A 67,479-nucleotide genomic window follows, 5' to 3' on the forward strand; every position below is an offset into this window, starting at 1 on the left:
TCAACAAATGTGAAATTCAGAAAGTTATGATGCTTTTTGTACAACAGATAAGCAGCAACAAATCGCTCAACAACATGGTGAAAAATTGCGTATTTTGTTTACTACTTAAAAAAGCTAATTAACACAACCAACAAGAACAACAAAACAAAGATGGTTAAAAGCTTATATTTCTATGTCACCTTCCCAATGACCCGAGGACACGGCCTATATACTTAATCAGGAAATAACCCAATAATTACCTTGGACATTGTTTCCCATAGTGATGAAAAAGGTTGCTTAAATTCATTGTATGAAACAATTTTTGTTCTTGGTGCTTTTCTTTTTTTAAGATGCTGTAAGTCTTTATTTCCCCCCAGTTGTCATATGAGACATATACTGTATAGTGATGGCTACTATATCTTTGAGATATATAATGACTTAGAAGGAGATTGAGTATATCATGTAATTCTTTTACAGTCACAGTACAAAAGTACTAACAGGATAGTTTGTTAATCTGCAAATTGAAGAATTCTGATTTAAAGACCTTCTGTGATGCTATGAGAAGAAGAGAAACTCCCCTCAGCTCATCTTCAGCACCAACATGTTCTCTGTTGTTGTGATGCTGCTGCTGCTGGATCCTGTGAGTCTCCCTGACTGACTCAAAGCAAGCTTTGCTTTTCCCTGATCTCACCCAAATTGAGGTTTCATCTGGCTGTACAGAAGCAACAAATCACTGATAATGTAAAAACGTTTTTACATGACACTGTCATGTAAAAACAGATTATTGAGTTTACTTTTTAACCCCCCCCCCCGAAAATAAATAAAACAAGTCAGAAAATATTAAACATTTGGACATTTGGAACAATATGGATCTAATTAAATATCATTCTGCTCTTCAGCTGTCTCAATACAAAGAGAATACATCAGATGTATGGATATAATAAATGAACTGTTTCTGTTTGTTGATATAGCTCTTTTTTCTTGACCTTTCATGGGTCAACAGTAAGAACTCTATTGTGTGAAAGAAATGAGCTTCAAACTGCTGCCCCACTTTCTAACAGCCTTTAACTCCGATGTCATTACGTGACCGAAACACACATGCATGATGTGAGTCAAATCCGGCTCTACAGCCTTCTGAAACTAAATTACATGGTGCAGGTTCTCTACTCCATTTTTGTTAGTTTTTGTGAAGTGGCCTCTGCTTATACAGCATGTAATGCAAAGGATTGTGGAATCCCTTTTAGGCTGGTAAGTGATATTGCAAGGTTTATTTGCTAAATTAGCTGCAGGTGGAAGCGTACAGACTCCTTTTCTTACCTCCTTCCTTATTGACTGCACTATTCAGAAAGCACTTGTCATGGCGACTGTTGATGAACTTCCATTTTGGCTAAAGAGTCCTTACCCAATAAAGGTATTTGAATGGACCCTCAGTTCTCCTTCTGCTCCTGCCAGCTCACTGCACTTTTCCCCTCTGCTTAATTGAATTTTTCTCATCGTGCCTGTGTAATTGGTTCCAGTTGTTACTCCTCCTGTCTTCCCTCCTATATATATATATATATATATATATATATATATATATATATATATATATATATATATATATATATATATATATATATATTTGTTGTCAGCTCAGCCATTACCATTTGCCAGGTCCTCTGTCTTCAACCGTTTTTCTACTCTGCTCTGGTCTTCTTGTTGCCATGTTCCTGATTCCTGTTTCCCTGTCACTGTGTAAGCCTTGTTTCATTGTTGAATAAATTGCCACTATTCAACATGCAACTCCCAAGCTCTTGTCTGCGCTTCAATCCAATTCTGTCAAATATGACAACGTATGCAAGAACAAAATTGTTTTACTACAAACACAGAAAAGCACACCACTCGTTTAAACCTTTGTTTTTTACTATTGTTCCTGAGAGTTTCCCTGCAGGTAGGTCAGAAATCTGCATGAGACGATGGCATTGATATAAAGATATTGTTCCTTTGTAGATTCGGAACCAACATTTAATATAGACCACAGAAGATTTTTTTGTCGTAATACAATAAGACAAACATATAGTGTCTCAAAATGTACAAAGTATGTAGTTGAAGGCAGACAGAGAATCATTGTAACAGAAATATTTTGCTGACTTGCACAAAAATCTCTGAAAGCCAAATAACTTGTGGGTTTAATTTACTAGTTACCACTCAGGCTGTATGGAGATTTACTGACTTGTGTAACAAAATAAATGTTTATACATTTAACGGCAGCTGATTTTAGAAGTCCTAGACAATATAAAAAACTAACATTAGCTCCGATATGATTGTTGGACGTGTTTTTAATGTAATATTAAAATTGGTAAATATAAAAATCACAAAAGGAACACAAATAAGAAAACATTATTAATTAAAGACAGGTATTTTAAAAACAAGCATACTGTGCCTCCTTTTGGTCACTACTGTGTAAAAAAAACCCTTTCCATTATGTGTTTCTGATGTAGCTGGTTTGGTATTATGCAAATCAGAAGTGTCAGGTTTTATAGAGCTGATCTGATGCTGTCTGCTGCAGAACAAGAGAAACTCCCATCAGATCACTTTCAGCACCAACATGTTCTCTGTAGCTCTGCTGCTGCTGGCTGCTGGATCCTGTGAGTCTCAATGAGACAAAGATGTGTGTCATGACCGAACCGAATATTCCCTGCTGGTAATGATATAATTTTAATGTGTTTTTCTACAGGTGTGAAGTGTGAACAGCTGACACAGCCAGCCTCTGTGACTGTGCAGCCAGGTCAACGTCTGACCATCAGCTGTCAGGTCTCTTATTCTCTGAGCAGCTATTGGACACACTGGATCAGACAGCCTGCAGGGAAAGGACTGGAGTGGATTGGGGGGAAATATACTGGAGAGTCAGCGTACAAAGATTCACTGAAGAGCAAGTTCAGTATTGACTTAGACACTTCCAGTAAAACAGTGACTCTAAATGGACAGAATATGCAGCCTGAAGACTCTGCTGTGTATTACTGTGTCAGATACCACAGTGATACAAACCAGCAGCACAGCTGTACAAAAACCCCTCAGGGCCTTAACAGGATATATCAAGCCACAGGAGCTGTATGATCAAGTTTAAATTTAGGCACGTAGAAAAATTACACATTTTTTCATTCAAAATTAAATTAACACAACTCCAAATTTGTTTATGTTACATGTTTTCAAATTAAATTAGAGGTTTGTTAGAAACATTCATTTTGTATCAAGAAAATAATGTAAGTCAACATCAATTTTACATTAACAATAAAATTATATAAAAAAACAGTTTAACGAAATATATATTTTTAAACAATGTTAAAACAGGAGTGGAAACATAAAACATATTTTATATACAATCATTCTGATCTAAATGTGAAAATCCCAGTGTCTGTGAAATCATTCTTACATCATATTTTTGCTCCCTTCAGAAACTGCCCAACATCCTAATGTCAAATCTGTCAAATCTGAGAAGTTATTGAAATGTAATCATATTTCAATCATACTTAACTAATTAATTATTTTCTTGTGGCTCGCTTACCCAGTGAATACAAAATCCCTGCAGAACCCAATGAGCTGACCTGCTCAGTTCTTAAAGTGTTGGTCATTACTAAAACACTTGGATCAGGCAGGCAAACTACAAAAGGACTCGTTGCCATCAGTGGAGTCAGTTTCTGGTGTGGCTGTTTTGGTATTATGCAAATCAGGTGAGTTGGGTTTTAAAGTCTTGATATGTTGCTGACAGCTGTAGAAGAGAAACTCCCATCCAATCACGTTCAGCACCAACATGTTCTTTGTAACTCTGCTGCTGGATCTTGTGAGTCTCACTGAGAGAGAAATAATGTGATCATACCTATAGAATTTTTAATTTTACCATAATTATATATAATGTTTTTGTTTGGTTTTATTATTAGCTATAGGTGTGAAGTGCCGACAGTTTAACACAACCAGCCACTCAGACTGTACAGCCAGGTCAACATCTGACCATCAGCTGTCAGGTGTCATGATCTGTTCTGTTTGAACCTGAATTCAGCCACACACACAGCTTCGTGTTAAGAGTTTTATTGAAAGGGATGTGTTGTGGATGATGAAACCAGGGTCTCTACCGGGCTGAAGCAGATGAATGGTGATGTCAGGAGCTGGCAGACGAGAGGAAGCTGGAGGACCGAAGGTGAGCTTCAGGACGGAACCAGAGCAGAGTTTGGAGCGGGGTCCAAGCTGGCAGGACAAGAGTCTGACGACAGGAGAATGAAGGCAGAGAGTCATCCAGGGAAGAACGACGATGAACCAGAGATGAAGGGCTGGCTGACGAGTCCTTAAGTATTTGGATTGAGGCCGGGTTTATTGACTGCAGCAGGTGGAACTGATCGTAATCGGGGTGTATGGGAGGAGGAAGGTGCCAGAAAATGTCCAGGGTGCAGCAGGCAAAGCTGCACTCTGACATAAGGTCGCTTATTCTCTTAGCAGCTATGCAACAGCTTGGATTAGACAGCCTGCAGGAGAAAATGTTGGAGTGGACTGGTTCTGCACAAAGTGGATATATCGCAGACTACAATGATCTGCTAAAAACCAAGTTTAGCATTAGTTCAAATGATTCTAGTAAAACAGCGACTCAGAGACCACAATGACAAAAATGTTCAGATGCTGTGATGCATCTGAACATAAAACTGCCTTTAGTCATTCTTGTAGTACCACAAGCATAAAGCCCAACATGTTCTTGTGTTTCTGTCCTACTTAACGTTTTTATCCCACCTAGATGCCTTTCCACCTCACCTCTCTGGTTTTCTTTTCTCAGATAGTCCTAAAATTGTTGTGGGTTCACATGCAGTTCCTGTATCGTGAACAGGCTGGTGGGAAGGTGTCTTCTTTTGCAGCAGACAGCAAGAGATCAAGTCTTGAAAACCTAACTCTTCTGATTTACGTAAAACTGAAATTATCATGCTCTTCACACTTAATAAAAAAAAGTAGTTTTATGCAATATAAACCAGAATGAAGGAAAAGTGTGCTTGCTTTTAAAAATGTGGATTTTAAAACAATTTGTGTCGTCCTATTGGAAAGGGTGAAGAAATACTTTTAATCTTTAGGGGCAAGTTTGACACAATGTCTTTTCAGAGTATAATAGTGATACAACAAACAACTTTGATTACTTTTTAAACCAAAATTAGAATCTAGTGCAATTGTTTTTGCTGATGCAATCAGTGTCAAAGTTATACGCGGAAATAAAACCAACACTTAAAAATCGAAAATATGAGCACAAACCTAAATTCGGACAGCTCCAAAACAGACAAAAAGGTCATGTTGACTTTTGTAATTTCTTGTTTTTCATAATTCCTTTAAATGTGTGGTTCAACTTAAATACATATCGTTTGCCCACTTCTACAAAGAGCTTTGAAATTTGTTTGTTAATTAAAATATACAAATTTGGGTTGTTTATGTGACAAAGAATCCTGAATTAACAAAATGATTATAAACCTAGCTACTTCTGCTTCATATTTACATTATATCCAAAATGATCTCCTCTAATAGGACTGGTGCAGACAGTCATAATATTTGTTATTATTTGGCTTTAAATCTTTATGGCACTGAATAAAAGTAATGATAAATTACCGGACAATTTATGTTTAACCTAACCCATCACCGTACCCAAAAAAGTCTTACAAGATTATTGAGATCAAATGTCTACAGAAAATCAAGAGCAGTTCTGTATCTTTTAAGAGAAACTCCTATCAGATCACCTTCATCACCAACATGTTCTCAGTAGCCCTGCTGATGCTGCTGGATCCTGTGAGTCTCAATGGGACACAGAATTGTGTGTGTCGTGACTGAACTTAATATTCCCTGTTGGTAACAATTCAGTTTAATGTGTTTTTCTGCAGGTGTGAAGTGTGAACCAGCCGGGTCATCGTCTTACCATCAGCTGTCAGGTCTCTTATTTCATGAGCAGCTATGCAACACACTGGATCAGAAAGTCTGCAGGGAAAAGATTGGAGGGAAATATACTGGAGGTTCAAACTACAAAGACTCACTGAAGAACACTGAAGTTCAGTATTGACTTAGACACTTCCAGTAAAACAGTGACTCTGAATGGACAGAATCTATCGAAAGCTATCGAGGAAGCTAATAGTGATATGCTAAAGTCCCTTAAAAGATTTAAGGGACTTTATGATATGCTAGCCGACATTCGGCACTAATTTAAAAAGACTTTTAAGCTCTCTTTGGTTCTAATGAGCGAACCAGACAAAAATAGAACATTTAAATTCCATAGGTGTATAAAACCTTTGTGAAAATAAAGTTTATTATAACTATAAAAACACACTTAAACCTGATATGAGCACAGCATGGTTTCAAGAAAGCTAGTGGGAGGTAGTCTGTTAGCTTGGTCTAGTTTGGTCAAAACCTTGAAACATGTTAACAATACACCGTTTTTAAATTTCCCTGCCAAACACTGCCAAACATCAGTCTTTGTGTCTGTTTAGTTGACTTTGGGCATCCAGTTAGACGGACCAAATGAAGGCTGGTTGTCTGACCAGAAAGCAAGCGGTTCTAACTCCTTGTGAAACTCATCTTGGGATGAAGCTTCGAGGTTGGTTCTCCTGTTGTCTGCGTTCAGCGTGTGAAGGCGGGGTCGCAGCAGGGCCTTCCTAGCGTGGCTGTGTTCTTAGGTTCCCTACACAGCTTGAAGGGGCGATTTTCAAATCAGCTTTTCTCCTGCAAAAACTGAGGAAAGGTTACAAACAGGCTGTTTCCCTGGCGGTCGGCTGGTTAGGTTCCGATGTTGAACAGCAGGCTGTACTTAGCTGCAATTCTGGACTGCACCCATGTTTACTGGTCTCTCCAGTGTGGATGCTTTCACAGTCATCAGGCAAAGAGGGAAATCCAAGGGGAGTTAGTACATAGAAGTGCTGGCAGCCCTTGCTGTGATGGGCAGTCCCCTTCGTGACTGTAAAAGTTTCACATTTCAGTGCCTTTAAACTTACAGTCTGATTTTATCTTCCATGGCTGAGTGCACAACAATCTTTTGCTTTTTGACTGTTTTCACACCGGTACAAAATATTTGTAGTTTATTTTCAGGTAATAAGTCTGAACAGTGACACAACCAGCCTTTGTGACTATTCAGCCAGGTCAATGTTTGACCATCAGATGTCAGATCTCTTACTCTGTGGAGTGGAGCAGATTTGCAACAGTTTGGATCAGATAACCTATTGGGAAAGGACTGGAGTGGATTGGTAGAAAAGGTGGTTCTCAGACTGCAAAATACTACTTTGAATATTACTTGAAACACAAGTTAAGGTTTGACTTAGACATTTCCAGTAAAATAGTGACTCTGGATGCACACAAAGTGCTGCATGAACACTGTTGTGTATTACTGTACCAGAAAACCACAGTGACACAGACCAGCTACAGAGCTTTCAAATACCGTTCACAGGCTGTACACATGTATTGTTAACAAAACTACTAGATGAGGCATTCTGGGAACACGAGTAATTTCAGATCAGTCTTTGAAGGAAACTCTTGAAATTTTACAATCTTTCCTACAAATGTGCTGGATTGTTATTTATTTCCTGTCTGCAAAGCATCAGCCAACCTATAGGATGAGCACAAAATTAATTTGGGTTTGCTGGTGTTTTTCTAACAGAAGTTCTTTTGCTTATCCTTTAATCTCTAGGACTATACCAACAGCTTTTAAATAGCTACAAAAAACTGTGTGGTCGAGCAGAAACTTGCTACAAGACAGTCATCAAAATATTAGTGGACTGAATATATATTTGGAACTGCGATATTAAGTTTGACACAAAACAATTAGAAAGAAATGCGAAATAAATTCTAATTTTGGTTAAATAAATTTATGTAAGTGCTCATGTATAAATTATACTTTTGATTTCATTATTTCATTTCAGTTCACATAGAAATATAAAAAATGCACAAAAGTTCCATTTTGAACCAGTTTTTATGTTTAGAAGTTTAAATTAAATAATACAATTGATTCAAAGTTTATTCCTGATGTATTAATGAATTAATATTTTAAATTAAGAAACATTTTTCTGTCATATCAAGAATAATAAAAGAGAACATTAAGTTAAACGTAAATGTTCAAGTAATATCACAATCTTCAATTTAAATCACTACCAAAATACAAAAATCAAGCACACATTTCATACTAACATCTGCAATTTTCTGTCTTTAAGACTTCCATTTAACTTTTAGTTTAACATAAATAAAAATTGTTTACCCACTTCTACAAAAAGCATGGTAATTTGGTTATTATATGTAAAAAGTTTATTTTTTTGTGAAAAAAAAAACACTAATTACAAACTATCCATCCTCTGCTTCATATTCACATCATATTTAAAATTTTCTCTTCTGACAAAATTGCTACAGACAGTCACAATATTTGTAATTATTTGAATTTAAATCTTTGATTTTGAATGAAAGTAATGATAAATTACATGAAAGCCATTAACATTTCCAAAAATGATACAAAACACTTATTAAAACCAAATGCCTGCAGTTCTGCATCTTTTCCAGGGGGAGGAGTTGATGCAAAGTTTGCACTGCTTCCACCTTTACATGTCTGTGAGAGAGTTCAAGACCTGCAGTAAATCAGAGACAAAGACACGTCCAGACTGAGCAGAGACAAATGGCTTCTACAATGATCAGACCTCATCAGGTTGTGATCGCTTTCCTCATCCTGGCAGTTAACTGGACCGGTGAGAACAAATGATAATTTAATGGAACCTCTTAGTGAGTAAATACAGAATTATTACAGTTCAGAACCTAATGATCTGTCTGTCTGCAGGTACTGATGGTCAAACACTGACTGAGTCTGAATCAGTGGTTAAAAGGCCTGGAGAATCCCACAGACTGACCTGCACATATTCTGGGTTTAGTAGCATTCCTAGCATGAACTGGATCAGACAGCCAGCTGGAAAAAGACTGGAGTGGATTGCTTATATCAACAGTGGCAGTGGCACCGTCTACTCTGACTCAATGAAAAACCGGTTCACCATCACCAGAGAGAACAGCAGAAATCAGGTGTATCTGCAGATGAACAGCCTGACAGCTGAGGATTCTGCTGTTTATTATTGTGCTCGACAGCCACAGTGACACAGGAAGCAGAAACACTGTACAAAAACTCCTTAATGTATGAATAGTTGTAACAAGAAGACACCACAGGGGGAGCTCTAACACAATTTATCACAACAAACACAATTAGATGGACATGTCTCTGATGATCTGAAGGAATCTGGACAATTCACACTGGAGAAATAACTTTGAGATGTTTTTAAAACCAACATGTTTTGGTGCCTAATAAAGAAGAATTTAAAATCTATTATTTCAAAAACAGTTTTTTGCATCAGTATTTTAATGACTATATTTAATAAGGTTGCAGGAGAAAATAAGCACATCAAATTAGAGTGGTCTTTCGATCTCTCTTGAAGTTTTCTGTTTAAAATTACAGAATTTACTAACAAAGGTTTTTGAATGATAGAATTGATGTCAATAATTAACAGACTATCTGTTATACATACCCGAAATAAATGTGTTTTTATTTTTTATTTTTATCGGCATTTTGGTCAACCTTCGAGGGCCAGTGTCTTGTAATATTTAGATGCTTCAACACACCGTACTCAAATATGGTGTAGAGGGTGAACAGGAACGATTTCTGATGTTCATCTTCATAAAAACCTGCCAATCAGCAGATTTGCTTGATGCTCAGTGATTCAGCAGTGAGCAGCAAAATGTATTGTCTTTGTTATGACTAAGAAAACATAAACTTATATTTAGAACGTGTTGCTTCATAAATTTACACTGGAACCACTTTTAAATTGAAATGCAATGACAGTGAGGTGGCTCAGCTGCACAGAGAATGTTGTTTCAAGGACTCGAGACATGGTGAACAGATGGAATACTATATAATAAAGTATTTAAAGTATTTAATCATTGTCTCCTTTTTACATTATAAACATCTGTGCAGGATTGTGTAAACTGTTAAATCCGCCATGTGGTAAACTTTGATTTACCTGAATAAATACAATTAATGTAAGAATAGTGTAAAAGTCAAAAATACTGACAGGCAGCATCGTCATCATGCAAATGAAGTGTTCTGGTTTAAAGTCTTGGTCTGATGCTGTCAGCTGCAGAAGAAGAAAAACTCCCATCAGATCAACTTCAACACAAAAATGTTCTCTGTAGCTCTGCTGCTGCTGCTGGTTGCTGGATCCTGTGAGTCTCACTGACGCAGAAACTTTTACAGCATGAGCACAATGAACTGACTGATCACTGTTTATGTGGTAATTATAAACTTAATATTTTCCTCTGCAGGTGTGAAGTGTGAACAGCTGACACAGCCAGCCTCTGTGACTGTGCAGCCAGGTCAACGTCTGACCATCAGCTGTCAGGTCTCTTATAATCTGGGCAGCTACTGGACAGCTTGGATCAGACAGCCTGCAGGGAAAGGACTGGAGTGGATTGGTTACACATGCAAGGGATGCACCCCAATCTACAAAGATTCTTTAAAGAATAAGTTCACTTTTGCAGTGGATACTTCCAGCAACTCTGTGAGTCTGAATGGACAGAGTCTGCAGCCTGAAGACTCTGCTGTGTATTACTGTGCCAGACGAGACCACAGTGACAAAAACAAGCAGCACAGCTGTACAAAAACCCCTCAGAATACATGCAACCCAAAACCACCAGAAGAGGCACTTTTAAATCAGCTAATCGATTAAACTGAAACATAAAACACATGCTAAGTTTATCCCTGACATGTTGATATAACTAAAAGTAAAAATACAAAAATAAATGTTTAAACTTAAGAAACATTATACTGTAATGTTTCAGAAGCATACTGTAATACCTTCAAAAAAGATTACAAACCTAAATTCAAACTCTCAAAAAACAACAACGAACATCTCTTATCAACAAGTGTTAATTCCTGTTTTCCAGACTTCCATTTAACTTTTGGTTTACCAGATATGAGGAATATTTACCCACTTCTATAAAGAGATTGGCAATTGGTTTAATATTTAGATATAAAAAAAGTGTCTGAATTGTTTTTTTTTTTGACAAAAAATCATGAATTGAAAAAGGATTACAGACCAATCCATCTCTGTTTTAATATTCATGTTATATATACAATGTTCTCCTCTTACATGGTTGCTACAGATGTTATTATTTGTATTTAAATATTTATGGCTTTAAATGAAAGTGATGGCAAATTAACTAAAAATTTATGTTTAAATTAATCCATCAATATGTCCAAGAATAATCTCAAAATGATATTGAAAGCAAATGATGGCAGAAAATCAAGATGAGTTCCGTATCTTTTCCAGGGGGAGGAGTTGATGCAAAGTTTTCACTGCTTCCACCTTTACATGTCTGTGAGAGAGTTCAAGACCTGCAGTAAATCAGAGACAAAGACACGTCCAGACTGAGCAGAGACAAATGGCTTCTACAATGATCAGACTTCATCAGGTTGTGATCGCGTTCCTCATCCTGGCAGTTAACTGGACCGGTGAGAATAAAGGATCATTTAGAGGAACCTCTTAGTGAGTAAATACAGAATTATTACAGTTTAGAAGCTAATGATCTGTCTGTCTGCAGGTACTGATGGTCAAACACTGACTGAGTCAGAACCAGTGGTTAAAAGGCCTGGAGAATCCCACAGACTGACCTGCACATATTCTGGGTTTAGTAGCACTCCTAGCATGAACTGGATCAGACAGCCAGCTGGAAAAAGACTGGAGTGGATTGCTTATATCAACAGTGGCAGCAGCTACATCTACTACTCTGACTCAGTGAAAAACCGGTTCACCATCTCCAGAGAGAACAGCAGAAATCAGGTGTATCTGCAGATGAACAGCCTGACAGCTGAGGATTCTGCTGTTTATTATTGTGCTCGACAGCCACAGTGACACAGGAAGCAGAAACACTGTACAAAAACTCCTTGATGCATGAATAGTTGTAACAAGAAGACACCACAGGGGGAGCTCTAACACCACTCATCTTAGAACAAACACAATTAGCAAAACATTTCACTGACGATCTGATGGGGTCTTGCCAGTTTACACTAGAGAAATAACTTTGAGATTTATTTAATCTAAAAAAAAGAATTTGAATCTATTTTTTCATAAACATTTTTTAATAGCATTTTAATGACTAGATCAAATCAGGTTTCAAGTGAAAAAACATGCATCAGATTAAAGCAGGGGTCACCAACCTTTTTGAAACTGAGATTTACTTCATTGGTGCTGTGTCACATGAAGGGCTACCAGTACTGACCTTTGAACTAGAAGTTCACCTTAACGTTATTTAAAATAACATATTTTTCATGCTTTGTTATAGATATTGTCTTTTTTAAATCTATATAAATGCAAGCGTGAATAAACAGGAAGAGTGATGGGATAAAATAATAATACTAATACTACTACTACTACTACTACTACTACTACTACTACTACTACTACTAATAATAATAATAATAATAATAATAATAATAATAATACATTTTATTTAACAACAACTTTCTGGACACTTAAGGTCACTTTACAGAAAATAAAAATGAAAATACAAAAGGGGAAATTTGATGAAAATTGGGAGTTCTGGTGATGACACGAGCTGCTGAGTTCTGAAGAAGTTGGAGTTTATGGAGGGATTTATGAGGGAGGCCGAAAAGAAGAGAATTACAGTAATTAAGACTGGAGGTAATGAGGCTGTGGATAAGGACAGAGGTAGTGCGAGTGGTAAGGGAGGAACGGAGGCGGTTAATGTTGCAAAGATGGAAGTAAGCAGACTGGGTAATGTTATTTATGTGTGACAATAAGGATTTAGATGCAGCTTACTGTTGGGTTGTGCTGTTTTTTAGAACAGGCTTATGAGCACCACATGTGGTCCTCAGGGGCTACTTGGTGCCTTTATCTATAAAACCTAAAATGTTTTTTGTTTTAAAAAAAAGCACATCATTTGTTTACTAAGTTTTTTAAATGTCTATAGATAAATAATTTTTATAGCAAATACAGTACAACAGACCACTCGTTAAACCTTTTTTTATTGTTTCCAAGAGTTTCTCCACATGTGGGTAAATAATCTGCATAAAACAATGACACTGATATAAAGAGTCAAGCTCATGTTCCTTTGTCAATTAAGACACAATTGTTTAAAATATACACAACAGACAACTTTTTGTCTTAGTGCAAGAAGACAATAGAGAGAATATGTTTTCTCTTAAAATACAGAATATGTACTGTAGTTTACGACAGAGAGTCATTTTACAGTTTTTTTTAAAATCGCTATGACACAGTTTTCAATACATTTAACAGGTTTCCTAAACTCTTAACGCACCAACACACCTAAAATACACAATTGGTGAAACTGTTAATTTCATGTTCAAATTCACACATCGTAAACTAAACTCCAAAACTAATTTTCAAAATACAATAATACACTAACAAAACACTGCAAACATGTGTCAAAATTAAATAATTATTCAAAACACTAACACATGTTCTCTTCCAACAGGAACATTTAGTCAATCATAACACAATGACAAAAAAAACACTATCATCAGCTGAAATTACAGAAGCTGCATTATTTTAGATGTGTCAGGTGCATATATATATATATATATATATATATATATATATATATATATATATATATATATATATATATATATATATATATATATATATGTATGTATGTATTTTTGTACTTTTGTATTCTTTTTTTTATTATGTTTTTCTCGTTTTCTTTTTGATCCACTGTATATAATTGATGCACCCTTTCCTACTCCTGACTATTGACTGACTACTGAGCCGATGTGACAAGTGAATTTCTCCAATGTGAGATCAATAAAGACTATCTTATCTTATCTTAGCTCTTGTCCTTCTTTGAGCGCCACTGCGCATTCTTACTCCTAACCCTCTACCTTGCCCCACTCCTCTCCCTTGTCCTGGTACTTGTCTTCCTCGCCCTCGTGCAGGCATTTCTTTCTTTCTTTCTTTCTTTCTTTCTTTCTTTCTTTCTTTCTTTCTTTCTTTCTTTCTTTCTTTCTTTCTTTCTTTCTGCCTCACATTGTGTTGCTCCAAATTGTTCCTTTTTCAGCCATGACCAGCCCAAAGAGTCCTCTTTTATAGCATATGATCATGTGATTGAAAGAACATCAACACTTGAGTGTGCTTCCTATAGGGGAATTATCTGTGATTTCAACAACTGCATAACTTCAATCAGATGTTTCTCATTAGCAATGGAATAAAATACAGGGAATATATTTGTGTTTCAATTCAATATGAAGAGTTGTTCACCTTGACTTTAGCCTGTAAGGTTAGGTTTAGAACGTGGTGTTATCTGTTCTGACATACAGTGTTAAAGCATTGGTAAATTTGGGTGTAAAATTCTATTGTTTTGGTCTTGTTTGAGTCGGTGTGTAAAAGGAGTTTGAGCATTTTTAATTTGCGTTAATTGTATGCATTATGTGTTAAAGCAAGAAGAAATGTGTTAATCGTATAGCTTACACATGTGGATGTAGTGCTAACTGTGTTAGGAGTTAGCACTAATGTAAATAGATTTTTCTCTTAAATTTTTAATTCCGTTAAGGTAACACTGTACTACAAAATAATTGTTACCATTTTTTTTTATATAAATTAACTCATATGTTCGTTAGAAACATTCAGTTTGCATCAAGGAAATATGTAAGTCAAAAACTATTTTGCATTAAATATAATTTTATAGAAATATTTTTAAATACATGATTTTATTCAATATAAAAAATGACTGAACACATATAACATACATAAGATACAAGTATTCTGAGCTAAATGATAAAAGCCCAGTCTCTCTAAAATCATTATTGTAATAGTACAGCATTTTGTTGATGTCTGTCATCAGTGTAGTTAGTGGTATCCTTCTATTTTTTCTCTTTGCATCATCCTCCAACCATGACCCATCTTTCAATAATGTGAAATGTGACGTGCAGTTGGGCCTGGAAACAAAACAAAACAGGATGACAGCAAAGTACACTACATGTCAGAGTAGTAGATGTACATTAACCAGATCCTTGTCATGCAGCCATTGTTGATTTGATTTCTAACTCTAACTCACCTGATTAATGTGTAAAACAAAGCAAAATGAGACCACTTAAAGCCCTGTACAATCTTGTATTGGCACAAATAAAAAAATTATACATATGCTGTTAAAGAAATGGCTCACATTGTGGTTCATAAATTCCTGTGTAACAATATTTCTACCAACAAGAGGTTAAATGGAAAAAATCTTGTTTCCTCCTTCCACAAAAAAAGCCCACTTCGTACATTGAGTAAAATGTAAAAAGGTTTTAACAAATGTATTTCTGTTATGGCAGCAGTCCACTGCTCCTTAAGACATGGGTTAAATGCAGAAGACAAACTTCATTGAAATGTATGTTATTAATCAAAGATTTATACCAGTTGACTCCAGTTTCTTCTTCAGAAGGAGGAGATTGCAAATGATGATTACTCCACCTTGAGGGGATCTGGTATGTTCACACTGAAGGAATAACATTGAGAAATCATCAAGCCCAAAATCTTTGGGTGCCTTGTAAAACCAATCAGAACAATTTAAAATCTGTTCTTTTACAAACAGGTTTTTGCATCATTATTTTAATGAATAGAATGAATCAGTTATGTTTGGCTTTAGATAATCCTACATTTGAACCAGACACTGGGTTGGGTTTTAGAAATGTTCAATACAAAAAATAAACAAGCAAAATCCTGGTGCAGGCAGGTAATGTCAAGAAAGGAGCTGGAGGCAAGCCGTGCAGCTGGCAGGTAGCAAACAGCAGGGGGTGATGGGCAAAATAGGCTGGAGGCAGTGATCTGTGAGAAGGACAAGGGTCCCACACCGAGCAGGCAGGCAAAGGAGATCAGGCAGGTCCAAATGGCTAGGTGAGAATCGAGGTCTTAACGTTTTGTCCTTACAGTCAATGGCTTTTAAAACAAATTGTAAGATTAGAACCTTAAATCCGGTCCTGATTTAAGGTTGATTTCTAATTGCTGCACATCTTTAATTTTAACTTCAACTGTAGCTTTTATCGTTAATCTTTACTTCAAGTCTTTGCAAATGTGTGTTACAGACACTTAGAGTTAGACAACTTTATTTGTCATTTTGTATGTATAAAGTGAATACCGAACGGAATTTCGTTGCATATACTTTATGGAGTACAGTCAGATTTCAGGTGGAATATCTTCCAATATAAAGTGCACCAGTGATCAAAAAGTAAACTTGTAACAGTGCTGGAGATAAACAGTGTTGCAATCACAGATGCAAGAGAATGTTCAAATCATTTTTTTATGTGCAAAATAATGGTGCAAAAACATATGCAAAAATGCATTTACGTTGAGTAAAGGGAAAACTAAAAGTTCGGCAGCATTGGTAATGCCAATGTTTGGAATTGGTAGTGGTAATGTTTTAGATTGATCTCCTTTAACTTTTATGGGTCGCTTGTTATCCTTCTGTCTTGTCTATTGTCTGTATTGTTTGTGTGATTAGTTGATGGCTGCTACTACTACTACTACTACTATTACTTGCTGCAAACAAATTACCCTTCAGGGAACTAATAAAGTAAAGCCTAAAGTCTAAAGAGGTCTAAAAACTGCCCAAGTCATATCAACAATAAGGGAGTCGGTGAGGTGTACAGCAAGGGCAAAGCAAAACAGGCAAATCCAAATGACAAGAAACTTGGTCAAGAAGGCAGGCGATGCCAAACAGGGGCACTGAACGTCTACTGACACTGAGAGGCAGCTATATATGGACAGAGGTGGACTCAACGCAGGTAATTAGGAGTAAGAGGTGAAGCTGCTCACTGTATTAGCTGGGTAAAGTGGACAAGATCATAACGTGGCAAACAGAAGCCAGCCCAAAAACACAAATGATCCTGGATTGAAAACACAGAGCATATGCATAACAAAATCAGACAAAGGAAAATCCATGTATCAGATTAATGTGTTTTTATCCTTAAAACCTTGAAGGTCTATTAAATTACTGTTTTTTTTTTTTAAAAATACACAGAATTTGCTTACAAAGGGTTTTTGAATCATATAATCCACCCATCCATCCATTTTCTGACCTGCTTATTCCCTCATGGGGTAGCAGGGGTTGCTGAATCATATAATCAATGTCAGTAATTCATTGATATATACACAGTAACACACTTGTAACAATTCAAATGTAGTAAAACAGACCATTAAACCTTTTTTTAATCGTTCCTGAGAGTTTCCCTCCATGTGGGTCAAAAATCTGCGCAAGAAAAATATACTGATAAAAAGATTCAAACTCATGTTCCTTTGTAGATTGAGGACGCACTTCTTTAAAATACATACAACAGACACATCTTTGTCTTAATACAATAAGAAAAAAATACATTGACTCTAAATGTACAAAATATGTTGTGAAGGACAGAAAGACAGTCATTATTACAAAAAGCAGACTTGCACAAAAAATTCTGAAAGCCAGATCACTCGTGGGTTTCAGGGACCAGCTGGGGAGACCTGGAACCACTCGGGTTGTTTCGGTTTTTACTGACAGGTGTAATAAAATAAAAGTTTACACATATCATTGCAGATGGATTTAAAAATAAAAGTTTATTTCCAAATTAAATATATAAACTAACATTAGCTCAGATATGATTCTCTCATGTGATTCATGTAGGTAAAATCAAAATTGTTAATTACAAAAACAAAACAAACAAATAAAAAAAAAAAAATTATTGCAGGGAAATGTGACCAAAATCTAATGGTTTTGCCCATATGTGACCCATGTCAGGGGAAGACTGGGGAGAAAAAGTGGCCCGCGAGTTCCTAAAGGACTGGCCCACCGAGGTGATCATTGTAATTTAATGCAACAACATACATGTAGAGATATATAGCCAAAGGGTGAACTATAACAAAGCCACATTTTTTTGCCATCAACAAAGTAGCCTTTAAGCTTAACAAGTTCAACTTGAGAAAAAAAGAGTGGAAAAAAATCTAGTAAGCTCCTGCTTTTCTTAACCTACATTGTTTACTCTCTGTCATTGTTAACCTCTGCAGCATTAACTGACTATTTTCTGCTACTCCATCTATTATCTGATCACTGTCCAGCATCTTTAGCACATCTGGCTGAGCAGCCGTGAGCATGAAAGCCTCAAGGTGTTGCTGTTAAAGAGAGGCCCTAGGCCTGTCTATGATAGCAGCAACATAGACAGTTGTTTCAAGATAAACAGTTTTTGTAAATTATCTCCACTTCATATTTAGCATCCTGTGGTCCTTTTTTTTGTTTCCCTGATTGCACATCCCTCCATTACAGATGTCTCTAACCTCTCAGAGGCTGTACAAAGACTTAGCAAAATTATTTCATGAGAGTCTGAAGGGGGCAGAAGAGGATCAACTACCTACACAGACAAATAAAAATGAAACAACTTGTTAGTTCCTACAGTAATACTTTTAATCATTAAATTTAACATCATGAGATTTTTTTAAACTAACCACCCCCAGATAATAGCAAAAACAACAACAACAACAATAATAATAATTAATAATAATTAATAATAATTAATAATAATTAATAATAATTAATAATAATTAATAATAATAATAATAATAATAATAATAATAATGCATATGAGTTATAATTAACCCCGTTTTATAAATACAGTGCTTACTAAGGAATCTGCTGTATGTATTGATTTCCTAGGCATATTTTCATTAAAACTATTTTTTTCACAAATATCAAAGTGTTAACCTATACAGTTAAAAAAACACTGTGGAGTTATTAAAAATGGCATACTGAGATAGAATAAGAGCTGTCTGTTCAAGTTAAAAAGAAAAGAAAGAAAGATGGAAAAAAACTGTGTAGCATGTTGATAGAAAGAAATCTTCTAGAACAGCTAAAACGGTGCAAATAAATACATTGATTTACAAACATATTATTAAAAATTAAATATTCTAGATAGTGCTGTCAGTTAAACGCGTTATTAACGGCGTTAACGTAAACCCATTTTAAAGCCGACAATTTTTTTGTCGCCGTTAATCACGCGTCAAAACACACACACCGTTCCATAATGTTTTTTCCCCCGCTGCGCTCTCCGGACTGTGTTTCTTTTACCCTCGGCGCTTTCCGTAGTTTCAAGAGCGCTAGAAAACTGTAGCAAAACAGACCCGCGCAACAGTAAGCGCAAAGTTTCTTTTACCCTCGGACACATGCGACTTTGGGCTTCTTTTTTCTAAAAGCGCTTCTAAGTTTCATGAGTCACGGGTTGCGGTTTTTTTGGGCAGGTTTCTGAAAGTGAAATCGCTTATTTGGGCTCTAAAATAAGTGACGAAATATTATTATTTCGTTATTATGAGACCTGACGTCCCTCCTCCATAGGAGCCGACGGTAGTAAAGGCAGACAGAGCAACTCTGACCGTATTTTCTGCAGTTTACGGTGCAATAACCGGTGATAACTGCTGAAAGTAGATTACTTGGTGCAGATCACTATTTTATCAGACATTGGTTCTGAAGATGAGTTTTTAACATGCTGATAACATTGAAGAAACCCAACCCATAAACCGCACTTTAATGCTTATTAATTTGTTTTCTCTGTATTTGACAAACTAAGGCTGAATTACGTTGCCAAACGAAGGATCTGGAGTTACTAAACAGTTGCTAAACAGTCTCTTTCAGGGTATTAAGCTCCTGGCCCAGTTGCAAGCAAAGTGTAAGACTGGAACTACCTGGAAATTTAAAACCTTTATCCAGGCTTAAACTCTATGAATATGGATAGAAACAGCAAGCAAAAATATTCAAAGAAATTATTGTTGTTGGTGTGAAAGCTCAGAATTAGATGTGTGTGAGAGTGAGTGAGAGAGAGAGAGAGAGAGAGAGAGAGAAGAAATGAACAAAACTTATGACTTTATTGAAATGTACAATTTGTATTAATTTATATGTTTATGCATAATACCATGTCTATCTTTGTTTAAGAGGCAAAGAAAACGTATCGGCATGAAAACAGGTATTTATTTACACATTTGTTTACACACTGTGTAAACATCAGGGCTACATGATTAGTCATTTAGCCATTATAGTCCAGAGTTTAACATTTGGCACCAGGATGTTTTCATTCCAATTCTGAAAAGTGCTTGAAAAATAACAAAATAAAAATATTTTTTGTACAAGCATGTATTTTATTAGTGTCATTTATTGCAAAATTGCATATTAAAATGCCCAAACAGGCTATTACATTTTCAGAAATAAAAGAATAAAACATGCGATTAATTTGCGATTAATCTCGAGTTAACTATCGACATTATGTGATTAGTCGTGATTAAAATTTTTAATCGTTTGACAGCACTAATTCTAGACCATGTTGTGGTGCTTTTTTGTCCAAAAATTATCAAATGTATTGATTCCTGTGATGCATTGCACTGTTCTTGGGATTGGCCCCTACTCTCTTCTGTAGCGGTCAACTGGAGCTTCTGACTGCAAAAACTCGGGGGGCTCACAATCCACCCTGACATCCCCTCAAAGCTGCCATCTTTCTCATCAGACATCAGGTCATCGATGATGCCTTCCCAGAATGCCACTTCCTCACTTCCAGCAGCTGAACTCAAATAGAACAGACCCTCAATATACATGTTTTCATCTTCTTTTTTAATTTAAGTTTGTCAAAGAATACATAACACAATCATAGAAATGATAGGAGTGGATCGTTTCAGCAGGCTGTAGATTGAGCCCAGAATACAAAGCTTCACAAATTTAATTTCACTATTACTTCTTCTAGCAGCTCAGTGACTGAGCTGTGGACTCTGCTATGTATTATTGTGTCAGAGAGCCAGAGTGACACAAACAAGCAGCAGAGCTGTACACAAACCTCTTGGAGCAGTGGTCCAATCCTCAAGGGCCGGTGTCCTGTAATGTTTAGATGCTTCAACACACCTAATTCAGATATAGGGGGGTCTATAAGCTCAACAGGAATGGTGCCAGTCACTGTGTATCATTATAAAAACTTGCCAACAAGTAGATTAGCTTAATGCTCATTCAGTCAGCAGTGAGCAGCAATGTGTTTAGAACGTTTTGTTTTATAAACAATATAAATGTTCAGTGCTGTTGTAAATGTACACGGGAACCACTTTTAAAATTTAAATGTAACAACAGTGAGGTGGCTCAGCTGCACAGAGAATGTTGTATCAATGCCTCAAGATATGGAGCACAGGTATAATATTCTCTGTGAAGGATTGAAGAGAGTTCATGTTGCATTAAAACAAAAAATTGTTTAAAGTATTTAATCATTGTCTCCTTTATACAGTATATACATTTCTGCAGGATTGTATAAACTGTTAAATCTTACATGTGATGAAGTGTAATTTACCTGAATAAATATAATTACTATATGAATGGCGTAGAAAACAAAACAGACAAAAAAAAAAAACAATTCAAAAGATGAACAAAATATAGTTTAACATGAATATTGTACATTAAAAAAATACTGTTTCTGTATGCTGGATGAAAAACTCAAAAATTCTGACAGGCAGGATCGTCATCATGCAAATGAAGTGTTCTGGTTTAAAGTCTTGGTCTGATGCTGTCAGCTGCAGAAGAAGAAAAACTCCCATCAGATCACCTTCAGCACCAACATGTTCTCTGTAGCTCTGCTGCTGCTGCTGGTTGCTGGATCCTGTGAGTCTCACTGAGGCAGAAACTTTTACAGCATGATCACAATAAACTGACTGATCACTGTTTATGTGGTAATTATAAACTTAACATTTTCCTCTGCAGGTGTGAAGTGTGAACAGCTGACACAGCCAGCCTCTGTGACTGTGCAGCCAGGTCAACGTCTGACCATCAGCTGTCAGGTCTCTTATTCTCTGGGCTATGCAACACACTGGATCAGACAGCCTGCAGGGAAAGGACTGGAGTGGATTGGGATGAAGCATGGTGATGGAGAATCATACTACAAAGACTCTTTGAAGAACAAATTCAGTATAGATGTAGACACTTCCAGTAAAACAGTGACTCTGAATGGACAGAGTCTGCAGCCTGAAGACTCTGCTGTGTATTACTGTGCCAGACGAGACCACAGTGACACAAACCAGCAGCAGAGCTGTACAAAAACCCCTCAGAACACATGCAACAAAAAATCACCAGAGGAGGTGCTTTAAAACCATGTTTTATGTTTAGCTATTTTAAACTAAAAATAAAAGGGATGCAAAGTTTATCCCTGGTATGTTACTATACAACTGAAATTACAAAGTCAAAATTAATTGTTTCAACTTAAGACAAATAATGCTGTCATGTAAGAGAGCATTAAAACAAACCATTCAAATAAGATTATAGGCTTAAATTCAAACTGCTCCCAAAATACAACTAACAAACAAATATCTCATATTAACATTTGTTGTTTCCTGTTTTCCAGACTTCTATTTAACTTTTGGTGTAACAGATATGAATACTATTTACCCATTTCTACAAAGAGCGTGGAAACTGGTTTATTATTTAGATCTAAAAAAGTTTCTGAGTTTTTTTGTGACCAAATAATCATGAATTAAAAAAGGATTAAAATCCTTTCCACATCTGCTTCATATTCACATTGTATGTAAAATTATCTCTTCTGACACACTTACTGCAGATGCTCATTACATTTTTTGTTATTTGACTTTACAATTTTATGACTTTAAATGAAAGTAATAAAAAATTACATGTAAATTAGTGTTAAAGTTAAACCATCAACAAATCCAAGAAGAATTTAAAAAAGTTATTGAAACTGAATGTCTACAGATAAATCAAGATGAATTCTACATTCTTTCCAGGGGGAGGAGTTGATGCAAAGTTTGCGCTGCTTCCATCTTTACATGTCTGTGAGAGAGTTCAAGACCTGCAGTAAATCAGAGACAAAGACACGTCCAGACTGAGCAGAGACAAATGGCTTCTACAATGATCAGACCTCATCAGGTTGTGATTGCTTTCCTCATCCTGGCAGTTAACTGGACTGGTGAGAGCAAATGGTCATTTAAAGGATTCTCTTAGTGAGTAAATACATAATTATTACAGTTCAGAACCTAATGATCTGTCTGTCTGCAGGTACTGATGGTCAAACACTGACTGAGTCACAATCAGTGGTTAAAAGGCCTGGAGAATCCCACAGCCTGACCTGCACATATTCTGGGTTTAGTAGCACTCCTAGCATGAACTGGATCAGACAGGCAGCTGGAAAAGGACTGGAGTGGATTGCTTTTATCAGCAGTGGCAACACCATCTACTACTCTGACTCAATGAAAAACCGGTTCACCATATTCAATTCAATTCAATTCAATTCAATTCAATTCAATTCAATTCAATTCAATTCAATTCAATTCATTTCAATTCAATTCAATTCAATTTTATTTATATAGCACCAATTCATGAAACATGTCATCTCAAGGCACTTTACAAAGTCAAAATCAATCATATTATACAGATTGATAAAAAATTTCCTATATAAGGGAACCAGTTGATTGCTTCAAAGTCCCGACAAGCAGCATTCACTCCTGGAGAAGCGTAGAGCTACAGGGATAGGTGTCTGCATTGTCCATGGCTTTGCAGCAATCCGTCATACTGAGCAAGCATGAAGCGACAGTGGAAAGAAAAACTCCCCATATCCAGAGAGAACAGCAGAAGTCAGGTGTATCTGCAGATGAACAGCCTGACAGATGAACAGCCAGACACTTTACAAAAACTCCTTGATGCATCAATAGTTTTAACAAGAAGACACCACAGGGGGAGCTCTAACACCACATATCTTTGTCAGAACAAACACAATAGCCTGACATGTCTATGATGACCTGAGGGGATCTGCATGGTTCACTCTGGAGAAATAATTTAATATATTTAAGGCCAACATCTTTTGGTGCCCTATAAAACAATTCACAATAATTATAAAATCTACTCTTTCATAAACAGGATTTTGTACAAGTATGTATGATTTTAATGATTAGATGCAATTAAGTTTCAGGAGAAAATACATGCAACAGATTAAACTCTTCACATCTATACAAATTTAAAGGTCTATTAATGTTTTCTTCTTATAAATACACAGAATGTGCTTACAAAGTGTTTTGAATTGCAGAATTCATAGTAAACGTTTATAAAGATCCCCATGGGTTGGTTTATTTCTTGTGCCTCCCTGGAGTTCCTGCTGTATGTCAATGTTTTGCACCTTTTGTTCCTCATTAGATCTTTGCTTCTGCCTTAATGTTCAGTATTTTTAGTACATTTTTGTATCCGTTAGATTCAGTTTCTCTTAAAGTTACCTCCTTATTTAAGTTGTTCTTTTAGATCTTTATTTTCTACCTGCTCCTTTGTTTAGTCAAGTTTTTTTCCCCTCTTATCTGGCCATTCTCATATTCCTCTGTGAGATTCAGTTTTTCCTGCCAGCTCACTGCATTTTCCCCCTCTGCCTAATTGAATCTTACTCATCTCACCTGTGTAATTGGTTCCACCTGATACACCTCCCGTCTCCCCTCCTATATACCGCTCAACAAATTAAAGGGAACACTAAAATAACACATCCTACATCTGAATGAATGACATATTCTTATTGAATACTTTGTTCTTCAAATAGTTGAATCTGTTGACACCAAAACCATGCACAAATTATCAATGGAAATGCAATATAAAGTGGAAAAACAAACTACAGGCGGATTCAATGATGTAATGTCCTTAACACAAGTCAAAATGAGGCTCAGTAGTGTGTATGGCCTCAACATGCCTGTATGACCTCCCTGCAATGCCTGGGCATGCTCCTGATGAGGTGGCAGATGGTCTCCTGAAAGATCTCCTCCCAGACATGGACTAACGCACCCACCAACTCCTGGACAAACTGTGGTGGATGGAGCGAGACATGATGGCTGCATCAAAACAAAAAAAGTATCTAAAGTATTTATTCATAGGCTCCTTTTTACATTATATCTTACATCTGTGCAGGATTGTATAAACTGTTAAATCCTCCAAGTGGTAAACTTTAATGTACCCGAATAAATATAATTACTATACGAATAGCGTAGAAAACAAAACAGACAAAAATACAGTTCAAAAGCTGAAAAAAAATAGTTTAACAAGAGTATTGTACATTAAAAAATACTGTTTCTGTATGGTAGATAAAAAAAAAGTTTTCCATCCACCAAAAATCCTGACAGGCAGGACCATCATTATGCAAATGAAGTGTTCTGGTTTAAAGTCTTGGTCTGATGCTGTCAGATGCAGAAGAAGAAAAACTCTCATCAGATCATCTTCAACACAAAAAATGTTCTCTGTAGCTCTGCTGCTGCTGCTGGTTGCTGGATCCTGTGAGTCTCACTGAGGCAGAAACCTTTACAGCATGATCACAATAAACTGACTGATTACTGTTAATGTGGTAATTATAAACTTAACATTTTTCTCCACAGGTGTGAAGTGTGAACAGCTGACACAGCCAGCCTCTGTGACTGTGCAGCCAGGTCAACGTCTGACCATCAGCTGTCAGGTCTCTTATCATCTGGGCTATGCAACACACTGGATCAGACAGCCTGCTGGGAAAGGACTGGGGTGGATTGGGTGGAAAGGTACTGGAGGTTCAAACTACAAAGACTCATTGAAGGACAAGTTCAGTATTGCTTTAGATACTTCCAGTAAAACAGTGACTCTGAATGGACAGAATCTGCAGCCTGAGGACTCTGCTGTGTATTACTGTGCCAGAGACCACAGTGACACAAACAACCAGCACAGCTGTACAAAAACCCCTTAGAGCCTGAACGTGTTTATTATTACTCACCAACCAGAGGGGGTGCTTTTAGACCACAAATGGTTTTAGAATATTTTGAGGGAGAGCGCTGCAAAGTTAACATTTTCCTTAAATATATTAAAGAGATGGAAACTGAATTAATACATTCACATTTTAAATAAAATACAATTGTAATCATCCATCCATCCATTTTCTAACACGTTTATCCCTTTTGGGGTCGTGAAGGGTGCTGGTGCCTATCTCCAGCTGTCAATGGGCAAAAGGCTTACTACAGCCCCGCGTCCAAAGAACTTTCTTGCTGCACCTCTGTTTCTACAGCAGCCCTGCACCTCCAAGAACTCTCTCTCTGCTGCGCTGCTAAATCTACTGCAGTCCTCCTGCGTTCTAAGGACCCCATCTCTGCTGCTCTCCTGGTCTACTGCAGTCCCTGTGTCCAAAAAGCTTTCTCAGCCATGCTTCTGGTCTCCTGCTACCCCAGCGCTCCTAGTCACTTCTCTGCTGAGCAGCCGGTTCTCGACGCAGCACCCCCAGCTCTCCAGCTCTCTCCGGTCCTCCAGCTCCTGCTTCCATCTACATCAGGGATGGGCAACTTCCATGATAAAGAGGGCCAAATTTTTTTCAGCAAGACCATTGGAGGGCCACATGACGCACTTCAAATAATTGGATATGAAAGACGCTACAAATGATTCTCAATAAGAACAAATTTTGTACGAATTTATATCTGTATTTTTACTGCACCAATATACAACTATATTCTGCATATAAATGCATTTTAATATGTCCTTAAGCAAAAGAGAAACAGTTTGCTTTAAAAAAAAGTGCAAAAAGGAATTTGAACTCTTTAATATCAAAGAACAAAAAGTTTGCTTAAAAAACTGATTACAAATAGTGTATGTATAAAATAAATACATTTTAACATGTCTATAAGAAACAAAGACAAAACATTTGCTTTAAAAAAGTGCAAAACTGAACTCATTTATAACAAAGAACAAAAAAGTTTGCTTGAAAAACTGATTACAAATAGTGTGTCTATAAAATAAATACATTTTAATATGTCTATAAGAAACAAAGACAAAACATTTGCTTTAAAAAAGTGCAAAACTGAACTCATTTATAGCAAAGAACAAAAAAATTAGCTTGAAAAACTGACTACAAATAGTGTGTGTATAAAATAAATACATTTTAACATGTCTATAAGAAACAAAGACAAAACATTTGCTTTAAAAAAGTGCAAAACTGAACTCATTTATAACAAAGAACAAAAAAGTAAAAAAAAAAAACTGATTGCAAATAGCTCACATTCAATAATAGTAAAAAACTAGACCACAGAGGCCCAACATTAATAAAGGCTAATGAGAGACCTGTGGTTTGGCCTGCTGGCTCACAATGGATTGGATGTCAATGTCAATTTTTGTGGTCCCAATGCGCATCAAATGAAACAGTGTTTCATCGGTGAGTCTGTTTCTCTCTTTGGATTTTATGTGCTTCATGGTGGAAAAACTGCTCTCGCAAATGTAAGTGCTCCCAAACATACTGGCCATTGAAAGGGCAAAATCTCGGAGACGTGGAAAACGGGCCTCAGGAAGAAGTCTCCAAAATGAAATTCCCCTCTCGTTGCGCTTTGCTTGAAAAAACGGGTCTGCCTGCAGCTCGCAGAGTTCGAGCTGCAGCTCCGATGGTTGTGCGCTAACCGCAGCAGAAAGGGGGTCTGTGAATAGCGCAATTCGTGGTTGCATCTCGTGAAAATCTTGGAAACGATTGTTGAATTGCTCCTGTAATTTTTCAAGGTCTGCTCTGTATTTCTGGATTTGTTTTTCACACTGGGGGCTCTCTTTGCGAATCTCAGCGCATGCGGGAAAATGTGCCAGATTTGCAGGAGGGGAAGAAAAGCTATCAATAAAGAGCCCGAGCTTGCGCTGAAATGCGGTCATGTGAGAAAAGAGATCACACACTGTTTGATCTCTCCCCTGTAAGAGTGTGTTGAGGTGATTGAGGTGCGCGCTGATGTCTGTCAGAAAGGCCATGTCACAAAGAAACGTTGTATCTTTTAGCTTTCCGCAGTATGCACTTGCATCGCCACTAATGCTGTTCTCCAAGAACGCTGGTATTTCCGAGCGCAGTGCAAAAAAACGCTCCAGACACTTTCCTCGACTCATCCACCTGATATCCGTATGAAGTTGTAAGTCCCCATACTCGGCATCCACTTCATCCAGAAAGGTGATGAACCTCCGGTGACATAGCGATCTGTTCCCTCCTCTGATGATATTAGTGACTTTTGTCACCAAATCCATGACGTGGCCAAAGTTTAACGTCTTTGCGCAGAGGGCTTCCTGGAAAGATTAGAAAAAAATAGTTGCGGTCATAAAATATATTGTTTGTATGTGGTTCTATTTTATGTAACCACGGCACAACAGTTCTACAGTAGCCTACATCTCACAATTAATATGACGCTACTCACCTGATGGATGATGCAGTGCAGTATAGGGCAGTTTACTCCGCTCTGCCTGAGTAGCCCGGCGAAACCTCGGTGTCTTCCCTGCATCGCAGGTGCGCCATCCGTAACAACAGCTGACAGCTTTTCAAAGCCACCGTATTCACCCACAGCACCGGTAACGGCGTTGAATATATCGCTGCCTTTAGTAGTGTCGTGCAGAGATGCAAATTTCAGTAACTCCTCATGTACATAAAATGAATTGTCAATCGTTCTCGCAAAAACCAGCAGTTGGCTGACATCTGTCACATCTGTACTCTCATCCAAAGCTAATGAGAAGTATTTGCAGTCCTGCATGACTTGTTTCATTTTTACATCGACGTGATCGTGGATGTCAAAAATCCTGCGTGTTACTGTGCGTCGGGACAAGGACACAGCTTCAAAATTTTTAGCTATGTTGTTGTCACCAAATGCTTTGGCCATTTTCACCGCGCACCTCTTAACAACTTCTCCATCCGACAGTGGCTTCTTTGCCCTGGCAAGTTCGAGTGCCACATCATAAGACGCTGTGATGGCTGACTCCTGACACGTCGTAGCTTTTGTGAAAAAGTGCTGCTGTTTACATACTTTTGCTTTGAGGTCAGCTACTACAGCGGTTCTGGCAGCTCCAGTGTATTTCTCAAATTTAACTTTATGCAAGGTGTTGTAATGTCGGCCTAAATTATAATCTTTCAGGGCTGATAATGTCTCCAAGCAAACTAGACACATTGGCTTTCCTTTGAATTCGGTGAAAAGGTACTCTTCTTCCCATTTTCTCTGAAAAATGCGATTTTCTCGGTCAAGTTTTCTCTTGATGCCGCTGCTCGTTGCCATGGCTCCCCACTCTTTCTCTCTGTTGCAAAGCGGCCCGTGCCCGCTATTGTTTGGGCACGGTGCGCCTCTATCGGTCAAAAGTAGAATTACATTTTTTTTTTTTTTTTTTTTTTTTTTTTTTTTTTTTTTTTTTTTTTTTATTAATAAATTATTATTGATCTATTCGCGGGCCGCACTGACTGATGACGAGGGCCGTGTGCGGCCCCCGGGCCGCCAGTTGCCCATCCCTGATCTACATCCTCCAGCTCCAGTCTGGTTCAGGCTCTCTGGTCTCCTCCTTCCACAACTCATCCTTCATTCAATAAACTCTCAGAAAAAAGCTCTGTGTGTGGTTTGTGTTCGGTTCATCTCAACAAATCATGACACTAGTAAACACAAAAAGCAAAAACAAGGAAAGATAGATGGTCAAAAGCTATTGTGGTGGATATTAAACTTGATCAAAAAGGAAAGCACGCTACTCCTTAATTAAGAGAAAAATGCATATTTGTCTTTACAAATTTTTTCAAAAGCATAGAGCATTTGAACATCTCTATACCAAAATAATAATTTTTAATAAACTGTTAAAGCATACATTTTACTTCATTTAAAATACTCCAATGCTAAACATCAGTATTAACTTCCCATCCGGGTTCTGAGTTTTAACATAATTATAGCACCCACGAAACAATGTAAAATCCATCTTCCTCAGTACTGTCATTGTCTTTTAATGCAGAAACATCATACTTCTCCATATCATGGTCAGCACAAACAGAAAGTAAGTCTGCATCAGTATTTATCTTTATCAAAGTGGCATCAGTCACTTTCATTACCAGTCCCTTAACCATTGGAAAAACACAACATGAAGGAAAATCTAAATCAACAAGATAATAGAAACCAACAAGAACAAATTACTTCAATCTTTATTAACCAGGAGGTCCAACCACCAGAAAAAAACCAAGACAAATGATCCCAGGATGAACCAGTATTTTCCTCCTGCTGGATTGTCAGCAACTGTTATAATTTATAGTGGATGTTGGTAATGCTGTTAGACACATCGGGAATAAAAGTACTGCATTGTTCCCCGATTATGTGACAAACACTTCCTTTTTCAGCTAGTAGGTAATCTAGAGCCAGTCTGTTTTTGCAAAGTCATAGTTCTGATAAACTGTTGCTCCTTCGTCAGAGAGGAGAAACCTTTGTCACTTAAAGCAGTGAGATTTTCATTAATTGCCACCAGATGTTGTCGGCATGATCATGATAGTCACTGAAGTGACGGATCTCTCTTCGAGTCAGCCAATGGGTATGTTTGATGTGATAACTCAGGTTAGTCATAAATTTGTTTGTGTGGTACGTTTTTCCAGATGAGCACAGGATTGATAAAAATTACAAAAAAACAATTAACAATTCGAAAACCTTCCATCTTCCGTACAGCTGCATGTTGATCTTGGCTGCGAAGTGGATTAGACAATGTTTCTCTCCTTCAGCAGGTGTCAGCTCAATAAAATCCATCATCAGATCTGAAAAGGAAATTGTGGAGGCGGATGTGCAGCTTGTGGCTGTGCAGGAACCGTAGATGGGTTGTGAGAAGCACAGATCAAAACATTTTTGTAGTAATTTTCAGCTTCTCCTGAAAACCCATTTTTGTACCAGCATCGCCCCTCTGGATGCGTGATCTAATCTCTGCGTCTATATCACAGTTTTTCTTTCCGTCAACTTACAAGCCTCAGTAAAAGCGATGAGTTCAGCTGATTGAGCAGAATAGTGGTGCAGTAAAGGACCTGAGCACAAAATACCTGAGTCAGAACACACAACAAACTCAACTTGGTTCAAACCTGCCGCAGAACGGGAGGAGGAGCCGTCAACATACAAGACGAGATCTGCCTTAGACAGAAGGATATCTTGTGAATCAGGACGAGGGGTACAAACAACATTTAAGACAGCTGCACAGTCATGACTTTCCCCATCCTCCATTATAGGTAAAAATGAGTCTGGGATTAAAATAGTGCATTTTTTGAAAGTGATCTTGGCATGTCCAATAAAATTGAAGAATATCTGAATCACGTTGGTGTTGATAAATGAGAAGTATTTTGTTCCAGGAGGATGATAGAAACAGAATGTGAAACAAAAAATGGCAGAAAGTTGTAGCCAACAATGTCACATGATGCTAACACTGCCAATCAGAGTGAAGTCAGCTTGGTAGAGCTATGTACATCTCATTTCCACAACCAACCCTTTTACTGAGGAGGGACATTTGGTCTGACAAAACAATAAGCTGACGGAAAATTTACATATGCAGCAATATTAACTACATTAAGTGGTTTATGCAGTGATGTCATGGCACTTTTAAAGTTAGGTTTGTCAAAAAATACATAAAACAATAATAAATTGACAAGAGGGGATCGGTTCAGCAGGCAGTGGATTGAGCCCATGAAGCTTGAAAAAATTATCTTCACTATTACTATAGTTCTTCCAGCAGAGCAGTGACTCTGAATGGACAGCATATGTAGGACTCTGCTATGTATTACTGAGCCAGAGTGACACATATTGGAATCAGAACTGTACAAAAAACCCTTAAAGCAGTGGTCTCAGACTCCAGTGCTCGAGGAGTGATGTCCTGTAATGATCAGATGTTTTAACTCACCTGACTCAGATATAGGGGGCCTAGCGGATTAGCAGGAATGGTGCCAGTCACTGTGCATCCTTGTAAAAACTTGCCAACCAGCAGATTTGTTTAATGCTCATTGAGTGAGTCTGCAGTGAGCAGCAAAATGTATTTTATTCATTATGAGCAATAAACTTTACTCATAGTTTTATCTCAGAACTTCTTTCATGATAAACTCTTAAACGTTCAGTGCTGCTGTAAATTTAAACCTGAATAACTTTTGAAATTGAAATGTAACAACAGTGAGGCAGCTCAGCTGCAGAGAGAATGTTGTATACAGGCTTCAAGACCTGGAGAACAGGTACAATATTCTCTGTGAAGGATTGTTCATAATTCATGTTGCATCAAAACAAAAAAGTGTTTAAAGCATTTAATCATTGTCTCCTTTATACATTATATCTCTGCAGGATTGTGTAAACTGTTAAATTATCCATGTGGTAAACTTTAATTTACCTGAATAAATATAATTACTGTATGAATAGCGTAGAAAACAAAACAGATGATAAACCAGTTCAAAAGATGAAAAAAATATAGTTTAACATGAATATTGTACATTGAGAAATACTGTTTCAGTATGCTAGATAAAAAAAGTCAAATATCCTGACAGGCAGGACCATCATCATGCAAATGAAGTGTTCTGGTTTAAAGTCTTGGTCTGATCCTGTCAGCTGCAGAAGAAGAAAAACTCCCATCACATCAACTTGAACACAAAAATGTTCTCTGTAGCTCTGCTGCTGCTGCTGGTTGCTGGATCCTGTGAGTCTCACTGAGGCAGAAACTTTTACAGCGTGTTCACAATAAACTGACTGATCACTGTTTATGTGGTAATTATACATTTAACATTTTCCTCTGCAGGTGTGAAGTGTGAACAGCTGACACAGCCAGCCTCTGTGACTGTGCAGCCAGGTCAACGTCTGACCATCAGCTGTCAGGTTTCTTATTCTCTGGGCAGCTACTACACAGCTTGGATCAGACAGGCTGCAGGGAAAGGACTGGAGTGGATTGGGATGAAGCATGGTGGTGGAGCATCATTCTACAAAGATTCTTTAAAGAACAAATTCAGTATAGATGTAGACACTTCCAGTAAAACAGTGACTCTGAATGGACAGAATATGCAGCCTGAAGACTCTGCTGTGTATTACTGTGCCAGACTCACAGTGAGATAAACCAGCAGCACAGCTGTACAAAAACCCCTCAGAGGACCAGTAACACAAAACCACCAGAAGAGGAGCTTTTAACTGATAATTATTTTTTTGAACTGATAACTGAAATTACAAATATCAAAACAATTGTTTCAATTGAAGAAACATTTTACCGTCATATCAGTAATAATAAAAAAGAACATGAAAATATTCCTCTAAATAAGACTACATTTGTACTGTTCCCAAAATTCAATATCTCTTTTCAACATTTGTCATTTCCTGTTTTCCAGAAACCTTTTGGTTTAGCAGATATGAAAAATATTTACCTACTTCAACAAAGAGCAAAGCATTTTTTTTATTTAGGTCTGAAAAGCTTTCTGAGTTGTTTTTGTGACAAAATTTTCCTGAATTAAAAAAAAAAGGTTATAGACCGAAACACTTCTGCTTTTTATTAACATTATATATACAATTATCTCTGTTTACATGGTTGCTGCAGACACTAATAGAATTTGGTGTTGACTATAAATCTTTATTGCTTTAAAATAAATAAATGATAACTTACCTGTAAATTTGCTGCTTAAATTAAACCATCAAAATATCCAAGAATAATCTCAAAAGGTTATTGAAATCAAATGTCTGCAGATAATCAAGTTCTGTATGGTTTCCAGGGCGAGGAGTTGATGCAAAGTTTGCGCTGCTTCCAAAAAAGGTAAAAAACAAAGCAACTGGACTTGTTTTCCGTAGTTGAAGACGTTTCGCTTCCTCTCCCGGAAGCTTTCTCAATTCAAAAAGTCTGGAGTAATGATGAGTAACAAGCTTTATACCATACCAAACAAAGGCCTGTAATGGCTTAGATAACATGCAAATTCAACCGAAACAGGACCACCCCTTAGTAATGGGCGGTCGTAAAAACCATTAAGCCAGCGGAATGGACCGAAACTGGTCCACTCCTCTGTAACGAGGAGTCGTTAGAGTGTTATTGGCTTGGCTTAAAGGGACAATGTTTTAATCACCTGAATGAGGGTGAGAGTTAAGTTGACGATTGGCTGGAATTAATCCTATAGCTGTGTTATAGGTTTTTGAGAGTTGGAACCTAAGGCCTCCTCCTCTGTTTAAGGTTGGTCTTTCTCTCTTGACGTAGATGGCTTCCTTCACACCCCTTTCAAACCATCTGTCTTCTTTGTCCAAAATGTGAACATTTTGGTCCTCAAAAGAGTGTCCTTTGTCCTTTAGGTGTAAGTGGACAGCAGAGTCTTGACCTGAGGAGGTAGCTCTCCTGTGTTGAGCCATGCGTCTGTGGAGAGGTTGTTTGGTTTCTCCAATATAAAGATCAGAACATTCCTCACTGCACTGAACTGCATACACTACTCCGCTCATCTTAGGTTTGGGGGTTTTGTCCTTGGGATGCACCAGCCTCTGTCTGAGGGTCCTGTTTGGTTTGAAATGTACTGGGATTTTATGTTTGGAGAAAATCCTCTTGAGTTTTTCAGAGACTCCAGCAACATATGGGATGACGATGCTTTTGCGTTTATTCTTCTCACCATTATGTTCTGCAGCGGGTCTTTTGGATTTTCTTGCTGATTTGACAAAAGCCCAGTTAGGGTACCCACAGGTTTGGAGGGCATCTCTGATGTGTTTCTGTTCCTTGTGCTTCCCTTCTGTTTTAGTCGGGACATGCTCGGCCCGGTGTTGTAAGGTTCTGATGACGGAAAGTTTGTGCTCCAGTGGGTGGTGTGAGTCAAAAAGAAGATATTGGTCTGTGTGGGTGGGTTTCCTATACACTTCAATGTTGAGGTTTCCATCTCCTTCCACATTCACCAAACAGTCGAGAAAAGGTAGCTTGTTGTCGTTGGCATCCTCTCGAGTAAACTTGATGTTGTTGTCCACCGAGTTGATGTGTCTTGTGAACGCTTCCACTTCTTTTAGCTGGATTTTGACAAAAGTGTCATCCACATATCTAAACCAGTGGCTTGGTGGTGTTCCTCTGAAGGTTCCCAAAGCTCTCTTTTCCATGTAAAGGTTTTGCGCTGCTTCCACCTTTACATGTCTGTGAGAGAGTTCAAGACCTGCAGTAAATCAGAGACAAAGACACGTCCAGACTGAGCAGAGACAAATGGCTTCTACAATGATCAGACCTCATCAGGTTGTGATCGCTTTCCTCATCCTGGCAGTTAACTGGACCGGTGAGAACAAAGGACCATTTAAAGGAACCTCTTAGTAAGTAAATACATAATTATTACAGTTCAGAACCTAATGATCTGTCTGTCTGCAGGTACTGATGGTCAAACACTGACTGAGTCTGAATCAGTGGTTAAAAGGCCTGGAGAATCCCACAGACTGACCTGCACATATTCTGGGTTTAGTAGCACTCCTTACATTAACTGGATCAGAAAGGCAGCTGGAAAAGGACTGGAGTGGATTGCTTTTATCAGATATGACAGCGGCAGCATCTACTACTCTGACTCAGTGAAAAACCGGTTCACCATCTCCAGAGAGAACAGCAGAAATCAGGTGTATCTGCAGATGAACAGCCTGACAGCTGAGGATTCTGCTGTTTATTATTGTGCTCGACAGCCACAGTGACACAGGAAGCAGAAACACTGTACAAAAACTCCTTGATGCATGACACCAAACCACCACAGGGGGAGCCATCAGACCACCAAATCATTCAGAACATATTGCTTGAAGAGATCATCTTTATTTGACTAGTATAGCATTACCAATCTTATGAGTAAATGTTTGAACTCTTTATAAATCAAACACTTAATTTGCTCTAAAATCATTTTACTGTCTTCCCACAGTAAGAATCAAGCACCATTAATGACTAGATTTAATGATGTTAAAAATGAATTTCCATGCACTTTTTTATATTTATTTATATTTTATATTTCAGGCAGTGATACAATAACATATCCTAATCTACCAGCCAATATATTACAGAATCGCCGTTTTTATATGCCATTTTAAACTTTGATTAAGGTTAATTATTATTATTAATTATTGCATCTAGATGAATTTTGGATTAATGATATAATTGTATTCTCTTTCACATTGCTTGAAAATTATCACACACTTGCAGTTGAACAGAAAAATTGTTCACGACAGCTTTTCTGAAGTAACTCATGGTCCAAAATGGTAAAAATGGTAAATGGCTTGTGGTTGTGTAGCGATTTAACTAGTCCGATGACCCCCAAAGCACTTTACACTACAGTCAGTTCATGCCCTGATGGTGGTGAGCTATGTAAGTAGCCACAGATGCCCTGGAGCAGACTGACAGAAGCGAGGCTGCCATACATAGGCTAGTGGGCTTTCTGACCACCGCCAGCAGGCAATTTGGGTGAAGTGTCTTGCCCAAGGACACAATGCCTGAGAGAGTTGGAGCAGAGGATCAAACAGGCACCCTGCCAATAACAGGATGAACTCTCTAACTCTTGTGCCACTGTCACCCTAAATATACATATTTAGCAGATATCATAGATATCAGAGCTCAGAAGAACAACCTTCTACTTGTTTTTCTCACTGATCCAAACTAGAAACCATTGTCCTTTCACACAGTGTTGATGACCCGTTCAAAACAACATGGTGTATCTGAAGAGCTCATCATATGGAGCCAAGGAAGGGTCATAATTACTGTACATATGAAAATACACATTGAAACTGAAAATAAAAAATAGAAAAATGTTCATTATTTCCTGATCATCAGTGTTTCTACCAACACGAGCCTTAACTAAAAAAATCTGGTTTCCTCATTTCACAAAAAAAGTCCACTTCGCATATTGGATTACATATTATGGTTTTAATTAATTTTGTTCTAGTTACATTGGTTTAGTTTTGCTTAAGAACAATAGACAACAATTGGTGTAGAAATAATTCAAACATGTTGTAGGGCAGCATTAGGTCTCGTGTTTTTATATAAAACTGGAAACAAGTTGACACTAAATTATTTGAAAAGGAACTTTTTACTCTAAATGACAAGATGTCTGGAAAGGATAAAAAAACAAAACAATTAATAGCATACAATGTTTGCAAAGATTTAGATCAGATTAATCCAGTTTTTTCTCCAGTAGGAGAAGAAACTGCAAATGATGACTCCCTTTTTACATGTCTGTTAAAAAGTTTCAGAGCAGCAGTGAATTATTGATAAAAACTATGAACAGAGAAAATTGACTTTTACAATAATTTGATTTGAAGTTGTACTTGCGATGATTACATTGTCAATAAACTGCAGTGGTAATATTTATTTTCATCAAAATACTGAATGATGAATGCAGATTTATTGTAGTTCAGTTGTTAATGAAGAACCAGTCTGCTGGTACTGATGGTCAAACACTGACTAAATGTTATCCAATGGTTAAAAGACCTGGAGAATCCCACAGAGTGACCTGACCATATTTAGGGGTTGATGCGCGTTACTGTAACACTTGGATCAGAAAAAGACCAGATTTGGTTTCTGCTATCAGCAGTGATGGTGGTACCACCTATCACCCTACATCAGTCAAAAAAACCCATATGATGTAATTAAGTACTTTTAAAATCAGATGTATTTAAATTTTTAAAAGTATTTCTTAGAAGTGCCATTAAGAGACAAACTGCTGCCTCAAGTGATTTGACTTTCATGCAAGTTTGCTAAATGTTTTTGCTATTATGTCTGAGAGCAGAGAGTTCAGGCTCTGAATTCTAAACTTTCACAGTCATTATTCATATTCAGATCATATGGATAATACAGATGCAATTTAAAGACGGATCAGTGAGTAATGTTTTAAGTACAACTACATAGGGGAAAAATCTGTACTAAACCCAAATATAGCTTTTCTTAGAAACTGACATTACATGGAGCACTTGGATACGGCTGCTTCCAGTGTTAAAAGGTAGCACTAATAAACCTCATTATCATCTAACTTTAATAGCTGTACTTCTGATTGGGCAGTTTTTTTTTTTTTGGCACTCCTGTATGCAAAGTAAACCTCCAGGCAGTCGACTATTAATGGTTTAGAGACAGAAGAAGCAGAAGAAGAAACACTCCCACCACCTTCAGCACCAACATGTTCTCTGTAGCTCTGCTGCTGCTGGCTGCTGGATCCTGTGAGTCTCACTGAGAGAGAAACAGTAAGATCACAACTACTGAACTATATATTTTTTTTATAATTATTTACCACACTTTATCTTACACAGGTGTAAAGTGTGAAGAGCTGATTCAACCAGCCACTCAGATTGTGCAGCCAGGTCATCGTCTGACCATCAGCTGTCAGGTCTCTTATTCTCTGGACAGCTATTGGACAAACTGGATCAGACAACGTGATGGGAAAGGACTGGAGTGGATTGGTGATGGAAAAAGTGGAGCTACCTCAGATTACAATGATATGCTGAAAAACAAGTTTAGTATTACGTTACAGGATTCCAGTAAAACAGTGACTCTGAATGGACAGAATCTGCAGCCTGAAGACTCTGCTGTGTATTACTGTGCCAGACTCACAGTGACACAAACCAGCAGCACAGCTGTACAAAAACCCCACACAGGCTTCACACATGCATTATTCACAAAGCTACCAGAGGAGGTGCCATGAGACCACTGGTGATTTCAGATCAATCCTTAAATAAAACTTTTGAGACTTTTTCAATCTGTGGGAATCTTAAAAAAAATACTTAAAAAATTGTGTTATGGGTTTTCTGTAATGTTTTTTTCTTTAATGATATTATATTAGCTGTATTTACAGACTAAGAACCCAGTGCTCACTTGTCAACAGATTGTCTGTAAGACACACCATAAATAAATGTGTTGTTTATTACACAAAATCCAAAATCTGTCATCCATGCATCCACAATTCTCTGCCCACACACTGCCATGGAAAACTGAATACTGAGCCTAGATAATGAAAAGAAGAAATGAAGTCGGAAATTAATCGACAAAGAAATATCCATCCATTGATCCACAAATATCCTTGCAGGGTCATGAGGGGCTTGGTGCCTAACTGCATTGCTCATTGGGTGAGAAGTGGAGTACAACCTAGACAGGTTCCCACTCTATTACAGTGCAACAATGAAACATTTTAGATATTTTTAACAATATGGATCTATTGAATTGATTTTCCACTTTCTTACTATCATCAAACCACAGTTTAGATATGTGAGGAAAACATAACAATTTCCTTTATTCATTGTTATAGTACCACAAGCATAAAGCCCAGTTCAACATGTACTTGTGTTTCTTTCCTCCTCAACCTTCCTGTACCACCCAGATGCCTGTTCCCCTCATCTTTGTGGTTTCCTTTTCTGACGTCTTTATTGAGGTTAATCCAATCATCATATACAGATTGGCTTGTTTACATGTCGTTTTTTATACAGATCGGCTGTTTATTCCAATTACTTTTGTTTATGTAAATGTAGCTAGTGATACAAACAAGCAGCAGAGCTATACAGAAACCCCTCAGATCACATACAGCACATGGTCACCAGAAGAGGCGCTCTTGAACCAGTGTTAGGTAGACTGGGTGGATTGACAAATAAAAGGGATGCAAAGTATGCCTGAAATATTGATATAATACTGAAGTGAGAAAAACAAACATATACAGTTATATTAGCAAACATACTTGAGGTCTTTTAGACCTATTCACAATTATGTTGAACAAACATAAACCAGAGTAAAACCTCAGAGGACTCTAAAACAAAGAAACAGCTCACATTAATCAGTTTTTCAGATATTAAAGATGTTTCTTCCCCACTTCTACAAAGAGCTTGTCCTTTTTGTTCTCCACCACAGTATCCATCCCTGATTACCATTACACTCTGGGAAGAGAATGTGAAAAATAGACCCTAAAGTTCCAAATGATTGTTAGAGTTATACCACACCATATGATTGTTTTATATTCTCTCCCATTATAAAACAATCACATAATTTATTTGAAATCATTACAATATATTCAAACATACTTGATTTTAGTTGATAGTGCATAAAATACCTTTTTTATCAAGTGTTTCTGATTAAAAAAACAATAGAGGAATAAACTGATATTACGTGGAGCTCTTGGCGAGAGCTTCAATCTGTGTTGGGAAAGCAATTACTAACTCATTACTACTTTAGTATTAGTAATTTTTTTATATATATATTTGATGTCAACAGCATAATCCGATACTGCACTTTTGATTGGGAAGTGTAGTTCTTTTAGGTCCTCCTGTATGCAAATTAAACCACCAGTCTGTAGACTATTAATGGTTTAGAGACAGAAGCAGAAGAAGAAACACTCCCACCAGCTTCAGCACCAACATGTTCTCTGTAGCTCTGCTGCTGCTGCTGGCTGCTGGATCCTGTGAGTCTCACTGAGACAGAGGCAGTAAGATAATGACTACTGAATGTTCTATTCTTTTTATAATTATATACAATACTTTTTCTTTCACAGGTGTAAAGTGTGAACAGCTGACACAGCCAGCCTCTGTGACTGTGCAGCCAGGTCAACGTCTGACCATCAGCTGTCAGGTCTCTTATTCTCTGGACAGCTATTGGACACACTGGATCAGACAGCCTGATGGGAAAGGACTGGAGTGGATTGGTGATGCACAAAGTGGTGGCAAGTCAGACTACAATGATATGCTAAAAAACAAGTTCAGCATTACGTTACAGATTTCCAGTAAAACAGTGACTCTGAATGGACAGAATATGATGCCTGAAGACTCTGCTGTGTATTACTGTGCCAGACGAGACCACAGTGATACAAACCAGCAGCACAGCTGTACAAAAACCCCTCAGAACATTTGTAATACAAACTCACCAGAGGAGGCACTCTTGAATCAGCTTTATATAGACTGGATAAATTGAAAAAAAAAAAACAGATATGCAAAGTTTATCCGTAACATGTATATAACTATATGTAATGAAAACTACAAAAACAAACATCATTTCAAAATAAGAAACATCATATATTGTGTAATGTCAGGATATAAACCGGCATATTTTAGAATCTATTCAGAATTTATTTTAACAAACAGGCCATACACCAGAATAGAAGAGGGCTCCAAAATAACAGCATATGCTGTATTTATCAGCGAGTGGCTGGAACTCACGGGGAAAACCGACAGACTTGTGAAGCATGCAGACACAGGCAGCTTTCAAAAGAAGAGTCCAGCTGGCTGAGAGGACATAGGAACTGGTAGAGGCAGAGCACATCACAAAGGATGAGATGAGATCAGATGAGACGTTCTGGAAGGGATGAGCTGGCTGAGGCAGGTATATGTAGATGGGTGAATAGGCGAGCCGAGTTGACTGTAATTAGTAGTAGCAGGTGGAGCTGCTCTAAAGCAGAGTGGTAGCTGGAAGTAGGCTGACGTCATTGGATGATGTCTCAGAGGTGAAGGCTGATTAAGAAAAGTCCAGAATAGTCCAAAGCAAAAAAACAAAACAAAACCCAATTCATGAAAAAAGATTATTAAAGTCAAAAGTGTACAGAAAATAAAGATGAGTTCTGCATCGTTTCCTGGGGGAGGAGTTGATGCAAAGTTTGCGCTGCTTCCACCTTTACATGTCTGTGAGAGAGTTCAAGACCTGCAGTAAATCAGAGACAAAGACACGTCCAGAATGAGCAAAGTCCAGTCCTCAAGGGCTGGAGTCCTGCAACTTTTAGATGTGTCCCAGGTCCGATACGCCTGAGCCAAATAATCAGGTAATTAGCAGGACTCTGAAGAACCTGACTGCATACTGAGGAGCTAATTGTGCCATTTGATTCAGGTGTGTGAGACGAGGGAAACCTCTAAAAGTTTCAGGACACCGTCCCTCGAGGACTGGAGCTGGACATCACTGCTCTAAATGGACAGAATATGCAGCCTGAAGACTCTGCTGTGTATTACTGTGCCTGAGAGCCAGAGTGACACAAACCAGCAACAGAGCTGTACAAAAACCTCTTTTGAGGAATGGTCTGATCCTCAAGGGCCGGTGTCCTGTAATGTTTAGATCCTTCAACACACCTGATTCAGAAATAGGGGGTCTATAAGCTCAACAGGAAAGGTGCCAGTCACTGTGTATCATTATAAAAAAACTTGCCAACAAGTAGATTAGCTTAATGCTCATTCAGTCAGCAGTGAGCAGCAATGTGTTTAGAACGTTTTGTTTTATAAACTCTTAAAAATTCAGTGCTGTTGTAAATGTACACATGAACCAAATTTAAATGTAACAACAGGGAGGTGGCTCAGCTGCACAGAGAATGTTGTATCAGTGCTTGAATATATGGAGAGAAGGTACAATATTCTCTGTAAGGGATTCAAGAGAATTCATGTTGCATCAAAACATTAAAAGGGTTTAAAGTATTTAATCATTGTCTCCTTTTTATAGTACAGAAATTTCTGCAGGATTGTGTAAACTGTTAAATCCTCCATGTGATGAACTTTAATTTACCTGAATAAATATAATTTCTATATGAATGGCGTAGAAAACAAAACAGACAAAATAACAGTTCAAAAGATGAAAAAAATATAGTTTAACATGAATATTGTACATTCAAAAATACTGTTTCTGTATGCTGGAGGAAAAACTCAAAAAAATGGAAAGGCAGGATCGTCATCATGCAAATGAAGTGTTCTGGTTTAAAGTCTTGGTCTGATGCTGTCAGTTGCAGAAGAAGAAAAACTCCCATCAGATCAACTTCAACACAAAAATGTTCTCTGTAGCTCTGCTGCTGCTGCTGGTTGCTGGATCCTGTGAGTCTCACTGAGGCAGAAACCTTTACAGCATGATCACAATAAACTGACTGATCACTGTTTAGGTGGTAATTATAAACTTAACATCTTCCTCCACAGGTGTGAAGTGTGAACAGCTGACACAGCCAGCCTCTGTGACTGTGCAGCCAGGTCAACATCTGACCATCAGCTGTCAGGTCTCTTATTCTCTGGGCAGCTACTACACAGCTTGGATCAGACAGGCTGCAGGGAAAGGACTGGAGTGGATTGGGATGAAGCATGGTGGTGGATCATCATACTACAAAGATTCTTTAAAGAACAAATTCAGTATAGATGTTGTCACTTCCAGTAAAACAGTGACTCTGAATGGAAACAATCTGCAGCCTGAAGACTCTGCTGTGTATTACTGTGCCAGACTCACAGTGAGATAAACAAGCAGCACAGCTGTACAAAACCCCCTCAGAGGACCAGTAACAAAAAATCACCAGAGGAGAAGCTTTTGAAAATTAAACCTCCAGTCTAGGTATATTAAACTAAAATTAAAAAGGAATACAAAGTTTACCCCTGGTGTGTTAATATATAACTGAAATTACAAATACAAAATGTTTCAACTGAAGACAAATCATACTGTTATATCAGGAAGATATAAGAGAGCAAACAAACAAACATCTTATATTAACAAATTGTTTCCTTTTTTCCCGACTTCTGTTTAACTTTAGGTGTAACAAATAGAAATAATATTTACCCATTTCTACAAAAAGCTTTGAAACTGGTTTATTATTTAGATGTAAAAAAAGTTTTAAAGTTTTTTCTGACAAATCATCAATTAAAAAATGATTATAATTCTTCCCACATCTGCTTTATATTCACATTATATGTAACATTATCTCTGTCTTAAGATTTGTTATTATTTGACTTCAAATCTTTATGGCTTTAAAATAAATTAAAGATAAATGACCTGTAAATCAGTGCTTATAAAAAACCATGAAAACATCTGAGAATAATCTAAGAAAATTATTGAAATCGACCGTTTACAGAAAATCGAGAGGAGTTCTGTATCTTTTCCGGAGGGAGGAGTTGATGCAAAGTTTGCGCTGCTTCCACCTTTACATGTCTGTGAGAGAGTTCAAGACCTGCAGTAAATCAGAGACAAAGACACGTCCAGACTGAGCAGAGACAAATGGCTTCTACAATGATCAGACCTCATCAGGTTGTGATCGCTTTCCTCATCCTGGCAGTTAACTGGACTGGTGAGAAGAAAGGAACATTTAAAGGAACCTCTTAGTGAGTAAATACAGAATTATTACAGTTTAGAACCTAATGATCTGTCTATCTGCAGGTACTGATGGTCAAACACTGACTGAGTCTGAATCAGTGGTTAAAAGGCCTGGAGAATCCCACAGACTGACCTGCACATATTCTGGGTTTAGTGGCACTCCTTACATTAACTGGATCAGAAAGGCAGCTGGAAAAGGACTGGAGTGGATTGCTTATATCAGTGATACCAGCGGCTACATCTACTACTCTGACTCAGTGAAAAACCGGTTCACCATCTCCAGAGAAAACAGCAGAAATCAGGTGTATCTGCAGATGAACAGCCTGACAGCTGAGGATTCTGCTGTTTATTATTGTGCTCGAGAGCCACAGTGACACAGGAAGCAGAAACACTGTACAAAAACTCCTTGATGCATCAATAGTTTTAACAAGAAGACACCACAGGGGGAGCTCTAACACAATTTATCATAACAAACAAATTTAGATGGATGTCTTTGATGATCTGAGGGAATCTAGACAATTCACACTGGATACATAATTTTGAGATGTATTAGGCCCAAAATCTTTTGGTGCCTAATAAAAAACAATTTATCAATTTATCAGAAAAAAATAAAATAAAAAGAAATTAGGGGGCTGCACAGTGGGGCAGTGGGTAGCGTTGTTGCCTTGCAGCAAGAAGGTCATGGGTCTTTCTGCATGGAGTTTGCATGTTCTCCCTGTGCATGCGTGGGTTCTCTCCAGGCACTCCAGCTTCCTCCCACAGTCCAAAAACATGACTGTTAGGTTAATTGGTCTCTCCAAATTGTCCTTAGGTGTGAGTGTGTGTGTGAATGGTTGTTTGTCCTGTCTGTCTCTGTGTTGCCCTGCGACAGACTGGCGACCTGTCCAGGGTGTACCCCGCCTCTCGCCCAGTGAACGCTGGAGATAGGCACCAGCACCCCACAACCCCATGAGGGATAAAGCGGATCAGAAGATGGATAAAAAGCAATTTAAAATCTACTATTTCAAAAACAGATTTTTGCATCAGTATTTTAATGAGTACATTTAATAAGGTCTCAGGAGAAAATACGTGCATCAGATATAAGTTGTCTTATTTATAAATCTTTCAATCTCTCTCGAAGTTTTCTATTTAAAATTACTGAATTTGCAGTAATTCTGAATGATAGAATTAATGTCAATAATTAACAGATTATCTGTTATGCCTACGGAAAATAAATGTCTTTTATTTATGTTTACCTGAACCAAACATGAGGTTTTATCTGGCTGTACAGTAACAACAAATCACTGCTAAAATATTGCCATGAAAAAACGGATTACTGAGTTTAGTTCTTGAAAAACAATCTGTAAGAGACACCATAAATAACTGTATCCTTTGTTTATAATGTATGATGTCTCACCAGAATCTGGCATTTAAAGGAGCATAGAGATCTGCCCACACACTGGTGTGGAAAAATGAATTAACACCTCATCATGTAATAATGCATTTTACATTTTGCGCAGCTTATTACAAAAAATGTGGATGTCGCTCTTTCCATTTTTTAGAAATTAAATTGGAATTGGACTGCACAGGGGTGCAGTGGGTAGCGCTATCATCTTACAGCAAGAAGGTTCTGGGTTTGAGTCCAACCCTGAATCTTTCTCCATGGAGTTTGCAAGTTCTCCTTGTGCGTGGGTTCTCTCCGGTTACTCTGGCTTCCTCCCACAGCCCAAAAATATGACTGTTAGGTTAATTGGTCTCTCTAAATTTTCCTTAGGTGTGAGTGAATGGTTGTTTGTCCTGTCTGTCTCTGTGTTGCCCTGCGACAGACTGGCGACCTGTCCAGGGTGTACCCTGCCTCTCGCCCATTGAATGCTGGAGATAGGCACCAGCATCCCTCGAGACCCCATGAGGGATAAGTGAGTCAGATAATGGATGGATGGATATTTTAATAGTGTGGTGCATTATGTAATAAACAATTACAAGCCAGCATTTTTGTTCATCCTCATAAATGCACTTATAATGACCATTGTGTTCCAGATACTACATACTAAAATCTTATAAACTTTTTTCAGTAAATGCTAAACTTTTCATTTTTTCCCTATATCCAGACTTTTTGCCCTGATCCCTGTTACTCACAGAAATTATTTCAATTTATAGACTACACCCAGAACCTATCAAAAAGCTTCTCTTCCACCTTAGAACCTAGATAATGATTTATAAAAAGGCTTTCCGAAATAACCTGTGGTCCAAATATATTGACTCAGCATACATATCATAGCTCAGAGAAAAACCTTCTAGTTGTTTTTCTCACCGTTCCAAAAATTTTTTATTTTTTTATGTCAAAAAAAGGAGATAATTACTATTTAAAACTGAAAAAAAATTGATAAATGTAATATATTCATTATCCTTTTTTAAATTTTCAATGCTAAACATTATAGAAAATATAGAAACAAATAATTCAAGTGTTAATGAAAGATAAAATCTATAATGAATGGAGCACTCTTTCAGAACATTAAGTCCCTCCTTCTTCATCATAATGCAAATTACTAATCTCTGCTGTCTTTTTCTGTCCTGCTGACTGGTTTGTAATTTGTGTCTCCAGCCTCAGGATGATGAACACATTCACTGTTGTCCTTCTTGTTCTCTCTGTACGCTGTAAGTTCTCCTGCTTCCTTGTGTTTTACATCACATTCCTGTATCGTTGTAATCCTCATTGGTCTCTGTTTCTTAATCTTATCAGGTTGTACAGGTCAGAGTATGGAGTCCATTCCTTCCACTTCAGTGGTTAAAAATCCTGGAGAGACTCTCAGTCTGTCCTGCAGGGGGTCTGGCTTCACATTTACTGACTACGTTATGCACTGGATCAGACAGCCTGTTGGAAAAGGACTGGAATGGATAGGAAGAGGCTTTTCCAAGCAGAGTAGCAACACATATGTCAGCAGTTTGACTGGACGTATTGAAATAAGTAGAGTAGACAGCAACAGCATGGTGCATCTGAGACTGTCTAACCTGAAAGCAGAGGACTCTGCTGTGTATTACTGTGCTGTGGATGCACAGTGGTTAATGTGAGAACAGAGGCTGTACAAAAACTTTACAAAATCTATTTTTATGACAACCTGAAGGGGGCAGAAGAGGATCAAATACCTACACAGACAAATGCAGATGGAACTATACTTGTCGGTTCCTACAGTAATACTTTTAAACACTATTAAATTTCATATCATGAGACTTTTCCAAACTGTGGCTTTTTCAATAGAAAACAAATCTTCCACACTTTCAATAAATGCATCATCATCCTAAGGGGGGCGGGGGTTTAATATAAAAAATATTATATTTATTTGTCTGCACACAGACAAAGAATAAAACAGGTGAAAGTACTTGTTAGTTTCTTTAGTAATAATTTTAAACATCATATCTTCAGACACTTCTAAGTTGCATCTCTTTGTCAGAGGAGAACACATCTTCCACAGTTGCAGTAAATACTTTTATGCAAAGTGAGAGTATAAAATAAAACTTATCTACAAATGGACAGGTTGGTTCTGACAGCTGGCAATGAAAATTCAGTTTATTTGAATAACTCACTTGCTTAGATAATAAATATCCACTAAAGAATAAAATAAACATTGGATCAGACACCTCCAGTAAACTGGTGGCTCTCACTGGTGGCTCTCATTCTGACTTCCATTTAGGAAGTCAGAATCAACTTCATCGACCATACTGTGCTGGATGTATTAATTTCTTAGGCACATTTTGATTTTTTTTTTTTTTTTTAAATCAAAATGTAATTTATACATAAAAACAAGGTGGGGTTATTAAAAATGGCATACTAAGATAAAATGAGGGCTGTTCAAGTTAAAAAGAAAGAAAACAGCAGAAAGATATGGGAAAAACTGTGTAGCATGGTGGTAGAAAGAAATCTTCTAGAACAGCTAAAAACTGTGCAAATAAAGACTGATTTACAAACATATTTTTAGATATGAAATATTCTGAACCATGTTGTGGTGGTTTTTCTGTCCAAAAATGATCAAATGTATTGATTCCTGTGATGCATTGCACTGTTCTTGGGATTAGCCCCTTCTCTCTTCTGTAGCGGTCAACCAGGGCCACTCAGGTTATCGATGATGCCTTCCCAGAATGCCACTCCCTCATTTCCAGCAGCTGTTAACACAAATAGAACAGACCCTCAATATACATGCTTGCATGTTTTAATTTTTTAAATTTAGGTTTGTCATAGAATACATAATACAATCATATAATTCATAGGAGTGGATCGTTTCAGCTGGCTGTAGATTGAGCCCAGAATACAAAGCTTCAAAAATGTAGTATCACTGTTACTTCTTCTATCAGCTCAGTGACTCTGAATGGACAGAACATGCAGCCCGAGGACTCTGCTGTGTATTATTGTGCCAGAGAGCCAGAATGATACTTACAAGCAGCAGAGTTGTACACAAACCTCTTGGAGGAATGGTCTCAGTCTCTAGTCCTCAAGGCTTAGTGTCCTGGGACGATCAGATGCTTTAACTCACCTAACTTAGATATAGGGGGCCTTGAGGGTCAACAGGAATGGTGGCAGTCGCTGTGTGCTTAATGCTCATTCAGTGAGTCAGCAGTCAGCAGCAAAAGCTTTTTTTATTTTTTATCATGATCAATGACACATAAACTTAATTTTTAATAAGGAGTTTTAGAAAGTGTTGTTTCTAAACTCTTAAACAGTGCTCCTGTAAACTTACACTGGCACCAGTTTTAAATTGAAATGTAACAACAGTGAGGTGGCTCAGGTGCACAGAAAATTTTGCAACAAGGCTTCAAAACTTGGAGAACAGGTACAATATTCTCTGTGAAGGACTGCACTGAATTCAGGTTGCATCGAAACAAAAATGTATTTAAAGTATTTAATCATTGTCTCCTATCTGCAGGATTGTATAAAGTTTTAAATTTAAACTTTAATTTACCTGAATAAATATAATTACTGTAAGAAGAGAAAACAAAATGAACAATAAACCAATTCAAAAGATGGAAATTATCAGTTTAACATGAACATCGTTCCATCAGAAATACTGTTTATGTATGCTGGATGACAAAAGTAAAAAATCCTGACAGGCAGGATCGTCATCATGCAAATGAAGTGTTCTGGTTTAAAGTCTTGGTCTGATCCTGTCAGCTGCAGAAGAAGAAAAACTCCCATCAGATCAACTTCAACACAAAAATGTTCTCTGTAGCTCTGCTGCTGCTGCTGGTTGCTGGATCCTGTGAGTCTCATTGAGGCAGGAACTTTTACAGCATGATCAGACTAAACTGACTGATCACTGTTTATGTGGTAATTATAAACTTAACATTTTCCTCTGCAGGTGTGAAGTGTGAACAGCTGACACAGCCAGCCTCTGTGACTGTGCAGCCAGGTCAACGTCTGACCATCAGCTGCCAGGTCTCTTATTCTCTGGGCAGCTACTACACAGCTTGGATCAGACAGCCTGCAGGGAAAGGACTGGAGTGGATTGGGATGAAGTATGGTGGTGGAACATCATACTACAAAGATTCTTTAAAGAACAAGTTCAGTATAGATGTAGACACTTCCAGTAAAACAGTGACTCTGAATGGACAGAATATGCAGCCTGAAGACTCTGCTGTGTATTACTGTGCAAGAGAGCCACAGTGACACAAACCAGCAGCACAGCTGTACAAAAACCCCTCAGAGGACCAGTAACACAAAACCACCAGAGGAGGTGCTTTTGTTAGCTATTACCAGTTTTATGTAAGCTATTTTAAACTAAAAAATAAAAGGGATGCATAGTTTATCCCTGGTATGTTAAGATACAACTTAAATTACAAATACAAAATTGTTTCAACTTACGACACATTATACAGTCATATCAGAAAAATATAAGAGAGCATTAAAATAAACCATTCAAATAAGATTATAAGCTTAAATTCAAACCACTCGCAAAATATCACAAACAAATATCTCATATTAACATTTGTTAATATGTTAATATGACAGATGTGAATAATATTTACCCATTTCTACAAAGAGCTATGAAACTGGTTTATTATTTAGATCTAAAAAAGTTTCTGAGTTTTTTGTGACAAAATAATCATGAATTAAAAAAGGATTACAATCCTTTCTACATCTGCTTCATATTCACATTATATGTAAAATTATCTCTTTTGACACGGTTGCTACAGATGCTCAAAATATTATTGTTTGACTTTACATTTTTGTGGCTTTAAATGGAAGCAATGATAAATTATCTGTGAATTAGTGTTAAAGTTAAACCATCAACACATCTAAGAATAATTATCTAAATAATTTAAATCAAATGCCTGCGGTTCTGTATCTTTTCCAGGGGGAGGAGTTGATGCAAAGTTTGCGCTGCTTCCACCTTTACATGTCTGTGAGAGAGTTCAAGACCTGCAGTAAATCAGAGACAAAGACACGTCCAGACTGAGCAGAGACAAATGGCTTCTACAATGATCAGACCTCATCAGGTTGTGATCGCTTTCCTCATCCTGGCAGTTAACTGGACCGGTGAGAACAAAGGATATTTTAAAGGAACTTCTTAGTGAGTAAATACAGAATTATTACAGTTCAGAACTTAATGATCTGTCTGTCTGCAGGTGCTGATGGTCAAACACTGACTGAGTCAGAATCAGTGGTTAAAAGGCCTGGAGAATCCCACAGACTGACCTGCACATATTCTGGGTTTAGTAGCACTCCTGACATTAGCTGGATCAGACAGCCAGCTGGAAAAAGACTGGAGTGGATTGCTTATATCAGCAGTGGCAGTGGCAGCATTTACTACTCTGACTCAGTGAGAAACCGGTTCACCACCTCCAGAGAGAACAGCAGAAATCAGGTGTATCTGCAGATGAACAGCCTGACAGCTGAGGATTCTGCTGTTTATTATTGTGCTCGAGAGCCACAGTGACACAGGAAGCAGAAACACTGTACAAAAACTCCTTGGTGCATGACACCAAACCACCACAGGGGGAGCCATCAGACCACCAAATCATTCAGAACATATTGCTTGAAGAGATCATCTTTATTTGACTAGTATAGCATTCCCAATCTTATGAGTAAATGTTTGAACTCTTTATATGTAAAACACTTGATGTGCTTGAAAAAATAATTTTACTGTCTTCCCACAGTAAGAATCAAGCACCATTAATATAACTAGATTTTACAATGATGTTACAAAATGATGAATATCTATCCATTTTGTTTTATATTTATTTAATTTTTTTTTTTACATCTAGCAGTGAGACAAGAAAATATCCTAATCTGCCAGCCAATATATTACAGAATCAGCGTTTTTGCATGCTAATTAAACTTCAATCAAGATTAAGTATTATTATTATTAACAATAATTACATCCAGATGAATTTTGGATTAATCATATCAATTTATTCTCCAAAATGGTAAAAAATAGTAAATGGCTTGTACGTGTATAGCACTTTAACTAGTCCGATGAGGAGAACTTGGCTATATCAGCGTTAAAAGAAAGCACTAACCAGCCCCTTATCATCTAACTTTAATGATTGTAAAGCTTTTTTTATGTAGATTCTGTGAAAAGCAAAATCTGATGCTGCACTTCTGATTGAACAGTTTAGTTATTTTTTGCCCACCTGTATGCAAAGTAAACCTCCAGGCAGTCGACTATTAATGGTTTAGAGACAGAAGCAAGCAATTTATCACTGTCTCCCCAAATATACATATTTAGCAGATATCATAGATATCAGAGCTCAGAAGAACAATCTTCTACTTGTTTTTCTCACTGATCCAAACTAGAAACCATTGTCCTTTCACACAGTGTAGATGACCCATTCAAAACAACATGGTGTATCTGAAGAGCTCATCATATGGAGCCAAGGAAGGGTCATAATTATTGTACAAATGAAAATACATGTTGAAACTGAAAACAAGTAGATACATTTAGAAATTTTCCCGTCATTAGTACTTTTTTAATTTTACAATGCTAAATGTTATGAAAAAAAGTTTGTGTTAAATGAAAGATAAGATTAACAATGAATAGCACATCCTCTTAGTACATTGGGTCCCTTCTCCATTATAATTCAAATCACTAATCTCTGCTGTCTTTTTCTGTCCTGCTGACTGGTTTGTAATTTGTGTCTCCAGCCTCAGGATGATGAACAAAATTACTGTTGTCCTTCTTGTTCTCTCTGTACGCTGTAAGGTTCCTTGTGTTTGACGTCACATTACTGTAGAGTAATGTACAGGTCAGAGCATAAAAGCCCCTTCCTTCCAGTCCAGTGGTATAAATTCTGGAGAGATTCTCAGTCTGTCCAAAAGAGGGTCTGGCTTCACATTTACCAGTTAGATTATCAACGGGATCAGACAGCCTGAAGGAAAAAGGCCGAAATAGATAAGAAGAGGCTTTTCAAGGCAGAGTAGAAACACATATGCCAGCAGATTGAGAGTACATATTGAAATAATTTAAAATAAAATCAACAGTATGGTGTGTCTAATGGTGCGTTCACCCCTAACACAATTTCAGCGACAAGGTCGCCACTTATGTGTGCTGTAACCCGCCTGACATTTTGCTTGCCTTGCGCATGCCGGGCAGCAATATGCACAGCTGGCGAGAAGCCAGAAACACAGCTGTGCAATGGTGTTATCTATTGACGCCTTCACTTAACTGTTCCAGTCTCTTCACTCACTCTTCTGTAGGCTTGATCTTGGTTTGGACTTGCCTCGTCAGTAATAACTGGTTGAATCATACAACTCAGGCCGACCGCAGATTTCTTTCATGTAGCCATTGTTAGTTTGATTTCTAACTCTAACTCGCTTGACTAATGTGTAAAAAAAAAAAGGAAATTAGACAACTATAAGCCTTGTACAATCTTACAATACAAGTGTGATACACACTCTGCTTTAGTAACCGCTCACATTGTGGGTCATAATTTTCTGATCATCAGTATTTCTACCAACCTGAAGCTCAACTAAAAAAATAAAAATCTGGTTTCCTCATTTCACAAAAAAAGTCCACTTCGCATATTGGATTAGATATTATGGTTTTAACTAATTTTGTTCTAGTTTCATTGGTTTAGTTTTGCTTAAGAACAATAGAGGACAATTGGTGTTGAAATAATTTAAACATGTTGTAATGTTCTGTTGTGGTTTAGGTTATTTGTTCAGTTTAGTTATCTTTTCTGTCTTAGGATTTATTTCTGTTTCTTGTTTTGGATTTATGCTTAGCCTGTTTTTGTTATCTGGCCTTTGTTGTCAGTTTTTATTTCAGCCCGTGTCCGTTTAGTCTTATTCCTTACCTTAGGTTTTTGTTTATCAATCTTATGCTCCCTTTATCACCTCCACCTGTTTTTGTTAATTAGCCCCGCCCGGCTCTCCTGTTCTGTTGCCTATTTAAGCCCGTCTTCGTTTTCGGTTAGTTGCCGAAATATCTCCTCTTGTCCCTGTCCGCTACCTCCTGGTAAGAGCCTTGCAGCCTCTGTTTAAATTCTCTGTCTGTTGCCCTGCATGATCTCTCCTGTTTTTGAGTTTGTCCCAGCCTTTGCCTTTTTGTCAACCTGGAGGATCTATCATCTCTGTCAATAAAGACCTTTTGTAGCATCAGCTCCGTGTTTGGCTAAACTTTGGATTCACCACAAGCAATTCTTTACACATGTTGTAGGGCAGCATTAGGTCTTGTGTGTTTATAAAACTGGAAAAAAGTTGATACTAAATTATTTGAGAAGAAACGTTTTACTCTAAATGACAAGATGTCTGGAAAGGATAAAAAAAAAATCAATAGCATAAAATATTTGCAAGGATTTGGATCAGATGAGTCCAGTTTCTTCTCCAGGAGGAGTCATTGCAAATGATGACTCCACTTTTACATGTCTGTTAAAAAGTTTAAGAGCAGCAGTGAATCATTGATAAACACTATGAACAGAGAAATGTGACTTTTACAATATTTAGATTTGAAGTTGTACTTGCAATGACTACCTTGTCAATAAACTGCAGTGGTAATATTTATTTTCACCAATATACTGAAAGATAGATGCAGATTTATTGTAGTTCAGTTGCTAATGAAGAACCAGTCTGCAGGTACTGATGGTTAAACACTCAATGGAAGTTAACCAATGGTTAAAAGACCTGGAGAATCCCACAGAGTGACCTGACCATATTTAGGGATTGATGTGCGTTACTGTAACACTCGGATCAGAAAAAGACCAGATTTGGTTTCTGCTATCAGCAGTGAAGGTGGTACCACCTATCACTCTTAATCAGTCAAAAAACCCATATGATGTAATTAAGTACTTTTAAAATCAGATGTATTTAAATTTTTAAAAGGATTTCTTAGAAGTGCCATTAAGAGACAAACTGAGTGGTTTCAGTTCTTTTCAACTGCTTCCTCAAGTGATTTGACTTTCATGCAAGTTTGCTAAATGTTTTTGCTAATACGACTGTCTGAGAGCAGAGAGTTCAGGCTCTAAATTCTAAACTTTCACAGTCATTATTCATATTCAGATCATATGGATCTTATTCATATTTAGATAATATGGATAATACGGATGCAATTTAAAGATGGATCAGTGAGTAATGTTTTAAGTACAACTACATATGGGAAAAATCTGTACTAAACCCAAATATAGCTTTTCTTAGAAACTGACATTACATGGCGCACTTGGATACAGCTGCTACCAGTGTTAAAAGGGAGCACTAATAAACCTCATTATCATCTAACTTTAATAGTTGTTGTACTTCTGATTGTGCATTTTTTTTTGGCCCTCCTGTATGCAAAGTAAACCTCCAGGCAGTCGACTATTAATGGTTTAGAGACAGCAGAAGCAGAAGAAACACTCCCACCAGCTTCATCACCAACATGTTCTCTGTAGCTCTGCTGCTGCTGGCTGCTGGATCCTGTGAGTCTCACTGAGGGAGAAACAGTAAGATCACAACTACTGAATGATATACATTTTTTATAATTATTTACCACACTTTATCTTACACAGGTGTAAAGTGCGAAGAGCTGATTCAACCAGCCACTCAGATTGTGCAGCCAGGCCAACGCCTGACCATCAGCTGTCAGGTCTCTTATTCTCTGAGCAGCTATTGGACACACTGGATCAGACAGCCTGCAGGGAAAGGACTGGAGTGGATTGGTGATGCACGAAGTGGATATACCTCAGATTACAATAATATGCTGAAAAACAAATTTAGCATTACGTTACAGGATTCAAGTAAAGCAGTGACTCTGATTGGACAGAATCTACAGCCTGAAGACTCTGCTGTGTATTACTGTGCCAGACTCACAGTGATAAAAACAAGCAGCACAGCAGTACAAAAACCCCACACAGGCTTTACAAATGTATTGCTCCCTAAGCTACCAAAGGAGGCGCCATGAGACCACTTGTAAAAAACAGATGAACCTTTTAAAAATCTCTTGAGGCTTTTACAGTCAGTGAGAGTCTTAAAAAAGTATTTAAAAAATTCAGTTAAGGATTTTCTGTAATGTTTTTTTTCTATGGTAATATTACATTAGCTGGATTTACACACTAAGAACCCAGTGCTCACTTGTCAACAGATTGTCTGTAAGACACACCATAAATTTATGTGTTGTTTATTAAACAAAATCCAAAATCTGTCATTCAAGCATCCACAAATCTCTGCCCACACACTGCCATGGAAAACTGAATACGGAGTCATGATAATGAAACAAAAGAGAAGTCGGAAATTAATAGACAAAGAAATATCCATCCATTGATCCATTTTCTATACACAATTATCCTTGCAGGGTCATGAGGGGCTTTAACCTGACTCCGCCAGATGGATTTGCTCCGCATATCTATCTGGAAACCTTCCGTTGAAGTAATTTTGGGAAGGGGCGAAAATACTGGTTAGCTGATTAGCCTATGTTGGTGATAAACGGGCCAAATAAACCAATCAGATCAATAAAGCATATGACGTACTAACAGCGACGACGAAAACACAACCACAAGCTCTTGCCGAAACCAGTTGGGAGAAGAGCAAAAACATCTTTTCCTCTGAGAAAAGCCTCCAGAGCAGTGTTTTGCTCTTCTTTCAGTGAAGAAATACTCTGTAATTCTGATAAAACTTGCTCGATAGCCACGCTAACGCTAGCTTCATCGGCTGAAGCCGCCATGTTATTTAGACTGAACTGTCGCGCTTCTCGTTGCGTCACACCTCAACCCGCCTCAAAGCCAACGCTGATTGGATGTTCGTTTGGTGAACGGCTCCAAATTTTCTTTAACGGAAAGTAGCCAGACTGATCTGCGAGTGAAACCTTGAAAGCTCGCGAGATCAGGATGGTCTCACGAGGCTAGAGGGGCTTGGTGCCTAACTGCATTGCTCATTGGGTGAGAAGTGGAGTACAACCTAGACAGGTTCCCACTCTATTACAGTGCAACAATAAAACATTTCAAATATTATGAGCAATATGGATCCATTGAATACCTTTTTGCTTTTCCACTTTCTCACTATCATCAGGTCACAGTTTAGATATGTGAGGACAACATAACAATTGCCTTTAGTCATTGTTATAGTACCACAAGCATGAAGCCCAGTTCAACATGTACTTGTGTTTCTTTCCTCCTCAACCTTCCTGTACCACCCAGATGCCTGTTCCCCTCATCTTTGTGGTTTCCTTTTCTCAGTCTGTCGTTCACAAGTTCTGGGTTCTCATTTACTTCCTGTCTTGTGCACAGGATCAGACAACCTGAAAGAAAAGAAACAATTGGAATTTGGTTGACTTGTCTTTTTGTAAAATAAGTTGTTTTGTTTATCATTTAATCTCCAGGGTTATAAAAGTAGCTTTTTCAAAGCTATAAAAAGTGTGTGATTGATCCGCAACCAGCCACAGGTCATTCATTAAAATATTAGAGTTGATCTGTGCATATGTTTGTGACTGAACGGGGAAAATATGCAGTGTGAAGACTTTGATGTGTATTGAGGTTAATCCAATCATCATATTCCGATAGGCTTGTTTACATGACGGTTTTTTATTCAGATCGGTGTTTATTCCGATTACTTTTGTTCATGTAAACATAGTTAGTGATACAAACAAGCAGCAGAGCTATACAGAAACCCCCTTAGATCACATACAACACATAATCACCAGAAGAGGCGCTCTTGAACCAGTGTTAGGTAGACTGGGTGGATTGAGAAATAAAATGGATGCAAAGTGTGCCTGAAATATTGATATAATACTGAAGTGAGAAAAACAAACATATACAGTTATATTAGCAAACATACTTGAGGTCTTTTAGACCTATTCACAATTTTGTTAAACAAACATAAGATAAGCCTATCTTATCTTATCTTATCTTATCTTATCTTATCTTATCTTAAACAATCAACCAGAGTAAAACCTCAGAGGACTCTAAAACAAAGAAACAACTCATATTAATCAGTTTTTCAGATATCAAATATGTTTCTTCCCCACTTCTACAAAGAGCTTGCCATTTTTGGTAAAAAATATATAAAACCTTAATAAGAACACAACCCCAAATTTAGACAGCTCCCAAAGCAACAAACAGGTCACGTAAACATTTGTGTTTTTCAGACTTCCATTGAACTTGTGGTTTAACACAAATTAATATTGTCAACCCACTTCTACAAAGAGCTTGGTGATTAATATATTATTTTAATCCTAAAAAGTTTCTGAGTTGCTTTATTTTGACAAAAAATAAAATAAAATTCTGAATGAAACAAATAATAATAAACCCACCTCTGCATCACATTCACATTTTATCTAAAATTATCTCCTCTGACAGAGTTGTTTCCCGACACTCATAAGATAAGTTATTGTTTGGCTTTAAAACTGACTTTGAATGAAAGTAATGATAACTGGTTCACATTTAGTCAGTGTTTATCTTAGTCCATCAACATTTCCAAGCATAATCTCAAAAGATTACTAAAATCAAATGTCTACAGATAAATGAAGAGGAGTTCTGCATCTTTTCCAGAGGGAGGAGTTGATGCAAAGTTTGCACTGCTTCCACCTTTACATGTCTGTGAGAGAGTTCAAGACCTGCAGTAAATCAGAGACAAAGACACGTCCAGACTGAGCAGAGACAAATGGCTTCTACAATGATCAGACCTCATCAGGTTGTGATCGCGTTCCTCATCCTGGCAGTTAACTGGACCGGTGAGAAAGGACCATTTAAAGGACCCTCTTAGTGAGTAAATACAGCATTATTACAGTTCAGAACCTAATGATCTGTCTGTCTGCAGGTACTGATGGTCAAACACTGACTGAGTCGGAATCAGTGGTTAAAAGGCCTGGAGAATCCCACAGACTGACCTGCACATATTCTGGGTTTAGTAGCACTCCTTACATTCATTGGGTCAGACAGGCAGCTGGAAAAGGACTGGAGTGGATTGCTTATATAAGGCCTGACAGTAGCCTCATGCTCTACTCTGACTCAGTGAGAAACCGGTTCACCATCTCTAGGGAGAACAGCAGAAATCAGGTGTATCTGCAGATGAACAGCCTGACAGCTGAGGATTCTGCTGTTTATTATTGTGCTCGAGAGCCACAGTGACACAGGAAGCAGAAACACTGTACAAAAAGTCCTTGATGCATCAATAGTTTTAACAAGAAGACACCACAGGGGGAGCTCTAACACAATTTCTATTTGTCACAACAAACACATTTAGGTGGAGTTGTGTCTGATGATCTGGGGGGTCTGGACAGTCCAAAATGAAGAAATAACTGAGATGTATTTAAAGTCATCAGATAAAGTTTTCTCTCGAGTCTCTCAAGGTTTTCTTTTTTAAATACACTATATTTGCTTAAAACATGTTTTTGAATGATAAAATCATTGTCAATTGTTAAACATAGTGTACAACAATACAGTTGTAGTACTATAAATGTAGTGAAACATACTAATTATTTAAGCCTTCTTAATTGTGCCTTTGATATTCCCTGAAGGTGGGTAAAAAATCTATATAAGGTAATGGCATTGATAAAAAAGACTTAAGTTCATGTTCTGTTGTCAATTTGGGAACATTTCTTTTTTGTGATTTGAGCATTTTATAGCAGTAGTATTGTGTGTTTTGGAATCAAAAATATTGACGTGTGCAGCAGGTTTGGCTGTTTGCTTTGAGATTGCACCTGTTGTCCAATGACATCATGTATATGAAAAATTACTACTACTACTAAATCCAAATACAGCTCTCCTTTTATATTTAGTCTAATTCTGACTAATCACACAAAGTGATTTTGAACCTGTAGACAACAGGACTATAGAAAGGTTAAAGGGAGATCTTGACTACAGCTGCCACGAGTACATAAAAAAAGTCTTACTGTCATTATTTACAATATTATTCATGCGCAACCTCCAACTGGGCTGTTAGATATATGAAACTACAGGTTGCTGGAGCTACTGAAAGCAGTTGTTGGGAAAATAACAGACGATTCATCTAAATTGAATCATATAAGATGTAGATAGATGTATACTTTATTGGCCCTACGGGGAAATTTGTCTTGGACATTGTATGCTAAACAAAGCTGCTTCAATGATTAAACACACTACAAACAATAAAAATCATCTGAATAGGATAAAAAAGTAAACAAACAAGTGTACAGCTATTGCTCGATAAAAGCTATTCCATAAAAGAGCGTTGACGCATTCACACATACAATGCAACAAATGAACCAGCAAATCAGGCCAAAGTAACATACTTAAATGTGGATAAAGGGGGCTGATGGAAATGGGTTAGTTATCCCGGGGACAGTATGCTAACTTTAGTCTTGGACACAATGCAACTTACACAATCTATCAGATAACACCCAAGTAATGAGACATTAAGCCTCACTAGTCAGACTAACTGTCTGGTAAAGAGCTGGTAGAGCCCCATTTGAAAGGCGGGAGTAAAAAGGGTCAGCATAAGATGTGACTCAAAAAACTCCAAGCGATGTGCTCTGCTTTTTTGCAATTTGTAGTCCGCAAAACATGTCATGCCATCAATTCAACTCTCTAGTGAACAATTTTTTGCAGCTTTTGTCTAAAAAAATCAGATGATACATGATGTACTCTCATGCACTTTCTTTATCCTTCAAGGTACCAAGCAACAAAAATCTCCATTATGTATAATGACTGTTATAGTAGCAGAAAAGTGCTGCTGCATTATGGGTAATTTACGCTCTGTGTAATTCAGTCTGGCTTGCCAGGCTTAAGACATTTTTTCACTGATGTCTTATTAGGAAGTGTACAGCCCCTTGCATGGTAGTGTACCTAGATTTATATGAAATGCTGATGTAATGACCATACAGGGCTCTTCTTCATTCCATTTTCCTGTGTTATGATCAATGAAGGCCCTTAGTGCTCTGTATGATTTCTCTGGCCTGTTTAGAACAAATGTGTGAGCCCTGTAAAATCTTGTTGGTGGCAATGCAAGAGTGATACCTACGCTGTTACAGAAACAACTCACATTGTGGTTCATGATCTCCTGTTCATTAGGATTTCTACCAACAAGAGGTTCAACTTAAAATTTCTGATTTAATCCTTCCACAAGAAATCTCCACTTTACGGAGCCCCTAAAGGGACATGGAGGAAAAAAAACTATTGCGAGATCTCGCAAAACTATTGCGAGATCCCGCAATAATTATTGCAAGATCTCGCAATAGTTTTACGAGATCTCGCAATAGTTTTTTTTCCCTCCATGTCCCTTTAGGGGCTCCGTACCGTACCACTTTGCACTTTGGATCAGATATAATAGTTTTAGCAAATTTTGTCCTGGTTTCAATGGTTTTGTTTTCTTTAGAGTAATAGATGACCATTGGTTTAGAAATAATTCAAACATGTTGTAGTGCAGGATTAGGTCTTGTGTGTTTATAAAAAACAGAAAACAAGCTGATACTAAATTATTTAAAATGAACTTTTTACTTTAAATGACAAGATCTCTAGAAAGGGTCAAAAACAATCAATAGCATAAAATGTTTGCAAATATTTAGCTCAGATGAGTCCAGTTTCTCCTCCAGGAGGACGAGCATATTACTCCACTTTTACATGTCTGTTAAAAAGTTTAAGAGCTGCTTGACAAACACCATGAACAGAGGCAATTGGCTTAAATTTGAGGTTGTACTTGCAATGATTACCTAGTCAATAAGCTAAAGTGGTAATAATTATTTTCACCAATATACTGAATGATGAATGCAGATTTGTTATAGTTCAGTTGCTAATGAAGAACCAGTCTGCTGGTACTGATGGTCAAACACAATAATCCTATAATCTGACCTGAACATATTTTGGGGTTGATGTGCATTACTGTAACACTTGGATCAGAAAAAGACCAGATTTGGTTTGTGCTATCAGCAGTGAAGGTGGTACCACCTATCACTCTTAATCAATCAAAATAAATCTTGTAATTAAGTACTTTTAAAATCAGATGGATTTCAGTTTTTGTAAAGTTTTTACTAGAATTGCCATTAAGAGACAAAATGATTGGTTTCAGTTTTCAACTGCTGTCTCAAGTGATGTGACTTTCATGCAAATTTGCTAACTTTTTTTGCTATTATGACTCTCTGTCTGAGAGCAGAGAGTTCAGGCTCCAAATTATAAACTTAGAGTCATTATTCACATTCAAATAATAATAAGAATAAAAAAACATGTTCGTAATTAAAAGACGAATCAGTGAGTAATGTTTTAAGTATAATGACATATGGGGAAAAAAAATCTGTACTAAACCTAAATATAGCTTTTCTTAGAAACTGATATTATATTAAGAACTTGGCTATATCAGCGTTAAAAGAAAGCACTAATCAGCCCCTTATCATCTAACTTTAATGTTCGTAAAGCTTTTTTTATGTAGATTCTGTGAAAAGCAAAACCTGATGCTGCACTTCTGATTGGACAGTTTAGTTATGTTTTGCCCTCCTGTATGCAAAGTAAACCTCCAGGCAGTCGACTATTAATGGTTTAGAGACAGAAGAAGCAGAAGAAGAAACACTCCCACCACCTTCAGCACCAACATGTTCTCTGTAGCTCTGCTGCTGCTACTGGTTGCTGGATCATGTGAGTCTCACTAAGAGAGAAACAGTAAGATCACAACTACTGAATGATATACATTTTTTTACAAACTTTATCTTACACAGGTGTAAAGTGTGAAGAGCTGATTCAACCAGCCACTCAGATTGTGCAGCCAGGCCAACGTCTGACCATCAGCTGTCAGGTCTCTTATTCTGTGAGCAGCTATTGGACAAGCTGGATCAGACAGCGTGATGGGAAAGGACTGGAGTGGATTGGTGATGGGAAAAGTGGAGCTACCTCAGACTACAATGATATGCTGAAAAACAAGTTTAGCGTTACGTTACAGGATTCCAGTAACACAGTGACTCTGAATGGACAGAATCTGCAGCCTGAAGACTCTGCTGTGTATTACTGTGCCAGAGACCACAGTGACACAAACAAGCAACACAGCTGTACAAAAACCCTGCACAGGCTTTACCCATGTATTATTCACAAAACTACCAGAGGAGGCGCCCTAAGACCATTTGTGATTTCAGATCTATCTTTAAATTTAAATGTACTCTTTATTCAGTTTTATACCAAGAAGAAATTAATGTTCTTACAAAATCTGGCATCAGAGGAGCCACAAATCTCTGCCCAAACACTGCTATGGGAAATTTTGCACAACATAGATCTATTTAATATCTTTTTGCTTTTCCATTTTCTCACTATAATCAGAACACAGTTTATATTTGTTTAAAAATGTGTTCCTGTTCCTTTACCACTCAGGTGCATGTCTGGCTAACCTCTCGTATGAGGTAAGATTACTGTCAAAATAGACTTATCCATATTAGTCAGAAGTTGCGCATAACAAACATTTGTAAACTCATAATAATTGAAATCTCATGCAAAATATACAACATACAGTTTAAATAGTTACAACTTCAATAACTAATATATACAAATTTCAAGTTTAAATTTGTGCTTTATTCTTCATGAACACAAACAGCAGCGGCTGCTTGAGAATACGGATTTTTTCTTTGAGAATACAAATTCACAACAGTGGTCTGACGTCACGGTTTCCAAGGCTGGTTAATGGAGCACAGAGTGCGAACATAGGAGCCGCGCATGCATTCTTCAGACTGACCGTCTCAGAATGCAACGCAGCCACACTTGATTCCAGACAGCGCAGAATTAATATACCCACAGAAAGACCCACACCATATGATGGTACATGTGCTAACTTTCTCATATAATGGCAATATTGATTTAAAATCAACAGCATACAAGCATGTAGACTGTTCCTTCACTATGCTTAATATTACATAAAACAACTTTTTATCATGTGTTTCTGATGTGGTTGGTTTGGTTTTATGCAAATCAGAATAGTCAAGTTTTACAGACTTGATCTGTTGCTGTCTGCTGCAAAAGAAAAAAAATACTGCCACCAGCTTCACCACCATGTTCTCTGTAGCTCTGCTGCTGGCTGCTGTGAGTCTAACTGACACAGACACATTCATAGCAAAGATCCCACTAAACGGATACCGTCCACTCTGGAAGCAACAATAGGTACATGTGGACTGACAAAGAGATGCAAGCGTTTCTAAGTTTCATCCGTAAAAAACAAAAGAAAAAAAAAACTCTCAAAAGAAAAAAAAAAACTTTCTGAATACATAATGTATTGACTACTTTCAGGAAGGAAGGACAATTTTACCCAGTATAATAAAACCTGGTAAAATATTTGTGTTTCTGAGCAGGATTACCAGCTATAGCTTTAAAAGTTCTGCATTACACACACACAAAATGTTCTATACCTTAAAAACCATTTGGTTTTCAATGAGGAGATGAGTAAAAATGAATATGAGCCTGCTTTTTTGGAAATTGTTTTGACAATATTTATAGTTTTCTATAATTTAAAACACCTTGTTAAACAACTGGTGTTTAGAGGATTTGTTTCGTATTACAAAACTAGTCTTTTTAAGTAATGAACAAAACAACAAATTTGAAGCCCTGTTTGAAAATCTGTAAATAAAAATGTAGAATGTACTCTATTTTCCTCAATCATTCCATTCAAAGTTGTGCAACAGAAATTAAAGATCAATTTGATTGTGAGGGTCTTTGTAATCTTAACTTTTAGGGCAAATAAATTAGCAGGAAAATGACTTGTACACAAACTGAAACAACAGAAACGACTGCAGCCATCAAAATCTGGTTTAGGATCCAGATTATTTTTGGAAAGCCTTTAGTTAACACCTTACACAAATCTAATTTATTATTTGTGTTGGATGAACGCATCACACAACAACCATTGTAGGGATCCACTTCTTTAATTTGCATGTTGAAAGTTTCCAAGGATGTACATTTTAAAACAATCTGAGGATAATCCTTCTTAAATGGACAACATTTATAGAGCTTTAAGCACTAAGTGAGATTTCCAGGACAGGGATAATTTAGTGTCAGACAGTTCATTTAACACACCTCCGTTCTCGCACAATTGACATTTTCCATCTGTTCTTGTTACTCAAAAATACTAGCAAAATATGCAGCATTTCTATATAAACGTAAAAAAAATAAAATGGCAACATGCAGAGAACACCTCATAAAACACAATTATACAGGAGCGTCTAAAGTTTTTTTTAACATTATCAAAAAGTTAATTTCTTTCAGTAAAAGGAGTCAGAGTGAAACTCATTGCATTACAGCCAGATTTATATATTTCAAGCATTCGTCTTTGTTCATTTTGATGATTCTTATGGTTTACATTAGTATATTACATAAACCTTAAAAGGACTTTTTTAAATACAGACATTTTATTTTGGTGACCTAGATGATTACGGGAGAGTGCTTACTTTACAGCCCTCCAGCTAACAGTGACTAACACCCTCCACATGGAAGAATAAGCCACAAGTGGTAAATCCAGGACTATTGATAGAAGGTTAAGTGGAAGAAAAAAAAAAAACATATTTGCTTGGGTGAAATTCGTAAGGTGTGGACTGTGACCTGTGCTTAAACAGCCAGGACATGGGCTACGGCTGTCACGTTCCTGGTTATAAGCCAACTCCAAACCAGTGTCTCACCTAGGATAAACAGAACCACTGGACTGTTGGTCGGTGGGTCATCTCTTAAAATTTAGAGTTAGCATTGCATTTACATGTTCCGTAGTATGAAAGAGGAGCACGCAGGCTCAGAGTTCATACTGATTGAGGTCCAGTGTAATTTCTGAACTGCCACTAATAAATTGGCGAGCCATGGCACCTGTTGTTGGTCCCCTGAATTGTATCCCAAGCCCACAGACACTCAGGTCATCCATCAGGAAGTTTTACTTCTGCAGTTTGCTTAGATATCCTTTTTTTTACTTGGAACCTGCCAAAATTACCAATACCTGCTGTAATAACCAGGCTGACTGTCCAGCAACTGCCTGACCTAAACGCCATGCAGAGTATTATCAGGAGGAAGATAATAGGCATCAACCTATGAGCAGATGAGCTCATGAGCAGAGAGCCCATATTAAAGCAACCTAGGTTTCCTAGACACCTCAGCAGAACATTGATACAGTAGTTTATGCCAAAGGACATCCGACCGGATATTTGTCCTGTGCAGTGTGAGCAAACCAACCCTTCTGTAGTAAAAATCTTTTTCACTGGTGTTATATAATATTCCAATTTTGTCAGGAGTTAGTCTGGGTTGAATTTTTTCTCATTAGCTATTGGCCACGATCATCAAAAACAACAGATATGAACTATTGAAACATCAATCTGTGTGTTATCAATCTACATAATAATTGCATTTCCCTTTTTTAATTACATAACTGAAAGAAATCAATTTTTGATGATCTTCTAATTAGCTAAGATGAACCGCTATTATGTGACCATCATCTATGGAAAAGTTTTGTTTTAATCTGAATTTGTTCAGGAAAGCACTTTTTTCCCCTCAGGGTTAGAGTTTATTCACGTCAAGCCAGACTCAACAGAGGCGTGGAAGTCAAATTACTTATGTCAGAAATGATACTTTTTTTTATGGGTGTTGAGTTTCCGTGTGTCTGTTCAAAGATGTTTTTTCTCTGAAACCTTTCCCACACGTCTGACACTGGAAGGGCCTTTCGCCTGTGTGAGTTCTCATGTGTATATTTAAATTACTTTTTTTACCAAAACTCTTTCCACAGGTCAGACATGGAAACGGCTTCTCTCCTGTGTGGGTTCTCATGTGAGAGGTCAAATCGCAACTCTGGCAGAAGCCTTTGCCGCACACCTCACAGGTGTACGGCTTGTCATCTGTGTGGCCCCTTTTGTGCTTGGTCAAATACCTCCTTTGACTGAACCTCTTCCCACATACGGGACACAAGAACGGTTTCTCCTCTGTGTGCGTCTTCATGTGCACCGTCATGAAGGTTTTCTCGCGGAAACTTTTCCCGCAGGTCGGACAGGAAAAAGGCTTCTCACCCGAGTGGGTGCTCATGTGGCTATTCAGAGCCGACTTCGTGATGAAGCTTCTCTTGCAGGTTAGACAGGTGAAAGGCCTGTCGCCCGTGTGCGTCTTCATGTGAGCGGTCAAGTTAGCGCGGACGCCGTAAGACTTGCCGCACAGCTCGCAGGTGTGGGGCTTCTCACCAGTGTGAGTAACCATGTGACATTTCAGGCAGTTTTTTCTCATGAAGGTTTTGCCCGCAGAGCCGACACTGGAAAGGCTTCTTACCTATGTGGATTCTCATGTGGTCCCTCAGGTGACCATTCTGACTGAAGTTTTTGCCGCAGAAATCACAGGAATACGGCTTCTCGCCCGTGTGAGTTCTCACGTGAGTGTTCAGCTGACCGCTGTCACTAAAGGCCTTGCCACACGCGTCGCAGGAATACGATTTCTCTCCTGTGTGAGTTCTCATGTGGCTGTTAAGCCCATATTTTCGGCCGAAGCTCTTGCCACAGACCCCGCATAGGAAGGGCTTCTCACCTGTGTGAGTTCTCTTATGGTCGGTCAAATGATTTTTTTTTCCTGAACTCTTTACCACAGACATCACAGCAGTGCGACAAACAGCTACCAGATATTTCCTGGTTTTGGTCCTCTGCTTTAGCATGACTCTGAGAGAGGAGTTCAGCCCCATTTTGGTCGAGATCACTGTCGTCCGTTTCCTCTTCAGAAGACGTTTCCACAGAGGGGGTCTCAGTCTCTTGCTTCATTTCTAGCTGCTGATCTTCCCGATGGATTAACAGTTCCTTCTCCTCTTCTTTGATCTGCGCATCATTTGGTTCATCCTGTGTCTTTTCAAACCGCAGTTCTTCTGGTTCTTCGGAACTGGAGTCTTCCTCGTGGTTCGAGACAAAACTGGTCTTGGGAATCAGCAGACATTGATGGGTGGAACTCTGTAGGAGGTCTGAGAGAAAACCCAGAAAAAAATGGCATTAAGTTTTCAGAAAAAATATGGAAAAAAATACAGAAAAAAAAAAACGCTTCTTCTTTATCTATCTATAAAGATGTGTACCTCATGCTCCTGAAAGCAGACATAACGGCCCAGTCAGAACGTTTATTATAAAAAAGGCAGTTTTTATTCGGGATGTCTGGTGAAATGCAGGCAGCTTGGTGTTTAAGTGCTGCAGGATCAGGGTAAATCTTGCAGCCATATTGTGGTGCCTAGGATTCTGTGAATTAGAAAAACAGCAGTTATGTTGCTATATTATATTTTCAAAGTATTAAATATCAGCTTGTGTATGTTTCGTTTATAATGATGGGTTAGAATGAAGTCAAACTCCAAAGTACTGATAAGCAAGTGTAATGGGAAACACAAGGTGGGGCACACTAAAAAAAAAAAAAAAATTGAACCAAAAACAA

The 67,479-nt window shown here is 37.6% G+C and overlaps 3 protein-coding genes and 5 gene segments (V, D, J or C); 6 read left to right on the top strand and 2 right to left on the bottom strand.

The window, feature by feature from the left end:
- The first annotated feature begins 2,566 nt into the window (after positions 1 to 2,566).
- LOC118562493 lies at positions 2,567 to 9,087 on the top strand. The gene is made up of 5 exons (XM_036134940.1): positions 2,567 to 2,606; positions 2,696 to 3,069; positions 5,698 to 5,766; positions 8,561 to 8,690; positions 8,780 to 9,087. Exons 1-5 carry the CDS (start codon positions 2,567 to 2,569, stop codon positions 9,085 to 9,087), a joined length of 921 nt encoding a protein of 306 aa, XP_035990833.1.
- Positions 9,088 to 10,163: 1,076 nt separating this feature from the next.
- LOC118562494 lies at positions 10,164 to 17,849 on the top strand. The segment is given in 3 exon segments: positions 10,164 to 10,206; positions 10,306 to 10,635; positions 17,776 to 17,849. Coding segments are annotated over 3 exon segments (447 nt in total).
- Positions 17,850 to 21,605: 3,756 nt separating this feature from the next.
- Positions 21,606 to 22,130, top strand: LOC118562495. The segment is given in 2 exon segments: positions 21,606 to 21,648; positions 21,748 to 22,130. Coding segments are annotated over 2 exon segments (426 nt in total).
- Positions 22,131 to 26,172: 4,042 nt separating this feature from the next.
- LOC118562496 (general transcription factor II-I repeat domain-containing protein 2-like) lies at positions 26,173 to 29,030 on the bottom strand. Its single transcript, XM_036134942.1, has 3 exons — positions 28,185 to 29,030; positions 27,677 to 28,056; positions 26,173 to 26,296 (listed from the first exon to the last, which is right to left on the bottom strand). Exons 1-3 carry the CDS (start codon positions 29,028 to 29,030, stop codon positions 26,173 to 26,175), a joined length of 1,350 nt encoding a protein of 449 aa, XP_035990835.1.
- A 1,929-nt stretch (positions 29,031 to 30,959) lies between these two features.
- Positions 30,960 to 35,396, top strand: LOC118562497. The segment is given in 3 exon segments: positions 30,960 to 30,985; positions 32,534 to 32,683; positions 35,246 to 35,396. Coding segments are annotated over 3 exon segments (327 nt in total).
- Positions 35,397 to 43,555: 8,159 nt separating this feature from the next.
- LOC118562488 lies at positions 43,556 to 44,135 on the top strand. The segment is given in 2 exon segments: positions 43,556 to 43,723; positions 43,813 to 44,135. Coding segments are annotated over 2 exon segments (381 nt in total).
- A 5,951-nt stretch (positions 44,136 to 50,086) lies between these two features.
- Positions 50,087 to 50,682, top strand: LOC118562489. The segment is given in 2 exon segments: positions 50,087 to 50,254; positions 50,344 to 50,682. Coding segments are annotated over 2 exon segments (381 nt in total).
- Positions 50,683 to 65,186: 14,504 nt separating this feature from the next.
- Positions 65,187 to 67,479, bottom strand: part of LOC118562498 (zinc finger protein OZF-like) — a 4,406-nt gene continuing 2,113 nt past the window's right edge. Inside the window, exons 2-4 of the mRNA XM_036134943.1 lie at positions 66,692 to 67,024; positions 66,452 to 66,603; positions 65,187 to 66,351 (exon numbers count right to left, since the gene is read on the bottom strand). Of these exons, the coding sequence (XP_035990836.1) occupies positions 65,674 to 66,351; positions 66,452 to 66,603; positions 66,692 to 67,024 (1,163 nt within the window). The 3' untranslated portion in view covers positions 65,187 to 65,673. The remainder of the gene's footprint in view (positions 66,352 to 66,451; positions 66,604 to 66,691; positions 67,025 to 67,479) is intronic.

This window comes from Fundulus heteroclitus, unplaced genomic scaffold, assembly GCF_011125445.2.
Source record: "Fundulus heteroclitus isolate FHET01 unplaced genomic scaffold, MU-UCD_Fhet_4.1 scaffold_95, whole genome shotgun sequence".
Classification (NCBI taxonomy): Eukaryota; Metazoa; Chordata; class Actinopteri; order Cyprinodontiformes; family Fundulidae; genus Fundulus; species Fundulus heteroclitus.

Coding starts and splice junctions, on each gene's coding strand:
- LOC118562496 (XM_036134942.1), bottom strand. CDS start 29,030: ATGGCAACGAGCAGCGGCATCAAGAGAAAACTTGACCGAGAAAATCGC. Junction 28,057..28,184: donor TGCACTGCATCATCCATCAG/GTGAGTAGCGTC, acceptor TAATCTTTCCAG/GAAGCCCTCTGCGCAAAGAC. Junction 26,297..27,676: donor CAGGGGAGAGATCAAACAGT/GTGTGATCTCTT, acceptor TCCCTGATGTAG/ATGGAAGCAGGAGCTGGAGG.
- LOC118562493 (XM_036134940.1), top strand. CDS start 2,567: ATGTTCTCTGTAGCTCTGCTGCTGCTGGCTGCTGGATCCT. Junction 2,607..2,695: donor GCTGCTGGCTGCTGGATCCT/GTGAGTCTCAAT, acceptor GTTTTTCTACAG/GTGTGAAGTGTGAACAGCTG. Junction 3,070..5,697: donor TATATCAAGCCACAGGAGCT/GTATGATCAAGT, acceptor GTATCTTTTAAG/AGAAACTCCTATCAGATCAC.